Source organism: Diadema antillarum, unplaced genomic scaffold (genome assembly GCF_040938485.1).
Source record: "Diadema antillarum isolate AM-2024a unplaced genomic scaffold, OU_Dant_1.0 seq00001453_RagTag, whole genome shotgun sequence".
Classification (NCBI taxonomy): Eukaryota; Metazoa; Echinodermata; class Echinoidea; order Diadematoida; family Diadematidae; genus Diadema; species Diadema antillarum.
The window spans coordinates 160200-216640 of NW_027272199.1; the positions used below are offsets into that span (position 1 = coordinate 160200).

At 37.2% G+C, this 56441-nt stretch overlaps 1 protein-coding gene across 1 annotated transcript; it reads right to left on the bottom strand.

The window, feature by feature from the left end:
* Positions 1 to 12140: 12140 nt before the first annotated feature.
* LOC139709590 (N-acetylated-alpha-linked acidic dipeptidase 2-like) lies at positions 12141 to 52991 on the bottom strand. Its single transcript, XM_071621552.1, has 20 exons — positions 52912 to 52991; positions 51052 to 51363; positions 38302 to 38337; positions 37972 to 38137; positions 36764 to 36901; positions 35737 to 35868; positions 34762 to 34942; positions 33764 to 33854; positions 33043 to 33138; positions 32743 to 32828; positions 32089 to 32211; positions 30847 to 30929; positions 30050 to 30113; positions 28881 to 28948; positions 27956 to 28053; positions 27205 to 27289; positions 25819 to 26074; positions 25441 to 25522; positions 13591 to 13677; positions 12141 to 12333 (listed from the first exon to the last, which is right to left on the bottom strand). The coding sequence occupies exons 1-20, from the start codon at positions 52989 to 52991 to the stop codon at positions 12141 to 12143; spliced, it is 2457 nt and encodes an 818-aa protein (XP_071477653.1).
* Between the last annotated feature and the right edge of the window lie 3450 nt (positions 52992 to 56441).

Genomic DNA, 56441 nt, shown 5'->3' on the forward strand with positions numbered 1-56441 from the left:
CAAAATTTGGATCAATCACTCAAAAACTTCAAGATTGCAGACCATCAAAGCTGACATAGTTTATGGCGCCAAATTAAATGTATTATTTTAATTTTGGTACAATTTTGTCTGTTGTGCTATCTATTTATAGTTTTTATATATTTTGAACATTGTAGTGCTATTTCAAACCGTCATGGGTTTTTATGGAGATATCTTTAAAACCAGTGATATTCTACTCCGAAAAAGAAAAAAAATCGAGTGGAAGTTTCATTTTTGAAGGAGTTAATAACGGAAATCAGTAAATTTAAAGTAAAATTGGAGTGAATTTTGAGTGAAAATGTTCATTTTCACTCATTTTAGAGTGACCTTAGGAATCACTCGTCACTCTTTGAGTGATCCCTGAGATCACTCTAAAAGGAATGAAAATGAACATTTCCACTCTCGAGTGATCCTGATATCTAAAATGTGAAAGCATCTACCAATGGCATTAGTTAAATTCAATTTTGACACTATAACCCACATGAAATCAGCCTAAAACGATGTAAGAAAAATCTATTCACAGTGAATACACTTTCAGCATGCTTATTTGTAAATTCAATTCAATTCAATTCAATTCAATTCAATGTTTTATTTCATTTTTTTGACAAGAACATATAAACATCACTTCTTTTTTGGTAACAGAAAATCAGGTGCTCAAAACTATGTAGGATGAAAAGAATACAATAATTGTAGCACCTTACAATCATTACAGATTATCATAAAACTCGAGTGATTTGAAGTAAGTAAACATTGTGGATAATTCGAAAAATGGAGGGACCCACTAAAAAGACAAGTCTTGTAGAAAGTGGGCCCCTCAGAAATGTGAATATACAGCATGAATAATCATTCTGGACAGTGTATTTAAACAATATACTGAAAAGTAATTTAAAAGCAACTTTGAGAAATTGCCGCCATGTCGGATTTTTCGGGGGGGGGGGTGCTCGGATCAGAAGGGCTTTCAAGGACATGCACGGATCAGATATTATTACACATATGCCATCATCATTCACGTTTCTACAACAGCAGAGTAACATACAAGTTCAAAAGCATATCTTTGATACAGAAGCATTTCTTTTTTAAATAAAAGATCGGGCCTTACCCAAACACTAAAATGAGCTCCACCCCCCCCCCAAAGTAAATAAACCATCAATATGGTTTAAACAAGGGCAATATATATGATAGACAGCAATACAAGAAATTCTAAAACATATCAAATTATTAATCAAGATTTGACTCTGACGCAACACACTAAAGGTATTGTTTACCACTGGAAGAGATATCACATTCGATTTATATGTGCAGGTTAGTTGTATCACAAAACATTCTACCATGTAAAAAATATATATATACATGGCTCGACACTAACTTTTTTGTTTGGTGGCCCGATGGGGCCACCAAAATCCTAAATTTCAAATTTTTGGTGGCCCGAGAGAAAAATTTGGTGTCCCCCCCAAAAAAAAGCAATAAAAAACATTAAAAGTCCTTTTTTTTATGAGTCAAATATTTAAGTTTATGATAGTAAGAATTAGAAGTTGGACATATCTACTCATAAATAAACTTCAACAAACTTGCAACACTCACTCTCAGGCACTCATTCAGTCCTTTTCATCCATCCTTTAAACAAATTTAACAGCTAATTTCCGGCGCAAAAAGTTACGAATTTATTGACATACTTTTCAAAAAATTTTGGTGGCCCGAGGCGGGCCACCAAATTTGAACTTTTTTAAAATTTGGTGGCCCGACTTTCATTTTTGGTGGCCCCGGGCCACCGGGCCACCATTAGTGTCGAGCCGTGATATATATATATATATATATAATGAAGCCTAAAACATACGGAGATATCACCATTTCTTTTCAAGAAACCATAACATTGATAACTGTTGACAGCTTAGTATAAAAAACTAGAAATGTCGCTACGGCAACTGGTATGCCTCCGCCATAATGCATGGTTCTCCTAATAGGTCTATAGTACAATGTCTTGACAATGTGTGATGACAGTTTCACACAATTGGCAAAATACTAAAATGACAGGTTTGCCACAAATCAATGTCTTGACAATGTGTGATGACAGTTTCACACAATTGGCAAAATACTAAAATGACAGGTTTGCCACAAATGTGCTGAATGTTCACTTTCCTAGAACTAGGTTCAATTGGATGAATGATTAAAACGTCAGAGTGCAGGTATTTGGGGAACTGATGATTTTTATTTGACTTTTGACCCTTTTATAACTTTATGCATTGAGTAATTTTCAAGGTATTGAGAAAAAGTATAATTTCAGTATCAAATGGTAAAATAGTATTATCTAAACCTGGCCTTTGACCTTTGACCTCACAGTTCCAAAGAGAATCACTGTCAGGTAGAACATGCATAAATATGTAAGTTTCATGATGATACCTTGAGTTACTTTCGAGATTTGGAGGAAAAAGTGCAATTAAGCACTTTCACTTGACCTTTTGACTTTTGACCTTTTGGCAAAAACTTCCCACAGAATATATATTTAGTAATACATGCATACATCAAGTTAAAAAAACAAACCTTCAGGTATTGCATAAATATAAGTAGTGATATTTTGAGGAGTTGACCTCAACCTTTGACCCCCCTGACCTTTGACCCATGACCCCCAACTTTCCTAGATAATCACTGCCCATCGGAACAAGCATAATTATACTAAGTTCCATGAATTATACCTTTAACCATTTGCGAGATATGGAGAAAAACATGAAATTTCAACCTTTTTTTTTACAAAATATTCTGTGACCTTTGACCCCATGACCCTAAAATCCAAACAAAGTATCATCCCCCAGGATATACCCTCATACCAAGTTTGATGTAAAACCACCACACGGTTCTTGAGATATCGCCAAAAACAAAACGGACGGACGGACGGACGACCCGAAACATAATGCCTCCGGCCACTTCGTTGGCGGAGGCATAAAAACAAATCAGAACAATCTACTTTGAAATGATAACGATCAGCGTCACCTGAGCTACTACTTGGTATGAAAAGTTAGTTTGCAGGCACAAACTCTTGTTTGTCAAACAAGTCTGCGCGCACCAAGACTACTACACGCACCACTGGCACTGCTACAAGCGTCAGTGCCAGTGGTGCGTGTAGTAGTCTTGGCGTGTGCAGACTCTCTTTACTACCAACAAGGTCTTGTCACAGCTAAAGTGGAAATTTTTACATAGTGAGTTTTCAAGTTTGAGACATTATAACTCCTGAACCGCAAATGGTACTGACCCCTAATTTTCTCCAAATATTAATTATATGTTAAGCAAAATTCTTACAAATGTTTCAAGATAATCCTTCAGTCTTTTTCTGATTTATGCTGAATCAAGCATTTTCATGATTTTCTTTTTTCAGAAAAATATCAAAAAATGAGTGTTTTTCCTTTATATCTCAATTCAGTTATCACAATCGCCCACAAAAATGGTATCAACTTGTAGGAAATTTTATTTTCTTTCATATGACATCATATTTGTTGAAATCTGATGTTTCTATCAAATTCTATCTTTCAAATAGCAAATTCAGTAAATATGGCGGCTATCTTGGAAGCCATTTTGGATTTGGAGGCTTTCGCAACAAATTTTTTGAGGTAGACCAGTGGAATGTTGTTCGTTACAATAGAAATTTGAAAATAAGCATGGTCTACTTAGTTCGTAGAGAGAGTGGAACTCATTTGTTAAGTAAGCAAGTTTTTAGGGTTTGGCCCTCCGGTTATTATGACATTTATTAATTTCGGGAGCTGCGTCTGGCGGCCATGTTGGATTTTTTTGCAATAAAAAAGAAACCGATTTTGATTTTAATTCACTGAATCTTATTCTTCTTACCATTTATCATCAAATAGAGTTAAAAAAAAAAAACCATCCCCACACAAATCTTAACCACAGAAGGCACTTTTTAGGTCCTCTGGCGGCCATTTTGGATATTTGGCGGCCATCTTGGATTTGGGACAGATTTCAAGATGGCGCAGAAGCTTATTTTGTTAAGTATGCAGGGGCGGATCCAGGGAGGACCACAACCGGCGCACGCCCCCCTTTATTTTTTGTTGAAAAAGAAATAAAAAGAAAAAAATGGGGGAGGGGTGCGTGCGCCCCCCCTTTAATTATGTAAACACGCCCCCTCTTTACGGAATTCCTGGATCCGCCCCTGGTATGGTCTAAAGTACCAGAATCAAGTGAGAAATCCTTGACTGGAAAAAAAGGCAGTTTTTGCCTGGCTCTGCCCTGTCTAAATTTGGCACTTACCTTGTATTCAATAGCCCAACCCCTGCAGGTACAGTTGTACTATGAATAATTTTGAGAGTGAACTCACTAATGTATAATTTTTACTCAAACTATTTCCAGTTTTAAACAACATTTTTTTTTTCTGAAATAGATGGTTCTGGGGCCCTGGTATTTGTCACCCTGGGATGGTCATAACGCACAGGGTTTTGTGACAATTTCACCATGAGATTTCAAGAAAAGGAAGAAGAAGAAAAAAAAATGTGTTTCTCTCCCCCCCCCCGCCCGCCCCCTGGATCTGCCATGAGCAAAGTAGAAACTACAGTCACCAGCCTATTTAGGCCTACTGATTTAGCCAGTAGCTTAGCTTACTTGTGTATCTTCTGGTTCGAGATAGAAGATTCGTACTAAAGATTTCTATGATTTGGAGGCGTTGCTCCCCCCCCCCCACCCCAGAAGCTCCCAGGAGGGGAATATTGCTCATTTGGACATAGGGCCTATACATGTAACCCTGACTGAAGAAGAAGAAGAAGAAGAAGAAGAAGAAGAAGAAGAAGAAGAAGAAGAAAAAGACTGTATTCCCTGACACTATTTTTTTTCTTTTCAGTGGAGGTGGGGGGTGGGTGGGTGGGGCAAAGCATCTTTGCAAGTAGCTTTCCAATGTAACCCTCACTATAGTATTCTCTGACACTTTTTTTTTCTTTTCGGTAGGGGGGGGGGGGATGGGGCGAAGTAGCTTTTTTAAGTAGCTATCCATACCTTAAAAAGTCCCGCTTTTAAGAAGATGATTGTAGAACAGCCAAGCAATATGAACCATCTGAATCGTCCTTCCAGGAGATTTCCAGCCATGTTCTGAAGAAATATACATATAAAGTAAAAATAATCATGATGGTATAATGAGAAACGTCTTTCGGTTGCACCAACTGCATGTAAATCAATAGCATGTGACGAGTTACTGCTCGTCAAACTGCCCAAATTACCAGCGCTGCAAAGTCAAATTCAAAGCAACACGCATGACTCCATTGCCCAACTCAGCACGTAAATGGTGTTTGAGCTCTATGGTTCTACTATGTTCCGGTGCTTTGTAAATACCACAATACAAAAACAGGAGAGAAAAAAGGACGATACTTACCCGATACTGTGTGAGTGAATGCCGACCAGCAGTCCGCGGAAAATGGGGAAAACACTACACGTATTGTTGCTGAACGTCAATGTGAACAAGAGGCTGCACTCATTCACTTTTCAGAGGAACTTGCCTGAGATCGCGACAACTTTTTTCGGTTGCGGAATGATAGGTCAGGACACAAAAAGGAAATGTTCATACTATAACATTCTAATTCTATGCATCGAATCTGTTCAAGGAGTAGAGGCAAGAACATCGAACAAACCAACAATCGACACCACAAAAACCGAAAATAGCATATTATCTTATGTGCTTTTTAATAATGCATAGTGTTTGTAATTGTGCATTGGAGCTTTGCCTTCAGAGACGTGTGGGTGTATCTGGAGCACTCCGAAAGTTTTTTGTTTAAGTCCTACCCATTAATCGTACGAGAAGCTACCTATTATGTCAGATATTATATACAAAAGACATGTCTACAATTTATAAAAAGCGTGGAAACACTAAAATCTACATAATGAATTTTCATTCATACACAATCTTTGATCTCCTCATTTTCTTTTATACTCCTGAATGAAGACAAACTAACTATAGAAAGAGACAAATAATCTATATGTAACTATAATGCAAGCTTTAAGAGTTTAATGATTCATTGTACAGGCTCATTCACACTTTTTTTTTCTTTTTCAAAACATCATCAAACTAAAGAATAAAGGAATGGACTTACCTTACTGCTACCTGGTAAGAAATCGAACTGTGAAAAAGTTGAACATGAGGATGCGCATCAGTCATCTCTGGCGGCTAAACAACGGGCTTTTCAGAGGATCCCTCTATATGTAATAAACAAGGCCACCGAATGGCACGGATGAAGGATTTGTGTTTACCCATATCATGCATACCGGCATGTCACACTGTGACTTTGAACTTTGCAAAGTAATGAAAGAAAAAGATAACTCTTGCAAGACACAAGGAACAGTATTTCATGTCGACCACTTCACTTGCCTGTGACTCAGGAAATATTCTTCTACCTCTTTGTTTAAGATTGGCATGTACGTACAGTACATAATAGAGAAAAGCACGAAACAGTGGAGCTAGATTATTACATACGCTGTGTGTGTACAAGATGTCAGGATGTTCTCTTCAATGGAGAGGCAAGCATGTTACAGACTGCTTGAACTTTTTCAAAAGAGTTTTCTATATGACTAATAGTTTCAGTGACAAAGTAGTTTTTTTGCGAGATAAATGGACATGCCAGACGTTCTGAATGAGGGACTAATGCCTTATCATGCCTGACAAAGTGAATGTGTTGTTGTGAAAGTAGGTTTCTTGAAGCTAAGGGTATACCAATACTATCTGCAACCAAATTTCGCAATACACATCTACAATCCTAAAGATTTGCAGAACTATTGAATGTTTACAGGCCTTACAATTCTCAGAATTTGCTTCGAATTTGCATACATATAATTTATATACACCCTCATGCTTGGTCTGTATGCGTGTGTGTGTGTGTGTGTGTGTGTGTATGTGTGAGCATGGGTATCCCGTTAGGGCATCATTCGATGGGTGTTCTCTATGTGAAACTCTTGTAGCGGCATACTTGAGAATGAAATGCTTAGAATAACTCTACACTCTTAAAAAAATATGTTCAACTTTTCACCTTTTCAGATTGCCTCACAATAGGAGCACCTTTAGTGAGTGCAACTTTTTTTTTTTACCTTCAGACGACTGCTGTGTAGATTTCATGTAAAAGAAAAGGAATTTACATTCTTAAAACATCCGGATCAGAACTGACCCGGAAAGGGTCCGTTGGGGTCACACCCCGTTCCGGGTCAGAAATGACAAGGAATGGGGTCAGATATGACCCCATTCAGAGTCATGAATTGGATCAAGGTGACCCCATTCCAGGTCTTCATGATTAAATTCCAAGTCATTTTTGACCCATAACGGGGTGTGGCCCCAACGGACCCTTTCCGGGTCAGTTCTGTCAGTTTTTTTTTTTGTTTTTGTTTTTAAAGAGTATAGGATAAAAATTTTTGAGTTTAGTTCAATTAGATTTTTTTTTCAGCGATGTCATTTGCCTACCCAATTTTTTTTTAAACTCTATTGTTGTATACCTGATATGTGAAAACGCGGTGTACTTATAGAATTCTATATTTCCCCCCTTTTTTTAGGTCCGAGTTTAATGAAACTTCTAGCATTCTGTTCCTTGCTATAGTAACACCGTCACAATTACTTTCGCAATTGAATAAAAATCTTTTTGCATAGAAAAGGCTTTGATAATCTGAGTGGATATCAGAAACTATACGAACACGTCATTTCTATCCTTTTCAGCTGGATTTATTTGTTTTATGTACGTATTTTTCATAATCTGTATAAGAGTGATATGAGTGCTTATCATACTGTGGATGTATGTTCCTGCGCTTTATGTGAGTGTGTATGCGAGCGTGTGTGTTGGGGGAGATGTACATTATTGTGCTTTGATATAGGTTTTTACAAATGTTAGGTGTGCGAGATTAGAGATTGAGGTTATCAACACTGATTTACCTTCATCCATTATGAGTATAATAATCTCAATGATGCTGTACGTGTACAGAGTTTCACCGCCCATGCAATTTACAACTTACCACTGCTTTATACAATCTACAAGCCCAGCTGAAAGACTTTGTGCTAGCGTAATCATCAGGCCGAAGCGAAGTATAGAATTTGGAGCCCATTATTATTATCCAAGAAGAAGAAGAAGAAGAAAAAAACAACAACAATTAAGCGTACTCTTTGGCGAAATATATGGAACGAGTCTCACAGCACAATTGTCATTTCACTTAATCCCTCCATTTTTTTTTGTACATGACACATCGTTCTCCGTGGTGATTCGTTACAATGCTTTCTTATTTCAATTATGTATCGATACGTCTCGTTATCATGGTTATTGTTCTGTACTCTGCTCCTTTCACAGTGGATCGTTTTCATTATTCCTTTTTTTACAAAAAAAAATGAAGTGTATGTAATTGTGTTCTGTCGAAACTGGAAAAGAAAAAAAAACCACTAATCAACATCAACCTTTATAATAACTTTGACTGGCTTTAGCTTTCGTCCACTGCATGGCATGCATGGGGACTTTTTCAAGCCGAATTATATCCGTCGCATACCTTCACCACCAGAAGGTGAAGCTCTAATCATTTTGTTGTGACATAATTATTTTCCACACCTGATGGAAGATTGTTGTTGTTGTTGTTTTCGTACCGTGGTTATGTATCTATATATCCAGACAATTATCACAATTCATCAAGCAGTGTATCTAATCTGTCATATTTTAGGTGTACAGAATTGACTAGAAATGAATTACAGGATGTGTGATGAAGGGTGGATAAATACCATACAGTCCCTCATCTAGATACAGTCTCTCATCTCACATATATCGAATACATGTATTCATACGCTGTCTTTTACAAGCTATACATTTTGAATGACTTTATGGACTATAGCCTTCAAATCTAGATTCTGATATACCCTCTCATACGTGCGTCTTCAGCAACAAATTTCGGGCAAAGATGTAGTTAACTGCTGAAGCTCTAAAAATATCCCTGGACTCTAGATGGCACTGTATAAATTTAGCAATAAATGTCGTTACAAAGAATCAATACCGGTAGACAAAAACAAATAAAGCAAAACTAAACGAGACAGAGCGTACGCAATAGAGTGTTACACTGCTATATCAGAAGTGGAGAACCAGCAATTTCTTATGTAAATTATTTACGATTCCGCAGAAATAAATCAACAGTTTCAGCTGTTTTACGTTACTTTTTCACATATGTTTAGGAACCCAAACTGATTTATTTTCCATGAAATATAAATACCAGTATCGAATCACAACAACTCGTACACAAACATGGTACTGATAACATATTACAAATGGAAATATAATGTATATCATTTACAATATGTACAGCAAATCACATCCCTTCGTGTATGTCGTCTCCCTGGTGACAATATCACACTTGAGCTCTAAATCACATTAGATATGTACAATAATATATATGAATGACAGCATTTCAAAAAAATCCTGGAAATTCAACTAGATGAAATGACTGATTGCCTGTAATTTTTTTTTCCATACGCTGATGATTTTAGATCATCACTTATTTTCTCTGCGACGATCCGACAATAAGTTTTACAACATCATTGCAAAATGGCTGACAATAGACTTTGCGGCTATAACAATGTAATGATTACCGCTTTATATCGAGATAGGCAAGAACCGCTTTCAGAGTGATTTTGAATAGATAAACGAATCTTACTGCTTCAAAACTGCATTGAAAGCTGGTGCTTATTTTTGTTAAGAACTACACTTTACATTTCAATGAAATTAGACTTTTTTTTACATCCAACTTTTAGAGGAACACGTATGTCTACTAATTTAGCTAAATGCAATACATATACAATAGGACCTCAAAATTAGATCTGGTTGCAGTTTAATATTTAATATCATAGAATAAAGGATTATAAGATGGATGCAGTGGATCAACTTGAGATTTTAAAAGGCATGATTTTGGGGGCCTGCGTTTTTGAAAGCTTCGATTCCTTTTTCTTTTTTGACATTGTCATGATTGTAGTCCTAAAAGATACATCAAATTAAAATGGGATTGGATAAGATGTCGACAACAATTAATTTTTAGGGATCCGATATATGCCGCAGTCATTATTTCCAAAGGATCAATATAATCGCCCTAGAATATGTTGACCAGCGTATGTATCCATGATATCGTCGGTGGCATTTGAAATATACCTATGATCTAAAGTAATTATTTCAGATTCTGTCTTTCTGCTTTTTGAAAGCGGTCGTCCCACCAAGATTATGGCTGATTACGGTCAATTCAAATATGTAAATGACTGACATTCACGATTAAATTAATCCGTCAGCCATGTTTGGGATTCTTCATTGAATATTCATTCATTAAGATAAGTTCGAGAACCATTTCCGGCTTAGTCCTAACAATGTTTTAACCCTCAGAGAGAACATGAAAAAAAGACATACAGGTGCCTCATTTGATATAAATGTTATTGACAGCAAGAAGATACAATCATTTTAACCCATTACGTTGTCAAGGATATCATGAACTCAATGTTGACTGACAAACGAATGTCTCAGGATCAAAACTCTTTTATATGCAATGTATACATGACATCGACTTTCTCTTAAGGATAACTTTACAGTATCAAATCGAACATTCTATATAGCCTAATATACATTCATTAGAATATAATTAACACGAGGTGAATTGAACAATGATTATCATACATTACACTGTAATTACAGAATACATTATGTTACGATTATTCACATCATGATTTACATTTGACAAGTCTACCACAAAGTCTAAAGAATGATTTGTAATCACAAGAGCAATTCTCTCATCTGATTTGTTTTTAAAAATAAATTTAAGAATAAGGATATCACAAAATTAAGCGCATTGGAATCTGAACGCCAATATAGCATTCAAACATAATTGTCACTGTTATACTGAAAAAAAAACACCATCGCTTTGTACATCAAAAGTACCTTTTTTTTTTGCATCGTAAAAAATCCAACCAATGCACTTTCCTCGAAAACGAAACTCGCTCTTCACAGTTGAAAACACGATCTATCTCAAAAATAGAAATGATTACAAAATTTGAGACGATCAGCGATGCGGCATCCATATTGGCCCTGAGAGAACTCAACCAGCCTAATCAATTATCTCTGGAATTGAATCCACAAATCTTCAATTAACAAACTTTACAATATTAAGAAAGAGCAGCACATCTTGATTGACTTATGATGCACATAGTAATGACGTGTGATGTGGCCATCTGATATCACTAGTTTATTTTTTGCTTTGTTTTCGTTCTCTCTCTCGCTCTCTTCTTTTTAGCGCGTTTATGTTGACATGTCGATTTATAGAATTAACCATTTTAAGAGTCAGGTATGTTATAGCCATGTCCAGGTTTCCAAAGAATAACTTTGGATGAATGTCAGACCTCGAAAATGCTTTGACAAACGAAACAAATCGAAATGTACCAAAATAAAGAATTTCTCCAGAATGAACGTGTTCCTGTTCGAAGACGTGTGATAACTATGCGATTATATTCGACACAAGCAAAACGTTTCTGAAAGTCACATTGATATAAGTTTTAACCTCTTTATTGGACAGAGAGAGCGAGAAAAAAAGAACGATGATGTTCCATTGTGGAACGAGGTAATAGAACAAGTAAGAAAGTAAATTGACGACAATTATTAAAGAATTTTGTCAAAAAGGACGACATCGCTAGTCCGTATTATCACCTATTACCAACGATTAAAGGTCATGAGATATTGACAATTATTTTAGTGTAAGTCCAGATTATCTTAGAGAGGTATTCCAGAGGCCACTTTATTTGTATTATTTCCGTACGAAGGAGCAACTTCCATGATTTCGTTGAATTCTTCTGGCAGTATAACCGGCCATCGAAGATACGTACATGGATAATGTATCCATGGGCTATTCATTGACATAAACTTCGTTTAAATGCGTTCCTGTTCAAAGTGTTAAGGAACCGGAAGCATGCACACCGAAACCTCATTGCCTATGATTATATTATTGTCCAAACCCGTAGTCAGTTTTCTTTACTTCAACGAAGAAATCATTGAAAATGTCGCAACTGTCTTCTCCATTGATCGCTCCTCTTTCTTTCCTTTTTTTGTCATATTTGGCAGTGTTTGTATGCGATCACGACGTTCAACTCGATGACGATGTTCCGATCACCACGACGTGACGTCCTTGAGGATCGCAGAGGCCGATTCGATGGCGTGGGTGACGATAGCTACCTGTTGCGCCACCTTTGTCCACCTCGTCGTCGCGTTCGGGTCGTTGTACGCATCGAGGATACCGGGAAAGATGTGTGACATGTCGTCTCGTTTGGACTCCGTGTGGCACGGGGAAAACAATACGTGACTGGGTGTGAAGAAAATGGAGATAAGGCCTAAGGATAATGATGCTGATCATGATCATGATAATTAGGATAATGGAAATAATAATGATAATAATAATGATAATGATAATAGTAACAATAACAATTATCATTATCATTATTATCATTGTTATTATTATTATTATTATCATTATTATTATTATGAGATGAGGAAAAAAAGGAGGGGGAGGCAGGGTTAAAAGTAGGGCATATATACATACTTTTTTTTTGAAAGACATACTTCCAATTCTGCAACGTCTATAAAATTGGCTCAAACACCTTCATATGATTGCATGCACAAAGTCGACGATTGACATACTCTTAGTGGTTATCATGATAATGATGTGTGTGTAATGTATGACATTTTGACGTCAAATTTTGATCATTCATCTAATTAAAAAAAGAACAAATTTTCTGCATGGAGAAAATAATACCTATAGTCTTCAATCAATACTGTCTTTGTCACTTTTCTTCCTTCGTCAGGCAACCGAGGTCAGAGAACAACTTACACGACTGTTGTCTTGGCATTTAGAGGGAAAATGTTTCCAGAGAAGAAAATTACATAATAAAGTGGTAGGGAAAACAAGTCGACGATAAGATTAAGTCCCAGAAAAAATACAAAGAACCGTAACCCCTAACAATAAACAAAAACAAATACAAAACGAACATCTGTATTAATGGCATGCATGTTGCAAACATTTGATACATATCTAGAGAATAACATGAACAAAGACTAGGGAAATTTTGAAAGTATATTGAAATATCAGAAGACTGGATCATAGCACAAATGTCCGTCTAAACAGTTGCCAATAGGTCACATAAAATTATATCAGGCCTGAATGATTCAAATTAAAATCGAGATAACCTGTGACCAGGGAGTTCCTGGATATGACACGTGACTGTAAAAAAAAAAAAAAAGAAAAAAAAATCGATCTCATCATGCCATGGCTAGCCTTGTGCAAAGACAGATAGCTATTTCAGCACACGATCACAGAGGGCAATGGACTCGCACACACAGCGCGCGACCGGCGAGCTGCGAGAGTAGCGAGCTCGCTCCGATCTGATCGCTGTGTGCGTGCGAGTCCACTGCTCGCTGTATGCGAGTTCATTGCGAGCTGCGTTTGCAAAAGGCTATGCCATGGCAGTCCCGGATAAAACTGTATTTATAGATGTCTTCAAAACAATATGCATCTAATCTGAGACCAGGGATTTCTCGGGAATAGCTGTTTGACTTCAAGTACCGATCTAATCTGTTGCCAGGGAGTTCTCTGATGAACGCCTTCTCCAGTTGCATCAGTTGGTCGTTGATCTGCCTGACGGACTCGTGGCTGCGGGGAGGAGAGAGATGAAAATTATTTCTCATCAAGTGTTTATTAATTTATCTGAATTCCTCTCTATCTCTTTTGCCCTGCTCTTTTTACCCTTTTTACATATGGCAATCCACCAAAATCAACATGGTGGCTGATCCCCAAACATTTTGTATAAATTCAGGTAATATAGAAAGTTTGGCAAAAAATACTAGTGACATTTGAGGAACTTTGGACAAACCACTTAAAAGTTGCGAATTAACCATTTCTCAAAAGTCTTGGTTAAATCCATGTGAGGTCACCACTTATTGAATGAGTAGGCTACGTCCATAATGTCACGAAAGTACGATCATAATTATTATCAAGTATTATCATAGAGTATTACAAAGTAAATTTTAAAAGAATTCATTAAACCATTTTGAAATGAGAAGTGCGTATCGCCCCTGGACACGTCTCTGATTGCGCGATGTTAACAAAGCCTTCGTGAAACCCCAAACAGATTCAGATAGTCTGGAGGTGTTTCGCGTTTGTTTGTGTGAAGTAAGCGAATTTTACGATATATCCGCGAACTATCCGCGTAGTTTTTGAGACATTCTCACGAACGTTTGGCGCATGCTTTGGGACAAATTCGCACCAAGTGACGTCTGACCCCTATAAAGCGGAGGTGTCTCATTTCTTTCATTTCACTGTACACACTAAGAAAAAAAGGTTCAATAAGGGAGCTAGAAGGGTTCGAAGTCGCGAAAATGGGTGCAAACTACACGATTTGAGAAAATGGTGGAACTTTGCTTCTTATATGGTTCATTTTGGGTTCGATCTTGCCACGGTCATTGGCGGTGCAATATTACGCCCCAAACTAGTCTCAAAACAAAGGCCATCCTATGGTGTTGCTCGGCACTAAAATGCAATATTACATATCCTTGTGCTGATATTATGAACATATATTTTTTGATATCAGGAAACTTAAGTTTCTTTCATATTCTTTAATCATTCATCGAGAGTATATTTTCAAATTAAGTTGAGTCCATGATGAAAGGGGTCTACTAAAAAAACAAACGTAGAATACCTGATTGCTTGTCTGGTATTGACCAATCACATTGTACACATAACCTAGGAGGTTTAACAGATGAAGTTCCAACTGGATGTAATTATTCAAATAGTCGTCAGATTTCTGCTGCTGTACAAAACAATTCCACAGCTGCATTTGTGCCTTCGCTGATCGGGATTCGATGCCGCCGTCTCGCTGAGCAATCTGAAGATTCATTTTGGACGTTTACATAATTTTGGCTATATTTTGCTTCAAATGCAATCCTATACTTTAAGATAAAAACATATAACACAAAAGTCAATTCTGAACAGAAATATTATTGTGCAAAAGTGTTAATCAGAGCTGTTTCATGTGAAAGTGTTTAAACTGTACCCTGGATAGCCGGTTTATTTTATTACTTTTCGTCATGATTCTGACAAAGCAAACTGATATGAATCTTCAAATAGAATTCTTTATCAATAGAAACATTAGATTACTGCCCAGGCATGCCTATTAGAATAATGTTCGTTTTATTTCATTTTTTTTGAGCAATTTCTATTCGTGTATCCCCGTGTCTTTAACATTCACCTAACCTATCTCTTATTGGTTGGGATGTCGAAACGTAATTACCATTACAAAGACATATCTTCCTGTTTGTGGTTCATTCTTGCTAAGGTGCAATATTGAGCCCACAACAAGTCTCAAAGAAAGACCCATATGGTGTTGATCGACACTTGAATACAATATTGCATACCGTCGTGGTGCTACTATGTACATGTTTTTTTAAAGACATCATAAAACTTGATGTTCTCTTATAATTTCATAATCATTCATCGGAGCATTTTTAAATGAAATTGAGTCTTTGATGAAAGGGTCTGCGAACAAGCTAACGAAGAATACTTGACTGCTCGTCTGGTATTGACCAATCGAAATGGAATATGTCACAGCATTCCCTGCATGCTTACTGTGCGATGATGGAGTCAAACCCTACTACACGCTAAAGATTTTCGTTGCGACTCGATCTCGGGACAGAAAAAAAAAAGGTCAATATTTTTTCAAGGCCCTCAAATTTGGAATTCCATCCACTCTGATGTGAAATGTAAGAAAACGGTACAAAGTTTTCAGAAAGCTTTCAAACGTATTTTACTTGAAAGGTTTTCTGGAAGTTACCAATATCATTTTACGAATTTATAAGAGACTAGCAAGATAGGGTGTGTTTGTGAAAATGACATCTTGTGTATTGCTAATATGCGCTGGTCAATGTTTTTGTCTGTGAATGCATGTGTGTGTATGTGTGAGTGTGTGTGTATGTGTGTGTGTGTGTGTGTCAATGTTTTTCTCTGTATATACAATGTATTTACTTTTCCGGGATTAGTTTTAAATAAGGCCAATTGCCTTCTCACTCACCCCTTCACTTGATATCTTTTGCTGTTTGTTTGCTTTGTTTGTTTGTTTGTCACATTGTCATTTTATTCATACCATTGTCACATTTTATGTATGCATATTCTATTAAGTGAAAGTAAAGGAAATGATAAACTAAAATCATTTAGAGAGCAAACTCGCGGATATATAAGGGTGCAAACTACACGATTTATTTGTAAGGGTTGATTTTTCCCCCTTTTTTTCATGGATTCATGCACGGTAAAGCCTAAGGGTAAAATGCATGCACATGAAATGTAAGCACATGTTTCCGTGTGCTTGCAAACACCACATTTTAGAATGAATAAAGACTAGCTGTGATAGTGGAATTTCTCATGAATAAATAATAAAGCATTCAAACTCTGGCCATTGTTCAACACCATTGTCAGGGTGTTAACCACATACTCCCATACACACCCATTGACCCCTGTGCAAAGTGAAAATTTTGTACAGAGGGTTGGAAATAGAGCAAAATCTGTAACCTAACTGTGAAATTGATCATTGATTTCATGAAACTTATTTGTGTTTTAAACCACCTCCAACGAAATTGTACACTATACAACTATCTCCCATATCAATGATAGTGTTATCTGATATATACAACAGTAGTAACTGAATTATTAAGAATCAAAAGTGGAAAATGTTTTTTTTTTTAAACGCCTATTAATCCATAGAATACATTCGATGCAAAATAATGACATGGATGTTTCCTAAAGTGTCAATTCACGGACCCAGTAGTTTGGTCACCTGGTGTGGGCATGTTCATTCTTTTCTTGAACATGATCTATGAATTCAATGAATTGTTGAGTCGTGCAAACTTATGTGCACATAAGTTGACTCCCAGATGGCGTTCATGCGTGTTTGAGCTGAGCATCTAGCGCAAATTCCATTTCCACAGCAGATCAGCTCTTCTGAGGCTTTTCGTAGCGGCTTACTGCAACTCTGACTTCAAAATTATTTTGTCCACTTCATAATATCAAGACCCCGCAGATTCCTGCTACGTGGAAAATGGTGAGTTGAAACATCATCGTAAAGCATGATTTGAAATATCCACAATGTTCTCGACCAAGGCCTTACTCTCGATATTACCCTTCATCAAATTTCTTGTATCTGTTATTTTTTTGGTTGTATAGCCATGTCTTATAATGTAGGCTTGCAGGCAGTAATATTAAAATGTTCATTTTAGAGTTCTGTTAAAACTGGCTAGTTTTATGCATGCTGTTTTCTGTTCTATTTTGTTTTGTTTCGCAACCATTCTGTGGAATTAGAGCAGCTTTAGCGATAAAATGTCTTGCTAAAGACGTCATGGCATTCCCATTTCAGATTTCAGATTCATTTATTGTTCATTTAGGAAATTCTTTTTGTTGGTACATGGGCGTGCACATAGGAATATCTACATACATGCATAAACTCACATATATTCATGTACATGTACACATTATAAATGATACAATTTTCACTACATACACAATTATACAAGCTTAATTTATACTCACAATACAGTGAACACATACATAATCACAAATTTCAAGTAATTCTTTATATTTACCGATCAACAACAAAACAAAATAGTTAGGAAAACGTGGAATCGGATATTCCTATAGGAAGTGTATCCTTAACATAACCTTTACGCCACCTCCCCCCCCCCCCCCCCACACACACACACATCCCCAAGGATAATACATCGCGTCGTGCCATACCACATTTGATTAATAACGAATAAAAGGAACGGAAGTTGATGAATAATTGTTGATAAACTTATGGATAAATAGACCAGTGTACTAACTAAACTTATAATGGCAAACATTGCACGCTTATCTTTATGCTGGGATAATTCTCTGTAGTCAGGTAGTGTTAGTGGTGGACTTAAGTTCACCCTATATGCAGCAAGGCAGTGCATAAGAATTGAACTATACATTAAGCTGCCATGGAGAGAGCTATGTAGTCACATTTACATAAGTTAGCTCTTCTGCAAAATTATTACACACGCATGAACAGTGGCCTTGAACTCATGACACTTGATTTTCCATTTCAGGTATTCAAGCAAGATACAATATGATGAAGTTGCGCGCATTCTCCTGATCACGTAAACTTATATGCAATTCTGATGGACAGAGTGATTCCTCAACAGAATATGTAAGTTTCATTCATGGATTAATCCGTAATACATGTATATGTATTGTCAGGTTATTGATTCATCTAGATTTTCAGCATGTGATATCCGTGAAGTATATTATATTAAAGCTTATTATTACACATGAACGCAGTTTTATCAGTTACTATAACGTAGCCACCGTTTAGTGGGTTGCAGAAAATTTGATAAGACTATAGTGCAATTTTTGATACCATCTATAATCGAGAGATATGTTACTCAAGTGGACCATTGCGATCATTCATTCTTGCCTTTTCCGTTCTACGTCTTCTCAGTTTTTTTGGACTTTTTCCTGAAAAGTCCATGATGGATTGTAACTCATACAGGCAGCATCTCTACCCCGCAAGAATCTTCATTTTTTTTCCTTTTTTATTCATTTATTTATCTATTTATTTATTTATCATTTATTTTATTTCATTTTATTTTATTTATTTATATATTATTATTTTTTTTTCCGGGGGGGGGGGGGGAGGGGGGTAATCTTCTTTTCTGTAACCAGCATTATCAAAGTAAATCAAATCAATGTTATGAATAAGTAGAGGGGGCTATATTTTCACTTTTTTGTGTGTGTGGTAGGAGGATTAGAGGTGTCAACCATAATGGGCATCATCACACCCATTGCCATGGCCAGCACCCGGACCATCATCTGTGGCAAGCTCAGCAACGGCTGAATGGCTGAGGTCTATAAGTCTTACTCCTTTCCTAACTGTGTAAAATATACAGCAAACTGATGTTAAATTGGCATGTAATTTGATGTTGTCTTACTTTGTTATTTTATGTTATGAAGACTTTGAGTTGGTCAGGAAAAATGTGGGAATATTTGAATATGCCCTATGTCATAAATGTATGCAGGCCTACATAAAAGGTGTGTATTTTCATCTCAGTCCAAATTCGCAACATTTTTCTTTTCAACATGACTTTACTTAGGCTATTCCACATCTATTTTTTTTTTTTTCAGCTCTAACTTAGTGATGTCGGCATGCTGTCTCCTAATTCCCCGTCTGCCTGGAGAGGACATGCTGTATGTCTGTGACAAAGTAAGTGCTGCACTTTTATATTTTTATGGGAGACGGGAATTCCATCTGCTTTGTGACTAGAAATATAAGAGGAATATTTCTTTGCAACATTATCATGTTTTACTTATATGACGAAGAGCTGAAATAAATCTATCCGACCGGATTTGTTTAGAAACCAATATCAAAGCTTAAAGGGATGGTATAGTATTGGTGGAGGTGAGGATTTGGGCTTTTCACTTTTTGTGATATACCAAGAACCTACTTATGAAATAATAGAGAGTATGCCATTCTAAGAGGAATTCTAAAGATTATTTGATGAAAATTGGTTTTGAAATGGATGAGCCATCCAAAAACAAAATAAAACGCAGCGATCGTGATAAAAAGTGAGTCCTATATTATATTATTATTGCTCTGTTTTGGATATCGCAGCTATTTCAAAACAATTTCTCATTATTTCAGCAAAAGACGTTAGAAACCTGAAGTAGATCTATGCAATCAATTTAATTTTCCATTTTCTGGTCAATGGTCATAGTTGCAACCTGTTAGTTTATGTAAGCAACACAACTGCGTAGTGTAAACGACCTATTTCCTTCGAAATTGTATTCAGTCATTATTTATTCATGCCAAAATCTCTTTCAGAACCTGACAGGACTAAATCCCACAATCTTCACTGTGAATGCTGCGCACTAGTGACATCACTATTTGGCTGGATGGTTGTGAAATCTGCCCGAATTCCTGTATACAATCGTGTCTTCCTTCGCTACAATGTTTCCGGCCTTCTGTGCTCTGTGGCTTTCAGTATCCCAGACAAGGCAGAAACACCCGATGCATACTTCAGCAGTACATTGCAAGCCTTGATCTGAACAGGCAACTATCACGAAGAAAAACCTACGGCATTTCATTAACAATATTGTTCAATAATTGTCTTGATATAGTTTACCAGCCTAAAGTTTTCATGGTGTATACTTTTACAAGGAATTGTCACCAGAGAAATGATGTTGTTCAGCTTGTCCCTCCGTTCGTACATCAGTCTGTTATCGATTATGGCAACGTTGTATCACGAAGGGAAATGAAACGAAAAGTACAAGTGGACAAGTTAATGCAGGGAGATTACTTTAGCAGTTGAACACATCGTCACAAATTGCGGAATATCGGAAAATCCGTTGAAGAGCTATATATACACATATATTTAGAGTTTCAGTGCCGCCATTACGAGATGAGAAAGCTACATCTTTGACGTCAACCATGGAAAATTATATAAAGAAATGTAAAGAAAATAGGCATAGTTCCACGTTTCTAGCATTACAAAAGGAGCACTTGATTTCCTTCATCCAGAAAGGGGGGGGGGGGGGGGGTAATATTACCCTTAACATTATGGCAACGACAAATAAGTGGAGGCAATTTGTACTTTTCATTTAGAATCAGATTTTATGGAATTCCCTTGATATTTTCTTCATATACGTTTCCATACATGAAAGTGACACTGAAACTTTAAAAAATGCATAACTTCCACTGGATCATACGATTTTCCATGTTCGCTTATGTGTTCTTATGATATTGCTCCAATCCACGGGTACATTTGGGTTTCATTCCCCTTTAAGTACTGTTTGAGGTATCCAAATGAAACTTTGCATATGTATGTACGATTGGACGAAGTTACTTCTACCACCTTGTGGGTGCCAGCGTTCAAGGTCAAATATTGTAGGTCATTGTCAAATTCTACAATGTCATTTCGTGCTCTTTCTTTGTATCTCACCTTGTAAGCACTGTCGACATAGTACTGTGGTGTTCTTTTAATAACTTTCCACACTTTTGAGCTATATGACCACCAAATTCACTCCTCAGATCATCTAAAGATGGCTGTCAAGTGTTGATATTGGTGAAGTCCGACTCCGTCAACAGTCAAAAAGTCAATGAGCTTACATTTGAAAATCAGTGTAATCACAAATTCGATATGTGGGCAAGACATCACTTCGCTTTTACCTTGTTAGATGGTGAATATTTGTGAAGCTTCCGTTTCTAATTCATACAGCATCAGCATACCTTATGTCTGAGAATAGTGGTAAAGAAGATTAGATACTTTGGCAACAGGGTGTAAAATTCGCAAAATTTTATTTTGTGCCTTATTTGCTGAACAAACGTCGTAGGAGGACTACAACCTGCCAGGCAGTATGGCGGAACAATTACTCTATTATTAGCGTCATAGAATAAATGACAATGATGTAGTTCTGAAGCATGCTATTCATTAGATACTTTTGCAATGACTCCATGTATACTTTTAATCGAACTAGGTATATAATCATCAATGTCTTGTACTTGAATAACGACAGAATGATTTCGGTGAGGAAAGTTTTCTGTCACGTCATTTAGGAATAAGGGAACGTGTCAATATTATGCTATTTGTTCCATAGTTATTTCTGAAGTGGTTAAATGTATTTTCCTTAAAAAAAAAACATTTTATATATACCTACGTTGCATCCAGATGCCTATTCGTTGAAAAATATGGGCAATGTATTCAAAGGTCAAAGATCATACACTAATGGGCCTAGGGTATACAACATTTCACTATTTGTTGTTGTTGTTGTTTTGTTTTGTTTTGTGTGGTTTTTTTTTTTTTTGGGGGGGGGACACGGTTCAAAGTGTCCTGAAACCTTGTATAATGCTTGCATTTAGTCATGTATGATGCCAAACTGTTCCCGCTCATACAAATGCAGTCGTTTCAAGGAAATAACATAAGATTATTCTTATACTCCATGATTTGGTAATGCTTAAGTGGTTCATAAGAGTCCAGTGAAACTGTGTACAGAACAAAAAGTGGATTTGACAATGGTATACGATATCCGCAATTTACTCTTTGACAGGGTCTATCATCCGATTAATATGTATAAGCACGGTAGTCCCCTATTCGGAAACTACAAGTTAGATAAGCTGCAATCATTTTGCATGCGACCATGGTGTTATAGCCAAAGGTGATCTGCAAATCCCTGTGTGCCTACAGAGGATTGGAAAACGTAACAACTTTCTATGTATTAAAATAGAACATCGAAACAGAAACTGGTGCATGTATTATTCTCAGTCACTTTGTTAGTCATTATGATGATTTGCTCATTGCAGTTCCGGAATCTCAGCTCGAGGGACTCGAATTGATCCCAAATCTGTCGGAATGCGTGTATCACCCAAAACAAAATCTGAATACATAACCATGATAACTGCGATTCTGCCTAGTCTCCATTGGTAGCCCATAAGGACTGGTATCAAGTTCGATTTTCATATTATAATTATACCTTGTATTTAGATGTTTTCATCGAAATGCCCGTATACCTGTATATGGTATGCGTATGTCATATAAGTATCTAAACCATAATAGATTGTAGTCGTAATCTAAGTGCCAAGAATCTCATGATTTGAATAAGTGTGAACACCAAGACATGTCGTGATAAGGACTTTAAGACAATTGGCATCGTCATTATAAAACAAACTCCTAATTGTAAGACATGTTTTAAATGTTAGATAAATTCATGTCTATGCTGGAAACATATCTTTTTGATGATTCATGATGACGTCACTGTTACATGAATATTGTACGCATGAAAATATGTAGGCCTATTCGTTTAAATGCATACAAACAACTTGTTAAATCCTCTTACTTTTTTTTTAAAGATATGGTGCATACTTTAGAAATGTACGTAGCATGCTCTTGTTTTTGAGGCTTTGTGTACTGGTAAGAAGCATATCTTATTCTTATAGATTATGTGAATAAGTACGTATTCAAGTACGTTTTGAATAAAACGTATCCAGACAAATGTATATCATATTTTTACCTCTTCCTTCATGCAGATGTATACTCTTGCCTAGAGGGTTTGTTTGATAGATAGTGATAGTGCTCACCTCATTGGAAAGGTAATTGGGTAAATATTTGGTTTTAGTATGTCATTCAAACACAACTATAAGTTAACTTCTATATTAACATTTCAAAACTCACAAATTCCACACACACATTTCATGATTCACAGGATCCAAATTACACCAATCTTATTTACTTTGCAGAGTGCAACAACAGCATAAGTTTGATATACTGAGCAAACAGGCTTGCATTAGTTCGCACTATTCAAGGTTTAAAGTAGTTAAGTAACCAAATTGTACCTTGTTATGTGATGCTAAGTATATTTACCTTATAGGTATAATGTTGCAAATATGTGGTGCTTATTTCATCCATAACTGCTGCAAAATTGCTTCTTTAAAGGAGCCAATCAGTGTCACTGCCTGTTCCTCTAGAGACGCAATATTGCCCAGTAATCTCAAGGTGCACTTGAGGTTATACTGGGCAACATTGCGCCTCTAAAGGCGTAGACAGTGACACTGACTGGCTCCTTTAAAGAAGCAATTTTGCTGCAGTCATGGATCAAATAAGCACCACATAGGTGCAACATTATACCTATATAATATGGCACAAAATCGCACCCTCAATCTTGGAACTTAGGGTGCTTCTTTGCACCCTCACGAAAGGTGTAAAGTTGCACCAAAAGTAGAGGCAAGAGAGGGTGCAAAGTTGCGCCGAAAATTAAAGGGAGAAAGATCGCACCCTCAAGAAAGGTGCAACTCGGCACCAATTAGTGTGGGTGGAAAGATGCACCCTCAAGAAAAGGGTGAAACTTAGCACCACTTAGTGTGGGTGGAAATATGCACCCAAGGGAAGAACTTCGCACCCTCAATAAAGTGTGCAATGTTGCACCCTCTATGGAGGGGCAAAGGTGCACCCACAGGGTGCAAAATTATACCATTGCACCATGGTACTACTTTTGCACCAATTTCTTGAGGGTGCAAGATAACACCCATAGGGAGCCACCAGTGTGACATCACTTTGCACCCTTAAAAGGTGCAAGAATGAATCATTTTTTCTTAGTGTGTAGGATTTCTTAAAATTGAAATCGTCACACACATCTACATATTAAGTAATTACATAGTAAAAAAAAAAACGGTATAGAGAATGACAGAAAATTATCTTTATCATTAACAGCATGTTATACTTGAAACGACTTACGCATAAGGTTAAGAGTAAGCCAACATATTATTTTAAAATTAGGATAATGGTATTGTCTTGGGAAATCTCTAGAAATCTAGATGCTCGTGGGAGTAGATCTTCAGAAGAGAAGTCGGCACATCACACATACACACAAACACACACACACACACACACACACTCACAAAATAAACAAACACATACACACAACAAGCATGTGTGCATACACCAACAAATAACAGAAAGAAATGGAAGGGAGAGAAAGACGAAAGAAAAGAGAGCGAATTCAACTTCGACTCAAGCGGCTACTGATCACTCCTTGAAAAGATTTTGCCGGTTATTGTTAGAAAATTTGCATTGTTCGCAATTTTAGGTTCGTGTTCTTCGTGTATGTGATTGGCCGTAGAGTTCAGCAATAGCATGGTTGAAATGTCGAAAAATGGCAAAGTCCAACAATCGGAAAAGTTTTTCTCCGAACGTGTTCCGACAACGAAATCGTAAACCATTCTTGTGCAGCTTGTGCGTAGTTTTTACGACGTAGTAGTAAATGTGCGAATGTTGTATCATTGCTAAAGTACGCTCAGTCACAAACACGAAGAACACGCGACTTTAATACATGCGAACGACGCAGATTTTCCAGTAATCACAGGCAAAATGTTTCCAGGAGAATTGTAGCTGTCTGGTGCTGAAGTTAGATTTATTCTCTTTTCATTCTCCTTTCTCTCCTTTTCATTTCTCTCTGTTGTTTGTTGGTTTTTGCATGCAAGTCCGTCGTTGTTGTTGCTGTCGCTGTGTGTGTGTGTGCTCCAACTTTTTTATTTCTCAGGACCTACCCACACAAGGATCGAAATCGGTATGCTGTCTGCACTACTGTCACATCAGGAAACAATTCTAAAATTTGACTGACTTTATAAGGGGCTAAAATGAAATGATGTGTATACAGGCCATCCAAAAAAAAAAAAAAACCAACAACAAATTTTGCCTCGTGTGTCGTAACATAACACTTTGGACTTAAATTTTCCCTTTGAGACAATTTCTTGAAGAACATATTATAACTCCCGCTCGGATTTCAAGTGTGAAATTACACCTCTAAAAACTAAGGCAGCTAGTGTCTTTATAATCATGATAATAAGGACCTGCGTAAGCTAACCTGTTGCGGTCGAGATCCTTGGTTCTCTGTTGAAAATCCTGAGTCGCCTCAAAAAAATCGATCACGGCTTCTGTGAGGTGATCTGCTGAGGAAACATGCAATACAATTTATCTCGAATAGGGTACCGAATGCGTTATAACATTTTGTGAAGTGTGTGGTTCAGCTACGGAGACAGAAACATAGCTCACCTTTTTCTTTATCTTGTCACTTTTTATCCATTGTTATATATCATCAGTGCCACACGTTTTGGCAAAGTTAGTTATCTGTACAAAAATACGAACTCTACGGAAGTCTCTAAGAGTAGGATTTCGTCTTTTTTAATGTTGCAAAACAAAAAGAACACACCCATATTGTGATTGTATTACAGCTGGCCCTTACCAAGGGAGATTCCGTGTTGCTTGATTTCTCCGGCAAGCGGGCTTTCGATCAGAAAATGTACCTGGATGAGAAGATCTTGGGCATAGTAAGAAAGGTTAAAGGGCAGCACCAGCGAGTCGGCCAGAATGCGCACCATTTCGGCCAAGGTCTGCGCAGCAGCGAGATGAAATTTATACTCTGGGTCCACGTAGGTTTCGACGAAACGAATCGTTTCATACGAAGTGTGGTACAAAGAGTAGAAGCTCATGTTGTACGTCTGCTGTTGGAGATAAATCAATAGAGAGAAACTTGAAATATGTATATACTTTTTTTCAACAGAATGAAACCCAAATATATATGACAATTGAACGAAGCAGCAATACTATAATAGTAAAACACAACAGCGGCGAATTGTGAGAAAAACCGCAACAATTCTTTCAAAGTTTCGAGTTTCATTTTAAGCTTTGGTGCACTCTTTACTGGAAGAGAAGGCTCTGGCACTTTTGTGAGATTATGAATTGAAAGGGATATAAAGAAAATTAAGCAGGACACGACAAGTGGGTGTCGAGACCCGTTACTTAAATGTCAAAGGTTATGGTGACGTAAGACCAAGGTGTTGGCAGAGGTGAGGGACACTAATCTTAAAGGATACTAAAGCCCAATCTTACATATTGATTGAAAACAGCAATAGTAGCAGAACACATAGTAAAAGTTGGCGGAAAATCAGACAATCGTTTCAAAATTTATAAGGTTTCAGTGCCGTCATAACTGCATAAGAATGCTACAACCCTTCATGACGTCATTTGAACAACGATACAAAGAAAACACTGGGAGAATTCAGCAAATTTGATTTTTCCTGAAAAGTACACATTCAATGGACTTTTGCTGACAGGTCCCCTCTGCTTTCCGAAAGCGGTGAGTGAAGTGCTCTCTTATTATGCTAGGAAAGTGACAACATGTCAACATGTGGAGTTTTTATTATGTTGTTATTATATTATTGTCCATAATGACGTCACGGACTGTAGTACACTGTAGTCTCCTTATCCAGTGATGACAGCATCGAAACTTTGAAAATTCATAACTTGTATTTTGAATCAACTGTCCGATTTTTCTCAAACTTTCACTGATGTGCCTACTAAAATTGCTGCTTTAAATCCACTTTCATCTTTGGGTTTTGGTTACTTTTAATGAAACTGGTGACAAGAAAACGATGAAATTGATGACGGGGATGATATCGATCATGAGAATGACTTTGACGATGACAAAGATGATGATAAAGGTGATGAAGATGTTCAAACATCACTATGGAAACAGAGTAAAGTATAAATTTAAAGCTGTAGCCCTAACCAATATCAGCAAACAACTCTGAAAAAAAGGATAAATTGGATTAAGTTTTGAATATCTTACGTAATAAATCATGATGTAGGGAACCCCAAGCCTTAAAATGAATCCTCTGTGGTCACTCACACCGGCGTATCTGATGCCATTAACGCTGAAAAGGAAAAAAAAAATCAAGAAAAATACAAATTTAAGGTGCATTCGATGAGTTTTCATGGAAAATACGATCAAAAGTTGCTTCTATGACTGGTAACACATCTGGTGGCTAAAAGTTAGAAACAGAGTACGCATCATATTAAGTCAAATGGTAGGTAGACTATCAGACACTGTCAGATAAGCCTTCGATTTGTTTGTTATGAATTATAAAACACATTATTAACCTGATTATGGTTCGGAAAGTCATAGGAAGAAAGATGAAAATAAAGGTAATGATGATTGCTTTTTTTACGTTTGTGATAGGCGTTTTGTAATTATAAAATGGGTTATCAGAGAACCATTATAAAAAAAATCCTGAATAAAAACGAACTTATAGATCCAAAAGATCCAATTTTGGTGAATAATCACCAAGTATGGAGAACGGAAATTTCGTTTGACACAAAGGGAATATAATTTTACATGTCCTGTAACAAAAATATGAATTATCTAAAAGAAATGAAACAAGAATCCCACACTTCAAACTAATGTTTCATTGATTAAACTTCCAAAAGGTATTAAAAATACAGGAATTGCACTGAAGTCAACAGAAGTGCCAAACATTATGTCCTTGGTTATTTTTTTAACGTTGCAAACGAAACTATAAGATGGAGTTCGCAATACTCACACTGGTACATTTTCAGAGGGAGAGGGGCTGTTCCCTCTCCTTTCTAACATCGTGTCGTACACGGTTTGGCGGGACTTTGATGGATCAGGGTCAGTTACCTATGGAATCCAAAAAAGAAATTAACTGAAAATCCTTATATAATTAAACAGAAACTTATTATTATTACTATTATTATTATCATTATTTAGACAGCACATGTATAGAAAAACAAATCTTAGTGTAATCATCGTAACAGATTTGATTCTATAATAAACACGATAAAGTAACCCACAAGTAATCCGGGCAATTCAAGACTTGAATTGCCCGGATTAGTGATAAGGTTCTATATAAGAACCAAAACGTCTATGATATACTCGAACAAATCTTGACTGTACAATGGTCCTTACCTAAATGATATTCCAGAATGAAACATCGTTATCATATCAGTGGATACATATTTTATTCTAGAATGACCAATTTATCTAGGTAGAAGAATAAACACATCACTTAAAGAGGGTAGTGTTATTGTTATCATCATTTCTTAAGAAAAAAAAATCAAGGTATAATAATTATATAATAGTCACGCGTTTGATCTGAAATGCCAGGAATTCCTTCCCAATTATCATTCTTTAGTTTAGGTAACCGTTATCATGTTTGAGTTTTGATCTTTATTAATGAATGACCTCATTATATTTAAATTCATCCTTTACAACGATTATCATTATCATCAGTATAGTCACCATCAATACCGAAATCATTATCATTGCAATAAGAGAGTACACAATGCCGGATGTACCGTCTCAAGTCAACATTGCTATACTTTTTACAACCCCTGAAACAACGAAGGGAGGAGTGTAAATAGACTTTTGCGACATAACAAGCCATTTGTGTTTACATCCTATGACAAAAAAAAGATGATCAAGAGCAGTTCTGAGAAGACACTTACCCTTTTTGTCGCCTCGTATATGACTGGTCGAAGGTGTGGTGAAGCCGATGTCCATAAAATATAGTTTCCTGACAATTAAACAAAGTAACAAGACGAAAAATTTCACTTTTAAAGGTATCTGAACTCTGAACTCTTTATTTTTCATATGCATGAGCGTGAGGAGTCTGTTCATTTGAAGAAGTTAGTATATGATCGATACACATATAGGCCCCACAATCCTTACATCATGTACATGCTCAAACAATCATATTTTCTCGGTGTGGAACGTCTCTTTCTCTCTCTCTTATATATACATGTATATATATATATATATATATATATATATATATATATAACTTTTTTTGTTTATATTTTGTGCCCCCGGGCCACCGCTGGTGTCGAACGCTAATCTATCTATGATCTATCTATCTATCTATCTATCTATCTGTCTATCTATATCTATACATGTATGTATATTATATTATAGAAAATACTATATATATATATATATATATATATATTATATATATATATATATATATAGTGCGAGAGATTGTTCCCTTCCCAAACGTACGCGGTGCTTCATTGTGGGTAGCATATACTGAAAGAAATTAGACTGAGGCGGACGTTGCTCTCGATCTTGTTCTACCTTTTAAGCAGTCGAGCTTTCGGCCAGTCATCAGGCCTTCCTCAGGATCTGGGACATGTATAATTTGACGTGATGTCCTGCATCACAGCACCGTGTGCTCATCTTCTGTGTTGGACTATATTATGTCCTGTCTGGTCATGGCTGAGTGTTCTGCTACGGGTGTTCTAGTATGAGTCTAATTTTAGACTCTAACTTCACACTCATAGTAGAACACCCGTAGCAGAACACTCAGCCATGACCAGACAGGACATAATATAGCCCAACACAGAAAATGAGCACACGGTGCTGTGATGCAGGACATCACGTCAAATTATACATGTCCCAGATCCTAAGGAAGGCCTGACGACTGGCCGAAAGCTCGACTGATTAAAACGGACAACAAGATCGAGAGCAACGTCCGCCTCAGTCTGATTTCTTTCAGTATATATATATATATATATATATATATATATATATATATATATACATATATATATACATATATATATATATATATATTCATATGCATGATGTGTAAAACCAAAACATTTGAAATATCTACCCGCTACTGCAATGTCCATATTGACGTAAGCCACTGCACGATCCGCTATCAACTTGTTGAATTCCTGCAGCACAAAAAAAAAAAAAAAAAAATACAAAGTGGGCCTGACTTGTGGTCGCTATTAATGTGAGTTATAATAGTAATCAAGTAATCAAGTAATTAAGTAACTTAATCTTGGAAGAAAGCACTTTGACGGAATATTGTTTTTTTTTCCTTTTTACATTTCACCATCTACATTAACTAAAGACATTTTACTGCAATATTGCTATAGCAATGTGCATGTTTTCTCTTACTCTGGCCAAAAAATGCGGTATAGTATGTCCTAAGTTACATTCGCAGAAGAATAAAGGAGGACTGTGTCAATACGTTGCTTTTGAAAAAAAAAAATGTACTTAGATACCGGGTTTTATGCTGAAGAACTTTGCTTAAGCTGTAACAAAGACAAATCACTAAACAACTAAACACCACAATTTTGAAAATGTCCATGGATAGTTGGCGCCACTTCGGACGATTTCGGGAACAGCAAAAAGCGTCGTGATGCCCTTGTCTTTGCAGATCTGCTGATATGTCACCTCTCTCCCCTGACCGAAGAAAATATTAATCTTTCTCACTTGCATAAAAGTTTGATTCCCTATATCTGGGCCAATTCACGCGCGCTATATAGAATCGTGAATCTGTAAAGCAACATTAATATATTCACTGTGTGTGTGTTTGTGTTTGTGTTTGTGTTTGTGTTTGTGTTTGTGCGTGTATGTCAAAGCGAGTGACTAGAGGTAAGGTTAAAACCCATAGAGTACCTCTGTCCATTCGATTGATCCGATGAGGCCATACTCTTCGGCTGCAAACGTGCAGAATACTAACGTTCTTCTAGGTCTCCAACCTTAATGCAAACAGAGAACAAGTATAATTAAAGATATAATAAGATTAGGTATGTTTCTTCATGCGTGTGTGAATGTAAAGACGCTGGAACAAATCGACAGATAGTATATTGCGGAAAGAGAAAAACAGAAAAAAAGGGAGAACTGATCGGCGATTTTAGGGCCTAGTAACACATACACAGAAGACATACACTTTGAGAACTGATAATGATTTATGATGAAAGACAGTAAAAAGCAAAGAGAAGACTGGTATTTGCTGCTATCGAAGATCGTACACCGTTCGAAAACTCTTCCACTGTCAGGCTTTGTCAATTTCGTCTCGTCAATTCCATTTCAAGGACAGTGTACATAAGATACTCATTGATTCTGTTACCTGTTGCTTCGCCCCTCGTTACAGAGTGGAATCAAAGTTCTTTCTTACCTCTTCATCAAGCACAATAAGAACGACATGAGAGATCTAAGCCTTACTTTTACTGTCTCCACTCCGCTGCAATTTGGAATCGCACGGCGCTATGTGCATGATACATGAGGCCGAGTTGCTGGTCCCTAACAATTTAACTCCAAATGATTTTCAGATTTTTACATTAATGAGCAACTATGAATTTATACTGAGTACAGAGTTTCATAATTTATAGTGATTGGGATGAGGAATAAGAATGTTTTCAAAATTTATAACAAATTTCAATGAACAAGGATATTGACATAGCCGTCTCACCATAAGGATGTAGAACAAAAGAGGAAGGCATGCATAGATTCTACCAAACTGAAATTGTTAAGCAAGCGGTATTGTAATGAATTACACTGCTACATTTCTGAAATATATGAGGCTGCTATGTCATCAACACTGTTCAGTGTAATTTGTTTAAGATTTTTCAGAGTATTGGTTTCTCTGTTCGAGGATCACAATAAATTCCACAACTCTGCACTAAAGCTTCTCGATTTTGATAAACGTACCGCACAGCATGGTGTGAAATTATGAAAATCGTCTGGAATGCCCCTTTAAGTGCTTTCAAGTTGGTTCTATTAACCACATTTCCACATTTCCATATGCATATACTCATAAGTAAGTATGTATGATGACTGATATTACGAACGTTGTCAGTGACGTCATAAACGCCGCTCGATTACATCACAGACGCACATTATTACTACATATTTTACCGATTTCTCTTTTCAGCTTGCCAAAGACCCTAGAGACTTCCATGAGAGTGGCGGTCCCGCTGCTGGGATCAACGGCGCCCAGGGCCCACGCGTCTCTATGGTTGCCAATGATCACGTAACGATCTGTTTCATGAAATTAATTTAACGAAACTGTTATTGAGCATATCATTATAGGACTGTCATTATTATTATTACTATTATCATTATTATTATTATTGTTATTATTATTATTGTTGTTGTTGTTATTATTATTATTACTACTATTATCAACGTACTACATTTTGTCTTTGTTTTGACAGAGTAACATAAATTGGCTACACGCTATTAACTTATACAATATAGTGGAGGATTGCTTTCTCTGGTCGATCATTGTTTCATCTGTATAAGAATAACTCACAGGCGCAATCTCTCTGTCATTGACAGGTCTTTTTCTATGATGGCATGCACTCCTATTCTACCTGCTGCCATTACATTGGTACATTATGATACAATATAAAGATTCATCTTGAGGAAAGAACATTGCAGAAGCGAGATACTTAGCTGATAATGAGGGCATTATACTTTATTGACTGTGAGGTAATCTAGAAGGACTGACTGTCGTGGGGTACTTCATCCAAAAAAAAAAATTGTCTGTATGAATAAACCGTTGGTTACCTGGTTCGACACTTCCTCTTATGAAGCCAACAGTGTTGTACGTGTACTTGAGTTCCGAAATAGAGTTGACAACCAGTCGTGTTGTCCTGGTTTGGAAACGAAGTCAGAATATTAAGTGTCAAATCAAGTAAGTGGGTGGAATTCTCAATCTCTGTAGACGAGTGTGGATATACTATACATGTTAAAAAGGCAATATAAAGTGGCGAACAGGGAACAGTAAGTATTGATTGTCCGATATCATGTTGTCACTCATGATTATATAATTACACATACAATGTTTAATATTCGAATATCACTTACATTCCTTGATAAGGGGACTTGAATCCGGGACCTACTCGATAGAAACTTGCCAGTTTACCACTCCACTCCTTCTTCGCTTGAGGTCCCGTTAATGCACTGTGTAATTGAGATATTCATATGTGGGTTGTGTGAATAGTTTCATATGTTTTCATACTTGAGAAAAAACCTCAAAATATTATGCTTAAAACAATTCAGTTACAGGAAACTGAATCTCAGATGAGAATATTTGTCTCTTGGATGTTAAAAACGAAGTGTTTCGGGTGATTTGCAACGAGGTCACAGCTCAGATCACGATGAGCCAATCAAAGAGAAATAGATTTACCAAGTTCTAAAAAATATATATCTTAAATATCTTAAACATTTTGCTGCTAAAAGTGTCATCTGGTCCTCATTAAGACTACAACTTTGAAAGTTACAGCATAAGCATATCCTGTATTTTTTATAGCAAATATTGGTCGGAACCGGTTGAATCTACGACCAGAGGAAAAGATAAACACTAATATTGTGGATAAGTGTTACCAAATTAGAATCACTTGCAAAAGAGCCTTTCGGAAATCTATCAAACAATACAATTAAAATGATGTTGTATATAACATCAAAGAGATACTGTTTTTGAACTCCTGAAACGTGGTTTCTGGGACCTGATGGATAAGTTAATTTAATGATGGTGTTCTGACCAGCTGCGTCATGAGGAGTCATAACATTTCATATACTAACTCACAGGAGGAGCTTCTTGGCATCATCGTAACCAATGGGATGGACAGGGATTTTAGGCATCTTTGTCTCATTCACTCTAGACCGGTAAGCGAAATCTGCAGGCAAATACAAATAATATGATTACACTGTATTATATATACTTGGGTATATACTTGGGTAATCTATCTCGATCTCCCCTCTCTCTCTTTCCCTCGTCAAACTAAATATATTACTCATAATTGTGTGTACGTAAAGTGTGTTTTATTTCATATGTAAACTACATGTACTATATTTGATGTTTGTCTAATCGAGTTAATTTGACGAAAAGGAAGATCACGAAACATTATACCATACTCTTCTACAGTGCAAAGTATCCATTATTTTCAAATCGTTTCGAAAGTTCTCAGAAACATATCTTCGAATTTTTTGGTAAAGTTTCACATATTATTACAATGAAAAGTGATATTGGACGCAAAAACAAATACAGCTAGATAAGTTGATGATGTGTTAACCTCTCGACTCCCCCTTCCCCAAGGTTAGTACGTAAAACAGAATAAAAAATATGTTTGTTTGTTTTTTAACCTGTCCCCTGATAAACGTGCTCATGTAATTGCAGATAAGGCTTAACCTATATAATACATGACTGTTTCGCGATACAACAATGCAATGTAATCAATATTTAGTATAAAGCTCTTTCTATAGGGCTACGAGCACTTACCAAGTTATATACAGAAATGGACGATTTATAAAGACAATTCATAATAGCAAAGGCAAACTATAATAACATTGAGCAAGCTTCAATCGTTCTTTTGGACATCACACAATAGGTTTATGTAGGCAAAAATTATACCTGTACAGAACTAGAGAGTAGATTAAAAATGATTTTAGTATACATAAAAAAAGACAAGTTTGAGTAGAGTGTGAAACTTGAAAATATACCAAAGCTTTGTTATTGTACATCACATTTTGATTAAAAAAAACAACAATATTCTGTTCCTATTCATCTAATAAGTAGATATCAACCTTTAGCGGGGTAACCAGGAGTAAGGATGTCTCCTACGTCTTTTAAAACATATCCTCGTTGGGCGGCAGTCCCCGGGAGCAGGGTGCCGTTGGGATAAGGTCGTTCCATGGGGTTCGAAGTGCTTGACGGCTCGGAGAAGAGAATTACACCGACTGCCCCGAATTTTTCGGCATTGACAACCTAGAGCACGGAAGAATAAAAAACAAGCTCTTGTGTGAAGTCTTGCACGGCGTCACACTTTTCTAGAAAGAAATTCAGTGATCGCATGTAAATTGAATCATCTTTGTTGAGTCACATAACATAATAATCAGTTACATGTATATGACAAATGAATATCAAATGGACATACTGATTCAAAATGGCAGGACACACATGCCGTCTCACTATAAAAAAAGGGGAAAAGGAATCGTAGCATTCATTTTACATCACGAGTTTGGCTCAGCTTCGGCTTCAAGGCTAGAAACTCCACTTGTCTAGACATACTTGACTTTGTCCCAGACTGACTCCCTACAACTTTCCATAGTTGAATGAGATGACATAACATGAGCCGAACGGAATAGCCGAATTGCCGACAGCCGAACTAAATCGACATGAAATGACACAATTTAATCAATACAGACTGTGTGCGCTGACAGCTATGATTCACACCAGAGGTTAGAGAAGAGTAGTCATCACAAAATTGCATCCTATAAGGGACATTTTCAGGAGGAGTGTAATGCCGGAGGGATGGGGGGGGGGGGGGGGGAAATATAACATCTAGATGCCATGTCGATGGTCACACGAACCGGCATTGGGCTTAGAGAGCGCCGCACGGACTCGTTACATACTTCAGTACTTCGTAGGACATATCGTCGCTTCGAGAGATCAGCATATCTACGCTATATAAAGAATGCCCAAAACTGGTCTCCTTTCCACTGGTTCCTGGCTAGCAGCTATTTTTTTCTTGCCTTTTATGAATGCGTGAAAAAGTTTACCTTTGTATATCGGGGCATCTCTCCATTCTTCAGAATGAGAATCTTGCCCTCCAGACTCACGTTGGGTAGGAGCTCATTTTGAAGGTACTCGAAGTCCACCAGCCTTCCGTAATTCACGTACACCAGATCCCCCTGAAATGCACACAGGGAAAGCCTTTCTCAGTTGCACACAAACGTGCTCGCAAACACACGCGCACGCAAGTACACGCACACGTGGGGACACTTAATATCAGTCGGAAGTCCCAAGTTCGAATCCCGTCAAGTGCCTACATTCTTGGATCATTTGTTTGTAACCCTGATTTTTCTCTACAGTTACTTCGGTTACCCCCCCCCCCTTTTTTTTTAAACACCCTGTAGACCAAGGAGTAAGAATGGGTCCCTGGCAAAGAAACAGATATGATAATAATGACAGGACCCTCTGTTACAGCGGCGACAACACTGAAGATGCCGGATAAGTAAGACTATACTAATATCATATCATATTATATGATTATCATCATGACACGCACATAATCGTGTACACACGACACTACCCACAACAGACTGATTGCTCGAAAAATAAACGGCAAATATATATCAAGACCAACCGTACACTAAATGAGCTAACATGGAAACTAGCAAATCGACAGCGAAAGGTATTATTTTATGACTGTAAAACAATTAACCTAAGTAATAAAATAATTGAGTAATGAAATCTACAGTAAATATACTAAACCTGAGTGTGGATCCCTAACCAGATATGGTATGCATACATTAAGTAGAAAATGCATTGAACATTAATGTACGTTAGCCAATTTGTTGACGATGAGAATGCAGAGCATCTAGAAAGGACACATTTTGTCTTTAATCGCATTTTATGAAAATTCATATCCTAATATCTACCGACATTCATTAGTGTGGGATCAACTTTTCTCGAGAATCCGGATCTCAGAATTTCGGAAACGTTTGCGTGCGTTTTATGTGTGTGTATGTGTGTGTGCTTCCGATTATTGATATGGATTACTTTGTGCACTACTTCGCTACCTACCGTCACGTCACCCGTTGCAGAGTAGGCGTTAAAAGGCGGAGGGATGCCGTCCTGAAGTAATTCCTCTTCTTCAAATGGATCCTCCCTCAACGCTGAAGTGAATACGGCAGTGCCATTGGCTGGATCAACTATTTGGATCTGACACGAAACGTATAGGATAGATCAAGCAAATTATAAGCCTGACGTGCATACATTAAGACACGATCACGCAGGTGAGGATAACAATTGTTCACTCTGTGTTCTACTTTAGATTTGAAAACATTTATGGGCGGTCACAAGGAGAGAGAAGAGAAAAATGAAAATTAGAAGTAGACTGAAAAGAAGGTGAAGACATAAAGGAAGTAGTAGTAAAAGAAGAATATGAGGATGAATGTAATTCAATATAAATCAACTTTTTCAAGTTTTTGCCATTTTCAAGACAAAACTCTTGAAAACGGCAAGAACATTCTTGCCGAAATGTCCAGATTGGGTTGGCCTTTGCTTTTCAGGACAACATACCAAATAAAGATACGAAATGGATGCTTATAATTAAGCAAGTAACCATGCGACTGACTGCTTCAATTCCCATCAGGAACAGGCAATGAGGACAACCACTACTTGACAGGGGTTTCGAGCCTCAGACCTTAGGATCAGGGGTCCGTGATTTTATCTTCTGTGCCACAACTACTTATCTTCTGTCTTTCTTTCATTTTCTATCTGGCCGGATAGCCCATATTCAGCTACACTAGCTGGTGTTCCATGGGGTTCAGTTGGATATGAGGTGGGAGCACTGCACCCTGCTCTTCGCGATTAATAAATGAAGCGGGATCTTTTACATGCGTGAGTTGTGATTCTCTCACACAGGGGGACCTCCATTCTATGTCCTTATCTGAGGGACAGAATGGTTTGCCTGTTACTAGCGGGGACAGTATGATTACACACAACATTGTGCAGTGGGACCCCGGAATCGAACCCATGTCCTTTGGATCTTGAGGCAGACGTGCTACCAACTGAGCCAACTCACCACCCTCTGACCGGGAAGGAGAAGGAGGAGAAGGAGGAAGAGGAAGAGGAAGAAGAGAGGAGGAGTAGGAGGAGGAGGAGATAGGAGGAGGAAGATAAACGGGAATAATGAAAAAATGTGAGAAGGTAGCACAAAAACGGGAACAAACTTGGTCGTGGATTATTAAACACAAACTAGTGCATCATCTGATCATGAATAAACGAACCTTGTTGGCCCTTTCATCGTCCGCTGCTGGGGGGTGTTGTAAGTAGACTTTATATGGGACGAGTTTGGCCGAGTCCAGACCCTGGTCCAGCCACGTCTCTACAATCTCCTCAGCCCCTTCCAGATCCGCTGGTGTACCAGCCACGTGGGGCTTCCTTGCGTAGTGTCTGGAGATACAAAAAGTCCACACCAATTTGAAGTCAGGGATGCAGTTCTTTAACCATACATCCACATCCATTACCCTGCATATTCATTTAACATGTCCTATATAAACAACCTGCTTTATGAAATTAGCAGTTTTGTGATTTCATGACTTTATAAATTCATTAACTGCATATTTTGTTTATGTTTTCTTTCTTTTTTTTTGCTGAGAGAACTTTGTTTTTTTTCCTTATTTAAGGAAAAGCTGTACCTTCATAGCTGCATGTCGGCGTATAAGCTCATGAGCTGTATGAATCGTGGGTTGTATGACTCGTGGGTCTTGAGCTAGTGACATGCACCCGTGACAGACTGCTTACAAATGCAGTTATACCCTTCATGATAATGCCAACTGCATCAAATGTATAGTGTAATACCAGACGAGTATGGTGGGAGAAGTTTCATCATGTCGGACCCAAAATAAGAAAGCTTTGGAATTTTTAGTTTTATGTGCTTTCAGCAATTTATTAGATGAGATGACAATGTAATCACCTCACAATATCCGCTGAATGATTGGTACCCATCCAAAAGAATAGAATACAAAGTGAATGCACAAAATCAAATTCCACTCAGTTTGAGGAACCAAGGACTATAAAAGAGCTCCTTTCCAAAAGGCCTCTAAATCCATTTTTCATCTAATTTGACTTTTCGACAGAAGTGTCTTTATTTTACTAGTCCCATACAGTTAAACTCTTCGAAGTAGTGAAATTATTGTGAGAAAATAATTGAGAAATCAGGCAATGAAAAATTGATTTGTGCCAAAAAGTGTTAAATCCATTTCTGTCTTGTTCCATACAAAAAGTGCTAAATCCAGCAGGATCCAATCACAAAGCCGTGTGTCTGCTTGACCCCGTGCACTTTGTCCCAATGAGTATCAAGCAAAAACTGGCTGGCTTTCCAGCTCCTGTGGTTTTTCTGATGACCTGCATGTACATGTTACTTGATTATTAGTGTGAAATATTTCTTTCATATGCATTTTTATTATCATTTCTTTTTTTAGAGAGAGAGATGGAAGAAATGGGAGGGGAATGTGTACAGGTAACTAATCGTCCCACAAAAAGGTCACAGAAAAGGGTTATTAAAATATATTTACGTGTTGTACATCACCGTGCTAAAATTGTTCCACGAGGTGCTTAAAGGGCTGGTATAGTATTGGTGGAGATGAAAATTGGGCTTTAAACTTTTTGCGAGATACCAACAAAACACATGAAATAGTACAGACCATACCATTTTAAGAGGAATTCAAAGTTTATTTGATGAAAATCAAAGCAATCGTAATAAATGGTGGGTCCCACACTTTATATAATCGCTCTGTTTTGGAAGTCTCAGCCATGTCAAAACCAATTTTCATCAAATAAACGTTGAATTCCCAATGGAATTACATGCCTTTTCATATTTCATTGGAGATTTCTCATTATCTTACCAAAAAATGTTAGAAACATGAAATTAAGTCTCAACTAAAACTATACGATCCCTTTAATCCAGACATCCAAAAGATTATGAATTCTTTACAAATCAGTGTATTGACACCTATATTCGTTCGAAACACATTCTCCTTATCTTATATAGGACTATGATGTATTATGGAACGCAAAGACATTGCATAAAAAAACACTTAGACGTGTGTGATATAAAAATCCATATTTTTTTTCTCAAGAACATCACAAGCGGATTTCACATAGTACATTTCGGAAAGGAACTCTTCATGATTTTAGTACACAGTTTTGGCTCCTTAAATGGCGAGGACTTCTTTCCTATACCGCCCCCAAAACAAACACAGAAATGATATCCTTACACAAATAAAACTTTGTAACGCAAATCCATGCTACATTACTTCCAACGACCAGCCTTTCATGGGGAAAATACTATCTGGGTCTGTTCTCAGATAACGAGCAAATTCTGCTGGCGGATCAATTTGAACGGGTATACGATCTCCTTCAAATCTTCATTTCCGAGAAATTTCGGGTCATTCTAACTATGTTGGGATTCTTCAGAGGAATGGACTCAACGTCTCTGTAGATTATGGTACAATAAATTCAATAGCATGATAGAAAGACGTAGAAAAGCTGGTGTAGCCACTGCCCTGACATAAAGAAAAGTTTTGATTTTGGTCGGTGCAGATTGCGTCCTGAAATCAAATCAATTCCAACATGTAGAACGGATTTGACACATCGTTTTCGTGCGATTGTTTTCTTTCCAAAACAGTTTTTTTTTAACGTGCCGCATCTATTATAATGAAGGAAAGTTACTGCTGCATTATACGTGCTATTATAGTAAGAAATGCTTTTATCATATTCGTCCGAAAGACTGTATTGAAACAAAGATTCTTCTCCTTTACTATTGTTTACTTCCTTCTTGTCCTGCAACTTTGTCTCTACTTAAGCTTGATTACTTTCTTCTTCTTGATATTCTTCTTCCCCTCCCCTAGCCTCCTCCCCTCCTCCTTCTTTGTGTTCTTTTTTCCTTCCTTCTTGTTCTCATTGTTCTGCTACCACTACCCCTACTACTTCTACTTCTACTTCTTCTTCTTCTTCTTCTTCTTCTTTTTCTCCTACTTCTTCTTCTTCTTCTTCTCCTCCTCCTTCTTCTATATTTCTCCTCCTGAGTTTCCTCCTCTGCCTCCTCCTTCTTTTTTTATATTTTTTCTTCATTATATTTCCTCTGTACCATCTTAATAAGAAACTGTGATCTTACTCTAATGCTAACGCAACCTAAAAGCGATTTCTCCATTATAGAAAGCAATCATTCAATCAGCCACCGCCCATTAAAGGTGTTACACCACAAATAACGCATTCTTGAGTCACTCCGGCTGCCGCTGCGGACGCACTTGGCGTTCGAGGCAATTTGGACCGGATTGTGTGGATTTGGCGCCAATTCATCCAGGGGATTCCCCAGGCGAGAGTGCAAACTATTCGATGCCACCCGACGTGTGATTTATTTACATCTGATGAAACCATGTATAGTCATGCTCCAGGGATTATTATCAATCCCTTTCATATTGCTTTTGTTAATGCCCCCGGATAGCGTCTCATCACTAAAACTAAAGTTTCACTATTAGACGAAACTTGTCCTTTTTGCGTGTTATCCATGCCAGCATCAAACAGGAGCATATCGAGTTCTTCATCTGTTTACTGTTCACAATGAATTCGCGCCGGTTCCCTTGCCTTTTCGAACTGTATAGGAATACTTATAAAGGATGTTTACAGTTCTCTCACTGGTCCTGTATAAATCATTTTTCACGTCATAAAGGGAACAGTCAAATAAATATCTGCCTTGTTGCGAATGTGTATTGAAAGAAAAATCGTCTCGGACCCATTTCAGAAAGACGTTTAGTGAGCCTGCAACAATCGAATCAACCATTTTAGCAAATTTGTATTTACCATGGCATCTGCTATAGGCAACAGCCAATTAACTGAGAGCATTTCGATTGCTGCTACGGTCACTTCAAACCTCCATTATCAAATGAATGTCCAGATATTGACGTCAGTACGACATCAGAAACGTATGCGAAAATCTAATGTTGAAACAAAACATGCCAGATTTCATTATATAGCAATGTTGAGAGAGATGGTAGTTTCATACACCTATTACGGCTCAAACTATTGTGATTGTGAATTAAAAATATATCAGTATTCATACAATATTCATACCTGTTAATGCTCATGGCTCGTGGGTAACATGAGGCAAAGCAGTGCTATAATATATATATATATATATATATATATATATATATATATACACACATACAAAATCAAGTTGTCCGTTTCCATTAACTGAACAATGAAGGACAATTTAAAAGAGCGGATTAAACATGAAAGCACATTCATTAAGTATCTATTCCTGAAAGTATAAATTCCTTATAATATGAGACTGGCATATATGTTATTTTCCTGCATGAAAGGAGTAGATGTGCAATAAAGCAGGGAGGTGCAATCACCTGCCTGAATACAGCGATCTAGAGCATAACTCGGGAACGGCAGAGTACCGTCGATCTAATGACATTAAAAATCGCATGTGGTATTTTTTGTCTTCACACTGCGGAGAAACACGTTAGCATTAAGAATACGTATACCAACCAGAGTACAATGAATGTTAGTGATGTAAGAAGGGGAGCCACTGTAACAGCGACAAACGACAACGTACAATGTGTGTCAACTGGGTTTGCAAACGCTTTTCAAACACGCACATTTTCATTTCCAGAGCATCACACAGTAATGATGATAACCATGCAATATAAAAGATGGTAGTAAAATTTCCAATTGTCGGAATATTTGGCACATATACATGAGCAATTTACCGGACATGCCCCCAAAATCAATGCAAGTACTGATCCTCTCTCGGGCTTAAGGATGTGATCAGAACACCTATTTTCTTTCTCCCTTTCCTTTTGCTTTAAACATGAAAACAAGATAGATAGAAATAAAGCAGAATATGAAAAACAAGGTCGCTGCTCGTCCCAGGTACGCCTTTACGACAAATAACCCAAACAAATCGTTGCAGCGAACGAATCGCGGGGTATACATTGGGCTATTCAGCTCTCCGTACTCGTGTCTCGTGTCGGCTCCAAAACCCCTTCGTCAAATCCAGGGGATGTGATGAGGAAAAACCAATATGACTCGTTTAACCTATTCGCTACAACCCACATTCTCCGACATGCTATACGCGCACCCAGGGTGATGGTTACATGTGGATTCACGAGGTTCCATACTTTCAATCTAGCGACAGCAGAGCTCGTATATGTACCGCATAATAAATACGAGCCACACGCAATATGTCAATATCTTTTGATTTGTCGACGGCAAAAAAGAAAGAAAGAAAGAAAGAAAGAATATAAAAGGGGGATTCTTTTTATCGCCGTTTCGCTCTGTACAGCGACAGCTACACTTTGCTCGTACGCGGAAAAAGTATGATCATATTCCATGTCGTTCCCTTCGATAGTGTTGGTATGTGGATTTATCGCGCAGTTGAAAGATAATGTCTAATCTGGTTTTTTTCTGTCTACATGCACATATTCTGAGTCTCGAAAGGGAAAATAGCACACACACACTCACACACACACACACGAACACAAACAAACATAAGGAGCCTCATCACAATGCTACGTTGACAGTTTCAAGCACAGAAATGCACCGCCTGTCCATAATCTATAAATCTGCCTTTATTAGGTCAAAGAGGAGTTTTAGAATCACTCTGCTGTCTTATTGCCTGAATATGTGGTGTTTAAAGGCCTAGGTACGATATTATTGTCTATACGATAACCTGCTAGAGAAATTGTGCTGTATAAGAATTGAGAAGTGTGAGGTTGGGAAATTCCTGATCGTGTGGTTAAAAAGAAGTAAATAAATTATAGCAACTTCTGCAGATCATTGTTTAGAATTAAAGCCAAATAAAAAAAAAGAGATAGACACAGACTACGTGAAAATAGTATAATTGCATTAACTCATCAAAAAGGGATTTCTATCAGCTAAATGAAAAACTTTTTTTTTCTTTTATATAGGGTTTCGAACACATTTCCTTAGATAAAAGTTATTGAACATAATCGATTCACAAATTACGCTTCTGTGTCATAATCAAATATAAAATGTGAAAGTTTTGAAAAACTTATCGTAGTAAAAACATAATGAAACTATAATATTCCTATACATAGGCGGTAGCTCATAATTGATAACCCTGAATTCCTACTTAGCCACTTTACGACAGAATCCTGTGACGTAAAAACACATGGCACAATAATAATGCTTCAGCAGTAAAAACAATAACAATGAAGACAATACAAAACACTAAACAGATCGAGCATTGACACATAGAATATTGCAGCAACCAGAAAAGCTAAATTTAGAAATTATGTGTTGTTTGAAGGTTTGCATGGTGAAGTAAATGAGGGAGAAAGATTTACGGTGACACCATGTGTATGTCCTTAACCGGATCGTTGTTCGGCAGAAGAGTCTAGAAAGAGGAGAAATGAAGAGGGAAGCGACATATGGGGGTTGTAAGGAGGGAAAAAAGTGGTAAGGAAGATTAGAGTGAGATTCAAACATCCGAACATCTTACATGATTCTCACTCTAATCTTCCTTACCACTCTCTCTGTTCCTTTCTCTACCGTCTCCAATAGTGCAACTTCAACTTCTGGCCCATTACTGTTCCCCAATCTTCACTTTTTGCCCTCCTTACAACCCCCATATGCCGCTTCCCTCCTCAATTCTCCTCTTTCTAGGCTCTTCTGCCAAACAACGATCCGGTTAAGGACTACATACACATGGTGTCACCGCAAATCTTTCTCCCCAAATTTAGAAATGTTACAGGTAATTTAATCATTGGATAAGAAAAAAAACACAATTAGGGTAAAAATATTACAATTACACTAACTTTAAGACCCAAAGGGAGAATGAAAAACGAAATAAGAAACAGATGAAAACAAACAGACTAAGAGCCATGTTTTAGCAAATTGCATACCAAACACGAAACAGAAAACAACAACAAAACAGTACTGTGGTTTCGAAATATAAAGGAGATTATTCATAGCGTATGTGGTGTTATATTGCACGCGGCGATCAGAAACAATATAGTCCAGATATGGCGGTGCAAGCCCATTCCTGATTATGTAAATCGCAAGACAGTCATATACACGATACTGATACTTGATTCTTTGTTCAACCGTCTGCCACTCTTTAAGGCGCATCAAGACATCTTTTGATGTGTCAAAATCAGAATTTAGCACTAATCGGGAGAACTTTTTTCTAACTTCTCTGAAGTTTTAATATGAATGTTTCGAAACAATTGCCAAGTGCCCCAAATGATACAGTTGTAATCAATGTGAGGTAATATGAAATTATAGTAGATGTGTTTCAGCATTTTCTTTCTCAGCAGCGAGCGAATCCTACGCAAACAAGTGGTAGCCAGAGATATTTTTTATAACACCATTTTGTGAAGAGACCAAGTAAGATTAAATTGTTGGAAAGTGGCTCCAAAATATATAATGTATGATGATAGGATAGCATAGTTGGATGCGATATCATGTACAAGGTCGTTTAACTTGCTGTATTTACAGATATCAAGCAACAGAGAGCGAATTTCCGCTTCCCTGTAAATCGGACACCTGGACCTTTATATTTGGGACCAATAATAAAACGGAATGAAAGCAAGCAAACGCACATACACACGCACGCACACACACAAACACATACACACACACATGAGATATATGATAGATATAGATGATAGGACTTTGATTCTTTAGAAAAGAACAGGAAACTACATGGAATGAATCCATACTGAGGGGAAAAGGTTTGTTCAGATCATTTCCGCCAAGAGCAGCTGAAACGATAAATAATCGGTGATATCAGTTGACAATACGAATTCATGTGTGTATCTGTCTATCCATCTATCTATCTATATTTATATCTATATCTATCCGTCTATCTATCTATCTATCTATCTATCTATCTATATGTCTGTCTATCTATCTATCTTTCTATATGTCTATCTATCTATCTATCTATATATCTATCTATCTATCTATCTATCTATCGATATGTCTATCTATTTATCTATCTATATGTTTATCTATCTATCTATCTATCTATCTGTCTATCTATCTATCTATCTATCTATCTATATGTCTATCTATTTATCTATCTGTCTATATGTCTATCTATCTATCTATCTATCTATGTGTCTATCTATCTATCTATCTATCTATCTATATGTCTATCTATCTGTCTATCTACTCCAGTATGTATATGTCTATCTATCTATCTATCTATCTATCTATCTATATGTCTGTCTATCTATCTATCTATCTGTCTATCTATATGTTCATCTATCTATTTATCTATCTGTCTATATGTCTATCTATCTATCTATATGTCTATCTATCTATCTATCTATCTATATGTCTATCTATCTATCTATCTATATGTCTATCTATCTATCTATCTATCTATCTATCTATCTATCTATCTATATGTCTATCTATCTATCTATCTATCTATCTGTATATCTATCTATCTATCTATCCATATTGATCGCAAACCAGATTAAGCGCCACTTTGAAACATTTTAAAGTAAAGTCTTCATCAGATAGAGCAAAAGAAAGCCTTCCTGGGGATATTTAACATGTTGCATAACAGGAAATATTTTGAAGTTATGACTAAAAAATTCCCATGTTATTATTTCCTTCGTTCTTTTTTAGCAGGTTTAAACGCATATATCTCTAAATTGACAAGAAGTACGTAGGATAACCTTCTTGACGATCAAACTCTTCATGTAATAGATATAATTATGCGTGGGATATCACTGTAATTATCATTATCATCATCATCATTAGTATCATTGGTATCATCAATGTCAAATTATAGATACATTACTGCAAAAAACCTTAAGTTCAATAGCACATTCAACAATCATTCTGGAGCTGAGTTATACCTTTCGCCGGTATATCGCTATGAATAGATTAAGATGAATTAATGTATATATCTGCGCTGGTTATCCGTTCAAGTGCGTGCCAAGTTACATGACCAAAACCTTATAAGACTAATCTTGCTTGTGTTGTCAGGCACAATCTGAAATGCTAAAACGTGAATTGTAGGAGTTGACTGAAGAGTCTTTCTTATTCCACCGTAGTATTTTTTCCTGAATTCTCGCAGTGTAATAATGCTGGTATACATCGAAATGAAAGAGTAAACAGGAATCAAAACTTCTTCCTCTTCCTTTTCCCCCAGAAAATAGAATGAGTGAATGAACAAGGGATACGTTTTTAAATAGTCTCTCAAACCCAGATTCGTAAACATAAGGGGCTTAAATGGTTTATATTCTTTTCAAAATATAAATTCAGCAAATATTGATTTCATTGACCAAAGAAGAAAAATCTCGTACATCCAAAAACATGTAAGGTGCAACATAACCCCCCCCCCCCCCAAAAAAAAACAACAACAACAAAACAAAAATGACATTCGATGAAATGAAAATTTTGTTCATCTGCACTCTTCCTCAAAGACAACACCGGCGAAAATGCTGAAGTGGAGCACACTTCACGCTCAACTTAATTTTGAATGTTATTGCACTTGTGCGCTTCCCACCAATATTACAATTTAATGTGAACCTTTAAGACTTTTTTTTTTAAAGTACTGTTTACCATTGGGAGCAGTGATTCAAAAAATGTTATCACATTTTATGCACATTTTATGCACAATGTTATCACATTTTACGCACATGTGTAGGTCAGTTGTATCACAAAACATCCTACCATATAAACAATTCCGCAAAAAAAGCCTGAAATATAAGGAGATATCACTATGTTTTCAAATAAACCTTAACTGCAGACGGTTTAGTCTACGAACAGTCTTACTATAACTATCTTTCAGATTTTGCATATCTAACAATACTTAACATTGATTATACTGATTAACATTTTCACACTGGTTGTTTCTATCCCTAACTCACATTTTAGATCTGTTTTGAAGCATTAAATGTGGGTTTTACATGTTTCATCTGCAAATTCTTATGCCCCATTCAATGACACTTTCTTCCGTTCTGCTTGTTTGCTTGTTTTCACTTCTTAAAAGTCATTAACTGCATGCGGTTTTAGAAATGAAGACAATCCTAAACCTAAACAAGCACACATTTCAGTGTGCAAAGGAGATCAAGATTACTTAAAAACAAATAAAAATTATTGTAATGAACTCCTGATGAAATGTTATGAAACCCTTAAAGTGCAAATCATCCCGTGTACATTTTGGTTTGAATGAATCGTTACTTAAAGACCACACAGACAGAACAGAACGAAGGATTTTTTATTCAAAATCGTACATAAACCATGAGAGTTATCATGGCATTTCAAATTGTTAGGTGTTAGCGAAACAGTCAGTGATGATAGCATATAAAAAACGAGATGTACAAACCAATTGAGATGATGATATTATGACCTCCCAAATCTCCATTTACCAACACATTTGGTGCTCCGAATTTCTGTCGTTTTCTCGATTCAAATCTTTTATTTCATTTTTCGACAAGAACATTATTATACATGCCACTTTCTATGGCAACAGAGAATAAGGTAAGCAGAACAATGTGAAATGAAAAGAGTACACAATAATTTTGGAACCTTACAGTGATTATACATTGTCATGAAAACTGAAGTGAGCAAAGTGAAGTAAACATTATATAAAGTGCGAAAAATGGAGTGACCCACTGAAAAGACAAAGCCTGTATGCTCAGCATCAAATTTCAGTCAGCAATAATGGGTTTTAACAAAGTTGTTGTTGCCGAATTATCAAAGTTTGTATGATGTGTTTTAGCACAAACCAACGAGAAAGTTAGGATCTAATGACATCATAACTTAATGAAAATCAAATCATGCGGCTGCCGCCAATATATTCTGTATGAGGTGTAAACATGCAACATATGGGATGCCAATAGTCAACTGAATCTACGATTTTCCCTATATTTTGTAGATTATCATAATTTTGATGAAACTGGTATCATTCTGTCCATCTGAATTTAGTCTATTCATAAACGCCAACATTATACGCAGAAACATTGCGGAGTTATCCTTTATAACGCCGAGTGGTAACAATGTGTCGCACGTTGACCTATACACAGGCAATGTCCTCTCTTTATATTGGCTGCCTTGGAATCCTCGCATGGAGTGAAGTCTAAGGATTCTCACCTTTGGCTGATTGGCTGGCGGTAGGACCAATGAAGCGTCACTAATTACTCACGTGACCAAGAAAAGATTCGATTAAAGGAAGGAATTAGGGTAAGAAGAAGGAGAAGAATGTGAAGAAGAAGGAAGGGATGACCAATTAGGAGAATAAAAATGAGTCGGAGAAGCGATGAAAAGGAAGAGGAAGAAGTACTTTGAGAAGGAATGATGAAGAATCCACAAGAAATTCGTCCAACCATACCAATAAGCTCCATCACGCAGTGTTGTCATGATATAAGATTTAATATTCGTCCTCAGGAGAAAACATCGATGGAATGAGATACTGACAATGTTGCAATGTATCTTAAAACAACACTTTCTTATCATCTGCATGCTTCGAGCTATATTTCTAGCTAAGGATAGAAAGGACTAAAATATTAAAGAATAACGCATAGGCATATATATGATGATATCAGTGAGAAAAAAAAACCATACAAAATGAATGCGCCGGAACACACCACTGCTCATCTGGTCCCAATGCTATAGCAAATACTAAATAAAGTCCTAATAAAAGTAAAAATGACTTCAGTCACCATGGCAACAGGTAGGCAACAACCAATCAGTTCTCCGACTTCAAGTCGTTCTCATAGTGAATAAACCGTTATCGCGCAATGAAACGATTACAAACATTCCTATACAAAGAGGGCTCATGGAGACATTTTTTTTTTTTACACACAAACCATGCTGGTAGGCACCTTAATCCTCCCCCACCCACACCCTCCCCCCGTACACACACCCCCACACACACACACAAGCAAGAATGTACACAAATACATTCGCAAATCATGTAAATTGATAAAACGTACATACTTAATACAGAGACTGCACAACGAGCGAAGGGTTGCTGATATTTTCACGTTCCATCGCATTACGGGGAACAAGTTCATATCTGGCTTAGATCTTGACGTGGTATCGCTACTGCAACCAGACATTCAAATGAGATGAAATCAGTCTATTGAATGCCGTTACAAAACAGGGAAAGATCTGGTACAGAAACGTTTCCTAGCGATGCAGATGTACATCTGTCAATCGGCATCGGAGAGAAAATAAGGTGACCTTGATGTAGCTTTGTGATGGAAGATTACCACTATCCAACGACGTTTAAGAGTTTGAAAAGAATCTTTGTTGGTCTTCAGTGAGCTAATACCTGATGTCCGCCGGGTGTACAATAACCATCATACATCAGAACAATCCAAGCTTTAAACAGGTACAGGGAGCAATTACTGCTCTGCTCTAGACATATGACCAGGGTCTGACGTTAGATAACTGTGCATGAAAGTCTTGCGCAGATTAACAGAACGACATAAAACAGCAATAGAAACAGGAACAGCAAAGAAAAGACAAGCAAAACTTGATCAGAAGGTGGAATTTTAAGGTTGTCACTGAAATTTTGATGAAAGATTAGTGAGAATTATTATTTTATGATGGTATTAACAGTAATAATCGCGATGATTATAATTCATAACTGTAATGATAGGTTGGATTTTTCCTTAGGAACAAAACTGCTTTCTTCCTTAGAACTCTGCATTCCATGTTACACTAGCTTAGTTGTACATTTTTTTTTTTAGATTTTCTTTGGTTTTCGTTCAAATTTGTAATTCTATTTCACACCTGTGTCGTGGCAGAAAAGAACATCATGTCAATAGATGTACACATCAGACAGGAACAGAACTGAAAGGGATCGTATACTTTTGATTGAGACCAAACTTCAGGTTTCTAACATTTTTGTTGAGATAATGGGAAACCTCTTTGAATTGTGAGAGAGCATGTAATTCCAAAAGGAATTCATCGTTTATTTGATGAAAATTGGTTTCGAAATGGCAGAGATATCCAAAACAGAGCGATCCTATCAAAAGATGGGACCCACCTTTTATTACGAGGGCTTTGTTTTACTTTGTTTTTGGATGTCTCAGCCACACCAAAACCGATTTTCATCAAAAGTTCCTCTTGGAATGGCATGCTCGGCACATTTTCATAAGTGGTTTCTTGGTATCTCGCAAAAAATTAAAAGCCCAGTCCTCATCTCCATCAATACTGTACCATCCCTTTAAGAAATCTGAAGCAAAAGCACCCATCTCTGCACCACAACACACTTTCACGTCTAGTACACCCTATCGATGTTTCTTCTATAGACATGATAGAGTCCGTATCAGAACCATTTTTCCCCTTATTTTACGAACCTCAAATTCTGCCGCAGTCTGTCGGCGCTCATCTCGCTCTGCAGTTTGCTTGAGATGACGTCATCTTCTGGCCTTTCGATGACTGGATCGACAGCGATCGAGTGTCCGGGCGCGGAAAAATGGCCCACGATGATACCGATCCCGACTCCGATGCAGAGGAGTGCGACCCCGATGGCCAGGGTGACCGAGCGTCGGTATCGTTGCTGCATGGTGGCGACGACGAATGCCTCCTCCGCGTTCGGCGCGACCAGATTTACGAAGGCCAGCTGGTGCTGCCTGCCATTCGACGGGTGGATAGACGACTCCAGGGTGCTGGTTGGCGGGAAAAAAAAACTAGCGTGATTGAAAACAAATTCACTAATCGGATTTCAACCCTGGCTGATTATTTCTTTATTTTTTCCCACTGCCGTCGTGATCACGCTTGTACGCTCGATCGTCGAAAATGAGACACACTCGTGTAACAAAGAGATGGTTGCTTGCTGAAAAAAAATCAAACGGTGAAAGCCCTTTGAGGCAGGATCGAAGAAGTTAACGAGACGATCATGGTGAGAAGGAAAAGGTGACTTACTTGCCAGGCGATGGAAGATTGAATCATAAACCTTAATCGCTCAAATATGCCTGTCCTAATCATAATCTCCACTTTAATGGCTTAAAATTACCTAAGGTATTGTATCCTGCTTGAGGTAGTAAATTGGTAACGAATGAGTGGCTATGTCCTGTCGGTTGAGGATCCTAGTGACGTAATAGCCAGTCACACCTGTGACGAATACAAACGTCAATTGTGACTACTGTAAAAATAGAAGAGTAATCTTTCCTCGGGAGATTCGAAAGCTTGAGACAATCATTTTAGAAGAAATCGTCGCTCCAAGCTGATTTAATTGCTGAGGGGCAAATTAAGATTAATGGAGTCAAACGAAGAACACCAAATTGGAAGTTACAAGTCTCCTTCACTTGATCTCCAAGTTCCCTTCTTTCAAATCAGACACACCAACACGTATATTTATACATGTCACACACTACTTTTTTTCACACACCCACACATAGTCACATATTACTCACTTCAACATACGCACAAACGCACACACACTCACACGCACGCGCGCACACACACATCGCTACACCCACTCGCTTCCCACGCCTTGTACAACGGTACACCCACGCAAGCCAAAAGCTCATGCGAGCAAAATGCATTGACGTGCGCTTCACAAGCCCCAGATTCTGTTTATGCTTTTTTTTATCCCTTCCTCACCCTTCCTCTTCCTCGGTTTATCCATCCATTGTCTTATCCCTTTTTACACCAATCCAAAAAGCGTGAGCAACCCACAGTTTCCAGTTTGTTAAAGGAGATCAAGCCGACTACAAAAAGAAAAAAAAAATTAGTGCACTCCTATCGCTTCGTGTAATGGAACCCTTAAAGTGCAAATCATGTCATGTTCAATTGGCTTGAACAAATCAATGAAGACCACATACTTCTTTAATTTTCCTCGGCAATTCACTTTAATATCTCCAAACTCGCTGAACCCCCTTTCTCCTTACTCTCTCTCCTCTCCCTCCCACCTTTCTCTTCCCTTTCATATTCTTTCTCTATCTCCCAATCTTTCACACAAGGACCAGCATTAATCTTTTCTCCTCGTCTCTGTCCGTTCGTCAGTTTGCTACCTATTCAAACACACATCGCAGCCTGCCTTTCGACACTGTGTCATTCTCGTCGTTGTTTTTTCTATTTCTATTCCCCCAAACCTCCCTGCCTGCCCCTGCCTGCCACTTCTACACATTCTCTCTCTCCCCTTCCCTCCCCCTTTATCTTTCTTCCCTTCCCCTCTCTCTTCCTCTCATAACTCGAGTGTCACGTGACCGTACTGGCGCCCCTGGATGCTTTCTGCAGGCCAGTCTACAATAGGCACTCGAGTCACGACATCCGAGTTACTCCTGGATTTCATTTTCCCTCGAATGTTTCCCCGGGCTTCAAAATATTGCATTCTTCATCACAGATTCATACCCCATATCACAATCTTTTTTTTAAGCACTGTAGTCGAGTAGTCACGTTGCAGTAGATGTGAGAGCATTCTGCTCGACAAGTCTCGTTCAGTCAAAAACTCAAGGTGGTCCTCTATTAGTCCCTGAGTGTCATAAGTTAGCAGTCATTATCTGGAACGCGCTCGATTGAGAATTTCATATACTATTATAACTTTAGTTGCAACTGATTGACAAATTGCCCCATACGTTGACGTAAATAATCACTGACTTGCTCAGTATTGTTAGTAGTAGCCATGACAAAAGAAATCATGGGCATACATACTCGAGCACGATTATATAACTTGCCTTGGAACAATAAGGGTATGGTCAATATACGTAATTGCCTTCATACAGTAACGTCACAATTAATGGTGTCCGTATACACAAATACGTATCTATTTCTATGAAGTATATGTGTATGTCTGACCATGTGTTTGTCTGTGTGCCAGTCTATGTGTCAATAATGTCTATGCATTTATACACGTGAATATATACCTCACGTGTAGTTTTCGTGTGTGCATGCGTATAGAAAATCAGAGTATACAAACCAAGCTCATTTCTTTCACGGATGTAAAACGTTATTCACACTTGACATCAAATATTACTTTTTATTTTGGATATATCTGACATTAAGAAATCGACTGGGAACATCAAATATCAGTAATTGAAGAAATCGGATGTTGGTAAATGAATAAGTCCATCTGATCACCGAACAAAGATATCTCTCACGCAGCTAGTCATTCATAAAATATATCTAGACAAGTTGTATCACAATGAGACAAATACATAGATGCCATTATTTCTACAGAACTTTCTATCTCTTTCCAGATACATACATACATACACACATATGCATATATATATATATATATATATATATATATATATACATGAATTTATATATCATATATCTATACATCTTTCGAATGTTGTAATACTAAAAAGAATGAGTCTCAAATACGATATCTGTAGATCCAACAAAAAAATTGGTGAATAAAAACCTTCTTGTTGGATCTACAGATGGCGTATTTGAGACTCATTCTTCTAATAATTATAAAATTCGAAGTCCAACACTGACGTGGAAAGTTCCAAGATCTGTATATACATTGCAAAATAAAATGATATGTATAGATAATGTATATGTATGTGATCACGACACACATTAAAATGGGTGCCCCAAATGTCGACATCAGTCTGCCTTTCTTTTGCCTGTCTGCCTATTCAATCAATTTGATGAAGGAGAACTTATTGGCTGCCAACGCAACGCAACGTCGCTTTCGTCTATCCTGTTGAGTGCTGCTGTAACTCCATGTTCGACCACGCTTTCACAGTGTGCGCATTTCTGCAACAAAATAGTGCAGTAACGAGCCATGCTTGAGAAATTCACATGATATACATATTAATCTATCTATCTATCTATCTATCTATTTAGATGCATATATATATATATATATATATATATATATATATATATAATTATATATGTATATATATACATATATATAATTACATATATATATATATATATACTTATATATATATATATATATATATATATATATATATATGCGTTTTATTAGATCGGTTTTAAGCAGGATGGATCTCCGCTTCGTAAGTATTCATGAAAACACGACGAAGCAGTCGAACTTCTTTTCTTCTCCGTTTTGTTATCATATACGTATAAGCTTGTACGGTCTTTCGTCATCACTGTCTTCTTTATACGTCACAATCAAAAAATGAAACAATAATACGCTTACACACAAGATGTCTCCAAAGCATTACAAGTATATTAGTGCAAGCTAGAAGTTTTAGCTGATTAAACCTCCCATATACCCCACCCCATCAAAGAAAAACAGCACAGGGAGAAAACCGGATGTGAAATTGGAGAAGTAATATGCATCGAGTTTCCTATCGTATTCACCAATACCTAGGCACCGAGTGCGTAGAATAATAGAAGATGAATATCACATTTCACTTTTATGTTTTTATTTTCTTTTTGTCAGAATGCAAAACGGATCTTCCGTTCACTGGTGAAATGGAACTATTAAATGCATAGGGCTTGAACTCCTAGCGGCTATGAATCGACGGGTTTTAATAAATCTTGGTTTGTATATAATTTCGTTTATTTTTACGAATAGCAAAAGATACTATATAAGCAAGCATGCGCTGGAGACAATGATGCATGTCGCCGTGTTGTAAGCAAAAAGTCTGCGTTTTTTAAAGCAAACTTACATGCGCTTTGATACAGCACGGAAAAAAGAAAATATCAAGAAAATGGAAAACTTTATGAAATGATAAAAACAGTAATAATTGTTTTTGTTCTAGGGGAGCGTATTATTACGGTTGACAAAAGAAAAAAAAAAGAGGGGGAAACAAAAAGAAAGAAAAAACCTCATCCAGGCAAGCCCTCCAAACTTTCCGAAGGAGAAAATTAGAAATTAAATATTACGTTATTGCGTGTTAGCAAAAAAGAAAAAAAAAAGGAAAATGCTCGGACGGGTATGGGCCGGACGTTGTGTGTATTTGTCACCATGGAGACGCACTTACACGTTGTCAGACATGAAAAGGTATATCAACAAACCGTTGGATTCGCGCGCTTTTACCGCGACTTCCGGAGTGGAGCGTTGGTTAGAGAAGGAGAGACGTGGGTACTTCGTCCTCGCGTGGCAATGCTGCAGCCAGCTAGGCGTAGGGCTGGCTAACCAGGGGCAAGTCAAGTTCAGGAGTGCACGTCTTTACTACGAAGGAGGCAAGAGTGTCGTCTGTGATGGAACGCCCGGGGGCCATTAAAGAAGCGTTCGACGCCGTTACGCGGCGCACTAAATCGTTTCCACGAGTTATTCATTGAAAGTGCGAGTGCTCCTCAATCCAAACTATCTTGCTGATGTAACGCTGTTCTTGTTTAGCCGAAGAGAGAGAATGAACAAGTGTTTCTAGCATAAATGGCTACTAACTATCAATCTTAACTCTACGTGCTTCGATCAATTGCATACCGAAAATGTATTTTTTTAAAAATCTAAAATGAGGCAATTAAAGACTAACAATGGAATGATATCTATTGTGCTTTATTAATCTATCCAGTACCCCATTTCATAAAGAAAAAGTTGATATGATAGAAACTCTTGCTGGAATGGCGATTGTCATGGTAACGACATGAATCCAGCTTCCTAATTGGCTGTTGCTTTAGGAAGTTATTATTCTAGCAAGAGTTGCTACTCTATAGCATCTTTTATGAAATGGAGCCCTGATGTCTCTTTCCTTTTCTCCCTCTTCTATATTACTTTTGAATATTTGCATAAAATTATATGATATATCATATTAATGTATACCAGACAAACACGCACATACTGCCAGTACATACATATAGTGAGATT

What these genes read in the sequence shown, in the direction of transcription:
- LOC139709590 (XM_071621552.1), bottom strand. Translation starts at nt 52,991, where the DNA reads ATGAAATCCAGGAGTAACTCGGATGTCGTGACTCGAGTGCCTATTGTA. An exon ending in CAAGCTGAAAAGAGAAATCG is followed by an intron (nt 30,930 to 32,088) that starts GTAAAATATGTA and finishes GTTTGCATTAAG; the next exon opens with GTTGGAGACCTAGAAGAACG. An exon ending in CCTACATCATGATTTATTAC is followed by an intron (nt 26,075 to 27,204) that starts GTAAGATATTCA and finishes CTCCAACAGCAG; the next exon opens with ACGTACAACATGAGCTTCTA.